Source organism: Lactuca sativa, chromosome 9 (assembly GCF_002870075.4).
Source record: "Lactuca sativa cultivar Salinas chromosome 9, Lsat_Salinas_v11, whole genome shotgun sequence".
Taxonomy (NCBI): Eukaryota; Viridiplantae; Streptophyta; class Magnoliopsida; order Asterales; family Asteraceae; genus Lactuca; species Lactuca sativa.
Window position 1 is genome coordinate 155,286,519 of NC_056631.2, and position 65,655 is coordinate 155,352,173.

Below are 65,655 nucleotides of genomic sequence, written 5' to 3' on the forward strand. Positions count from 1 at the left end.
TTCTGTTGATTGATTATCAAGAGCATTGTTTTCCGCATCAATTGCCCTGTCAGGAATTCCAAAATTAAGTCATAATCAAAATCATTTATTTCAGAATTATCAATTTGTGTATCTGAATCAACAAGAATTGATTTATTCTCAAATTTACTATCTGTTTGTTTAAGATAGTAATCATCAAAAGTTAAATTGAAAGTTTCTTCAACTTTTCTTGTTCGCTTGTTTAGCACCCTGTACGCTACTGAATTTTGCGAATATCCTAAGAATATGCCTTCGTCAGCTTTAGCTTGGAACTTTGTCAAATTATCTTTTAGATTCATTATGAAACACCTACAACCAAAAACATGGAAAATTTTGACACTAGGTTTTCGATTGTTGATGATTTCATATGGAGTGATATTGAATCTGCGATGAATAAATGATCTATTCTAGTAAAGCATGCAGTTGAAACTGCTTCAGCCCAAAGATATTGAGGTAGATTCGCATATGTTAACATTGTTCTGGCTGCTTCGCATAGAGATCGATTTCTTCTTTCAACAACACCGTTTTGTTGAGGAGCATATGGTGATGATAAATTATACGAAATGCCTTTGCTTGTGAGAAAAGAATCAAGAGTTTGATTTTTAAACTCAGAACCATTATCACTTTTAACTTTGCGAACACTCTTTTTTAGACTAAGCTCAATCTTTTTGATAAATTCAATCATTGTCTGAGCAACTTCAGATTTTAACCTGAGAAAAAATACCCATGTGAATCGAGAAAAATCATCAACAATAACTAAAATGTACCACTTTTTATTGATTGTAGCAACAGTCGACGGTCCACATAAGTCAATGTGAAGAAGTTCCAATGGTTCCATGATTTTTGAATCTATCACAATCGGATGACCTTTTCTATGTTGTTTTCCTTGTACGCAAGCTGCACACAGAGAATCATTGTCAAATTTTAGTACAGGTAAACCTCTAACTAAATCTTTAGTGACAAGTTTGTTAATATTGTGAAAGTTCAAGTGTGACAACCTTCTATGCCAAAGCTAGCTGACATCATTAGATGCCTTTGATAGTAAACACACAGCAGGTTTTCCCACGATTGGTTTGATGTCCAGTGTAAACATATCACCATATCTTTTGGATTTGAGAAGTACTTCATTTGTCTTCGCATTTGAAATGATATTTCCTTCTTCATTAAATACAACCTGGTTTCCAGTACCCACAACAAGTTGTGACACACTAATCAAGTTATGTTGAAGTCCTTCAACATAAGCAACCCTGTTAACAGTGAATTGTCCATTTGTGACTTTCCCATAGCCTTTCACTTGACACTTGTGATTATTCCCAAATTTGACTACTCCTGCATTTTCCAAGCTTCTATAATCTCGCAAGTTTTCCTTTCTTCCAGTCATATGACGAGAACAACCACTATCAATATACCATTTCGCATCATATTGCTCGTCACACATCACCTGCATTTATTGAAAAAATTTAGGAACCCAAGAGTTGTTGGGTCCATCATTAGTAGACTGAAACAAATTCTTTGAATTTAAAAACCATGTTTTCACTTTGTTTGTGACAGAATCCATTATATCAACATCATCAGATCTAGATATTGAAATATAGTCGTTCAATAGTTTTGGATTTCCATTGATTATAATCTCATCCTTCACAACATTCGAAGCTTTGATAACTGGTTTCCATTATTGAACTGGAACTTGCGAATTATGGGATGATGAACTAGCAATGGAAGAGTTATTTGCGAAATTGTCAAATGCATTCTTTATTTGTTGCTCTAAAAACTTCCCACTTTGATATTCTCTTCCTTTCCCTTCAAGCCAACGATTGATCGTACTTACATCAGATTTTCCTTTTGTATACGAAACTTTGGTCGCTTTTGAGACTGAAGGATTTGGAAAATTTGGTTGTTTTGGTGAAAATTTCACTTTTGCTTGAGTTGAATTTTTCAAAGTTGATGAAGTATTCGTGAATTTGCCAACATTTTGAAACTTTTGATTATTTACAAATTTTTGCGAAGTCTCAAATTTTCGATTGTTGTCATATTTGCAAACACATGGAATTTTGTCAACAGAATTTATTGGTTTGTGAAAACTTGTATCTGTTTGTTTATTTTTGCTTTAAAATTTTGATGATGTTGTTTTTGAAATTTGTTCTTTTTCAACTTTTGGTTTATCATTAGACACAACTTGCCAAAAGATTGCTTTTCTTTTTGAAACATTATTTTCTGTTGAATAATTTCCAACCATCAATTTGAATTCATGAGAATTTAATTTCACTTCAGCCTTTGGTTTTTCAACTTTTTCAAAAACTTTGTTTGCTTTTTCACCTTTAACCACCCATTTTTGTGATGATTTTTGTTTTTGAAACACATAAGGATTTTGAGTTAAATTATTTTCTTCTGTGTTTTGATTTGCGAAAAAACCTTCAGTAGTTGACCTTTGATTATCTTTTTCAATCATTTTGTTGAATTCAGGATGAATTTTCTCAGCATTCCCAGTAGTGACAAAAACTTGATTTGGAAAAATGGGTTTATCAGTGCATACAAAATTTGGATATACCACAGTGTTGGTTTCCAAATAATGTGTGCCTTTGTCTTTTAAAATTTTGTCAAATATTTTTGTATTTTCAAACACTTGATCAACCACAACTCGTGGAGGTATTTCATGTGAATCTTTCAAATCTTCTTTGTTTTCATCAGTGTCATCAGATTTCCAGCTTTCGACTCCCACATTATCAAAATTACAATGTTGCAAAGTAGAGGGTTTATCAGTTTCATCATCTACTATTGAATCAACTATAATTTCTTTACCTTTGATCTTAGATTTGATATTAATGATTGACAATTTAGAACAATCAACCTCTTCTTCCTCTTCTATCTCACTGATTTCACTCACATTATCTAAATTGTCATCAATATCAGCATAATAGAATTGAGAATCAAGAGTTGAAGTTTCGGTTTTCTTTAATATTTTCACTTGTTCACTCTTTGTCAAACTTTCATTGACAATGTTAACCAACTCATCAGCATTCAGGAATTCATCAATTTTGACAATACCATATGCATATCTATCATCAAGTATTTTGTCAAATTGAGCAATTGCACTTTCGCAATCATAAGAAACAACATCAACTTTTTCACGTTCATATTCAAGAAAAGGTAAGAGTTTCCTATGTTGTTCTTTACTAATTTCAGAAGAATGATGTAAAGAAGTTAATTTTGCATACAATCGTTTGGCAGAATTACAGTATATGTTCCTTTGTGCTAGCAACAACCTAACATCATTTGTAAGATTATTCCTATCACAATCTACATTTTTGATCTGCATTTCAAGTTTTTCTACTCTGTTCCTTTTTATTTCTAATTCTCTTCGTGTCTCACCTAGTTGCATATTTAAATTTTGAGCTTCAGTACTAGCAGACACAATAATAGAATCAAAATAAGCCACAGTATCATCAAATGAAGTGATTTCTGCATCATAAGCAGATAAAGGAATATTAAAAGATTCAAGTATAGCACGTACCTTGGTGGTCATGGGTGATTTGTCCGTGGATTTGGATACGAAGCACCTCCCTAAAATATCCTCTTCGCAATCTTCAAAACTTGCGAACATAGCTCCATGTGTAGGATGCCTCATTTCTTCGTCATCAGATCCTGAAGACCAGATCTGATACGTTCCACTCTCTTCATCATCAGATTCACCCTTGGCAACTAAAGACACTCCTTTTGTCTTAGCGCGCAACTCTTCAATCTTTTCCAAGTAATATGCTTCGTCTTTAACTTTTTCTTTCTTCTCTTCATTCTTTCGCAACATGCAATCGGCTGCGAAGTGATTCGCACCATTGCAGTAGTGACAGTAAATTCCTGAGTCACCTTTCAGCTTCTTCAATTCTTTCACATCTTTTTGTTTCTCATCAACTTTCTCCATTTTCTTCCTCTCCTCTCCTCTAGTTTTTGTGACTCCACTCTTCGCATCACTAGCCGTTCGTTTTGGATTAAAAGGCTTTTTGAAAAACTTCTTAGCTCTGTTGTTTGAGTAGAATGCCACAGCTTCATCATCTGAGTTCATTAAGAAGCCTTCATTGTCTGAACCATCTGCTTCATTAACATCAACTTTTGATACCTTTGAAACAAGAGCCAAAGGACCTCCAATACTCTGTTTTGATTCTTCATACATTTCTGAAACTAAACTTCACTTTCATGTGTTTTCAGCTGATTGTAGAGATCATTCAAGTGAGTTGTATCAAAACCCTGTTGATTCTTAATCATCATACTTACGTTTCGCCATTCCTTGCGAAGGCCCATGATGAAAGTTAAATTGAACTCCATGAGAGACCTAGTGATTCCATACCTATTGCAGCGAAACACCAGTTCATTCAGACGATCATAGTAACTTTCAAGAGTTTCAGCATCCTTTTGTCTGAATTCCTTCAGTTCAACTAGACATTGCTTCACAGAGTTGATCTTCGTCTTTTCGCTACCTTGATACTTCTCTTTTAGAGTGTTCCAGATCTCCTTGGCTGTTTTACAACTACGGATGTAATTGTACACCACAGGAGGTAGAGCACCTCTTAGTTCCCTCATGCACCTCTTTTCATTATTCTTCAAACGTTTTTGTTGTTCAGCAACTTCAGCAGATGTAGTAGATGGTCCAATTGGTTGAACATTAGCAGGAGCTTGCACTGTTCCATCGATACAATTCCAAAGTTCTTCATCAATTCCATTTAAGTAATCCTCCATTCTATCAGCCCACTGATCATAGTATTCAGGAATTAACATCGGAATTTTGGTTGAGGAACCAAGCAAGTGAGAGAAGGAAGTCATTGTATTCATGTTGAAGTTCGCCATTGATGAACACAAAAATTTTCAGAAAGCTTGAAAAACTTGATGAATTTGAGAATTTATCAACTAAATTGATCACAAATCGCTAATCAATTACTCGACTAAACAATTTAAAGACAGAATCAATTCAAATCTGAAGATCAAATTTGATTTTCAAAACCAAAATGCGCGGAAAATTTTGAGTAAAGTTGCTACTCAAAAAGCAAATGATTCTAACACGAAAATCAGATCGATGCAGTTTGAATCCTGCTCTGATACCAATTGAAGAGAATTGTTTATCGAGATTACGAAAGCAATAATGATTTGAGTGATTGAAAAGTAAGAACACGAAGAGTAAATATTAATCAGATCTTATATTGATAAAGTCTGATTACAAGAATAAGCAGAAAGGATATTTGAGTTCCAAAAGTTATCCTCTACTTCTATCCTCAGTCCCTATTTATAGGGAACCTGAGTGTACAAAAAATATACTAAGTCTAAACAATACGCTTCGCATAAAACTGGCTTAGTAAAATAACTAAAAATGCGAAACTAAACAAACACACAATTCGACTTTTACAATTTAACCTCTACACGAAGGCCACATCAAGGCGAGTACAAGTCATAGCATACATGATCGAGCCAACAACGGAAGCATACGATAATTGACTCATCTCAGCTATCTCAGCCTCTGTACTCGGACTCTGAGTCTTACTCAGCTTGGCATTGCTTTGGATTGGTAAATCTCCTTTCTTGGAATTTTGGATGTTGAATCTTTTCAACACCTTATCCAACTAGATACTCTGACTAAGTCCAATTAGTATTTTACTCCTTTCTCTTAATATCCTTATCCCTAGGATATAGGTAGCTTCCCTTAGGTCCTTCATAGCAAAGCACTTCCCAAGCCAGGACTTAACCTCCTGCAAGGTTGGGATGTCATTTCCTATAAGTAGTATGTCATCCACATACAGTACCAAGAAGCTAACTATACTCCCACTAGCTCTGACATACACGCAAGACTCATCTTCACTTCTCAAGAAACCAAACTCTTTGACCTTTTCATCGAAGCAAAGATTCCAGCTACGAGATGCTTGTTTCAATCCATAAATGGATTTCTCAAGCTTGCACACTATATTAGGATATTCTGCACTGACAAAACCCTCTGGCTGATTCATGTACACATCCTCAGCCAACTTTCCATTAAGAAAAGTGGTTTTGACATCCATTTGCCATATTTCATAGTCATGAAATGCAGCAATGGCTAGCATAACCCTGATAGACTTAATCTTAGCTACCGGTGAGAAGGTTTCATCATAATCAATACCCTGAGTCTGAGTAAAACCCTTTGCAACCAGTCGAGCTTTATAAGTGTGCACTTTACCTTCCATGTTGGTCTTCTTCTTGAAGATCCATTTGCACCCGACTGTCTTACGGCCTGGCACATTGTCAACCAAGTTCCACACTTGATTGTCATACATGGACTATATCTCACTGTCCATAGCCTCCTTCCATTTGGCAGACTATGGGCTTGCCATGGCTTCCTTAACACTGCTAGGTTCATCCAAATTTACCAGTGTACTATCACTGATAAACGTATCACCTTCCGTAATAATATGAAAACCATAATAAAACTCAGGTGTGTTCCTAACCCGTGTGGAACGCCTCGGAGGTACAGGCGTGTCAGCCAACTCAACAGGAGTTTCCTCCTCAGGTTGATTGCTAGTGTTTGAGGTTCCGTCACCAATTAATTCTTGAATTTCTTCAAGGTCAATTTGCCTCCCACTGTCTCCTTGACTTACAAATTCTCTCTCACGAAAGATCGCTCTTCTAGCAACAAAGACCACATTCTCACTGGGTCTGTAGAAGAGGTAACCAAAGGATTTATGTGGGTAGCCGACGAAAATACACCTTTCACTTTGGGGTTCGAGCTTATCGTGAGTCTCGCGCCTCACAAAAGCCTCGCAACCCCAAATCTTGATGTGGTCTAGCTTGGGAGCCTTCCCAGTCCACATCTCATGAGGTGTTTTGGTAACCTTCTTTGTAGGGACTAGATTAAGGATATGGGCGGCAGTCTCTAAGGCATACCCCCAAAAAGAGATTGGTAGCAAAGCTCGACTCATCATAGAGCGAACCATGTCCAACAAGGTTCGATTATGCCTCTCAGCTACACCATTCAACTGTGGTGTCCTGGGAGGTATCAATTGTGAGACAATCCCACACTCCTTAAGATAGTCAAGGAAATCGGTACTAAGATACTCACCACCTCGATCGGATCGAAGTATCTTAATGTTCCTGCCCAATTGATTTTCTACTTCCTGCTTAAATTCTTTAAACCTTTCAAAGGTTTCTGACTTATGTTTGATTAAGTAGACGTAACCATATCTACTAAAATCATCAATAAAAGTCATATAATACCGATTAGCATCCCTTGTGGCGGTTTTGAATGGCCCACATACATTGGTATGTATTAGGTCCAACAAACCCTCTCCCCGTTCACAAGTACCAGTGAAGGGTGATTTTTTCATCTTTCCAAGTAGACAAGATTCACAACTATCATCCGATTTAAGGTCGAATGATTCCAAGACTCCATCCTTTTGGAGTTGGCCTATGCGTTTCTTGTTTATATGTCCAAGACGACAATGCCACAATGATGCTTTATCTAGGCTAGTAGAAGAATCAATATACAACACATTATTTCCTAGGTTATCTACAACCGACACAGTTTCATACACACCATCACAAGGTAATGCTTTAAAATAAAACACATTATTAAAGAAAGCATCAATACCACCACATTCATTATCAAATGAAAAGGTAAAAACTTGTTTATACAATGCATGAAAGGAAATAACATTTCTTGCCTTTTCTGGCGAATAATAACACTTATTCAAATCTAATGTAAACCCACTATTTAGCACTAAAGAATAAACTCCTATCTTGGTGATAGGTGAAGCTTTCCTGTTTCCCATGATCAAGTTTATCTTTCCTTGCTCCACATTCTCACTTCTTTTTAGTCCCTACAAATCACAACATATGTGAATACCACAACCTGTGTCAAGGACTCAAGACTTAGAATGAGGTGATTTATTAGACAATATAGTGTACATACCTGCACGGTTGGGTTTTACTTTCCCATCCTTCAGATCTTGCTAGTACTTTGGGCAGTTTCGCTTCCAGTGCCCCTTGTCCTGGCAATAGTAGCAATTAACATCCTTGGGAATGGCAGAAGGAGTGACAAAACCGCTCTTGGTCCTTGATGAGGAGCCTTTAAGAGACTTTCCATTGGTACCCTTCGAAGGGGACTTCCTCTTTTTCCCTTTGCCTTGCCTGATAGCCAAAACATGGGTAGATGTTGGAGTAGGAGTAGTAGAGGTAACAACCGACTTGCCCTTAAGACCACTTTCGGCGGTCTTCAAGAGTTCTTGAAGTTTGCTCAGAGTGACTTCCTTCTTGTTCATATGATATGTCATATGAAAATGGTCATAACAAGAAGGTAAGGAGTGCAAAATGATGTCAATTGCCAACTCCTCAGGAAAGTTCACATTCAACATGAGCAAACGGTCCACATACCTTTGCATCTTTTGCATGTGGCCCGTGACAGATTCACTGTCCTTCATTCGGGTTGTTATCATGGAGGAGATTATTTCATACCGCTCCTGACGAGCACTCTGATGGTACCTTTCCATCAGGTCTTGGTGCATCTCAAAAGGGTAGAAGTCCTCATAGGACTTTTGGAGCTCGACTATCATCGTGGCCATCATGATGCATGCTACCTTAGTAGCATCCGTCTCATGCGTCCTGAATTCAGCGATCTCCTCAGGAGTAGCAGTGGACTCATCTAGCTCCTTTAACTCTTTATCGAGGACGTATTCCTTGTCCTCATAACGAGTAACCATCCTGATGTTCCTAATCCAGTCCATGAAGTTGGAACCATCAAAGATGACTCTCCCACAAAGATTCATGAGAGAGAAAGAGCCAGTTGGGTTAGAGCCGGAAGCATTGTTGTTGGAAGACATCTGAAAAAGAAGAAAGCAAGTTTATATTAGATATATAGAGTCCTTAATAAACACCCAAATGTAATATTAAGGCTAGGACCCAATCACAATATATTATACTTAGAAGAGGTATGTTGTAATCTAAGTAATAACATATTTGAAAGGTAGATGAATGACGATTCACCAATTTCCACCACAAAAAACGAAATGAAATATTAGGTTTTAATTGGATTTGAAATTCCTAGATTCTTTTGAGATTCATTGAACTTTTCAATGGCATGTTTCGATCTCAATTGTACCCTTCATGTTTTCTGATTGGGATGCCAAGGATCACAAAACAAGGTGTGAATAACCATACCAATTCACACGGTACCCTTAATATTATCACTTAATCAATGTGGCGGTAAACCACACGCGCTCCACCGATCTATAATAAACATTAAGTCACCCTTCGTGATCCTTACTAGTCCAAGTTAGTGTGCCGGTAAACCACACGCGCTCCACCAACGACTTGGTAAGGTACAAAGTGTGAATTCCATGGGCTAGCACCAATTTCACATTTTTCCTAAAGTAACTAAGATTGGGAATTAAAAGGATTTAGTTACTTTATAATAATCATTATACTTTTAATGAGAATTTAAAGTCGTTGTCCTACCCATTCGGCTAACGACCCTCCACCGATCAAGGAAGCGGTGGGTGAGAGTGTACACCCATTAAGTCGCCATTTTATAGGCAACAACCTTATACCCCCCTTATAGACCAGTTTCGTGAATGAGGCCTACTAACGGTAAAACGACTTATTCTTATACATATATATAATAATTAACCATTAATGTTATAAATAGTATAAGTGTTGAATTTTAACTATTAAAATCCTAGGGGTAGGAATTAAAGTTTATTAAAGTGTGTGAAACTTTTCCAAATTCCAAAACTTGAGGGCAAGTTTTTGAAACTCTTCAAAACTTTTCATTTCATAACTTATGAATTAAAGGTTCATAAAAATGAAGACTCTTCATTTTTATGTAACTTATGTGTTTTTAATGTGTGTTTAAAAGAAGTGACCTTTGGATTTCCATAACTTGAGGACAAATTATGGATTCCATGAAAACACTTAAATGATCAAGAATTAATCCTAAACAATTCAGCAAATAATTCCTATCATCTTCTAAATTCATAAGAACATGAACATGATCATCAAAGTTTCAAGAAATATATGAACACATATAAAGCATGAAATTTTGATATAAGCCATTGTAAATGGATTAGAACTACCATTACACCAACTAAAATAAGTTTTAAAACATCAAAACAGTTTAGGGTAATGTTTCTAGTCCATTTCCAGCAGCAAAAGTCGAAAATCTGCATTCTGAACCTTCTACTCGCCGAGTGCACGAACCTACTCGGCAAGTAGGATGAATTTACTCATGAACTCGGCGAGTCCATCATGCAGACAGCAAAAATTTCGACTTTCTTCACTATTTTGCATCAAGTATCAAACAAACAAGCCTAGGATCTGATACCACTGTTGGGTTTTGAGCATTCTAACACTTCCTAAGTGTACATGCAACCCTAATAAACCTTGGATCTATGTTTGTCTAATACATGCAAAATTTTATTTTCCAAGGTTTATAACCTATCTAGCATGGCATGGGGAACTTTTAAACATAAAAGAACTAGATGAAATTACATACCTTTTGATGAGTGTTGATTCCTTGGAGTTTGAGAGCCAAGCACCAATAATGTGAATGCCTCAAATGGAAATCACAAATCACCAAAAACTTGGAAAATATATGAGAGAGTTTACACACTCCAAAAATCGGCCACACACATGCACACACACTCTAGTGGCTATTTCATGCAACATAAGCATGCTTATATATTGTACATGATTAGGGTAAACCCTAATAACCCATGTTTTTTCCTCTTCCAAGGATCCATGGGTTAAAAGGTTTATGGATCATCCATGGACTTTCATATAAGCTTAGCCCATTAACAAATGAGTGTTAGCCCACACTATATAAATAGAATAGCCCATGATTTAATTAATCGTCCTTTTAATCTCTAAATTAATTCATAATTAATTTAAGACTAAAACTAATTAAATAACGTGACTTCATATTAATATATTATAACTTATAATATACTAATAAACATATGTGTACAACTCTCATAAAATTATCCATAAACAATTCGGGTGAAGTGCAACCCAAATGGACCATGTCGGGTCGGGTCAAGTATATACCAAATAAGTTATGGACTTAGACACCTTATCCAATACTTTAGAGAACTAGAAACCAAGCTTAGAATATGGAATTAACAGAAGAACTGGAAGGTATTCATAACAACTTTCATGTGTGTTATTTGAGAAAGTTCACAGGAGAAGTTCCCGATGTGATTCCACTTTCAAAGATGATGATTCATGAGAACAAGAGGTTTATTGAAGAGACCAAAGTGATTATTGACTGAAAGACAAAGAAGTTACGACATAAGATGGTTGAATTAATGCACGTGCAATGGAAACATATATCTGGGTTGAACCTCACATAAGAGATAGAGGATGACATGAGGAGTCGCTATCCACATCCGTTTGCTAATGCATGATTCTGAGGACGGAATCATCCTAATGGGGAGAGAGTTGTAACGCCCGTGTTTCTTTCTAAGCATTAATAAGATGATGTAATTGTGATGTCCAACAATTGTAACCTTTATATGAGATAAATAAGACAATTATTAAGTAATTTGTGTTCTATGTGTATTAATATGTAGCATACATGCTTAAACCGATATAACGAATGCTCAAATCGGACATAGAACAAAGAAGTTACGATTTGTTGAAGTTTCGCGTTCGACTAGATACGACATCGAGTGTCGTAAATAGTGAATCGGAGATAGATAGGTTATTAGCCTAAGTGATCTAAACGAAAGTCGTAGTAATCGTAAAACCAAGAGCGTGCATATAGAGAACGTCTAAATCTAACTTCATGAGAGGAAATTATGGTTTTTTCTAATATTTCAGCATAACTATGTTAGCAGAGAAATCAAATTTTAGATTAGTTGCTTTTTAACCGAAACAATCTAAATGAGAATCAAAGATATCGTTAATAGCAGTCCATCGATATAAAGACAGTCAAGAACGGACGTCGAACGAGAGAGTTATGAAATTTTAACGGACTTTAACAGTCTAAGCCTATTCAAAATATAACTTTAAAAATAAATTCAAAATTAGCTGACGGAGTCTAAATGAAAGTTATAGGTCTCGTCGATAGCTACATGTGGATATAAAACGCGTCGAAAACATAGCTCATATGAAGAAAATATGAGTTTTCTAAGATTTTATAAAAATTCGTATGCAACCATGCGAACATACAAGATATGCAGCGTACATCTGACATCCACCTAAATCTCAAGAAGTGGCACCACGTAGAGAACGACACGTTAGCACCCTGACCATTTGCACGGCGCGCCTTGGCAGAGTGTGCGGCGCATATCTTTTTTCGACTATAATACCCACCTCCGTATATGCTTATCATATTTCACCCCTACAACTCAATTCCTCTAGTTCTCTCTACATTAGATCCAAATTTCCTTAGTTTATAGTATATCGGAGAAGCCTTACGACCCTTGAGTGCCTGACAAGTAGTAGTCTTTGAGTAGAAGCGCTGTCAGTGCAATTTTCAAATTTTTGTCTTGGGAATCTCTGTAAGCTAATATACACTCTATATTATTTTAGTGCAATTTATATTTAAATTCATAGTCATTGTTATGAATTTATAAATAAGATTTTTCAGTTAATCCAACGTCATATTACTAATTGATCTACTTACGGAGATGATGTCTAGGCTGGACTTAGTGAGGTGTTTAAAGTGGTATTTCCAAACAGTATACTCTGTATACCAAATAAACCCTACCTCCAATATGATCCTACCTGTCTGCCCCTTATCAGCTATAGACCTGAAGACATGAGACATTAGGATTATTGAGGAATCTACATTATCATTGGTCATAAGGAATATTAGACTAAGACTTAGTGATAATTATACTAGGTTACATCAAAAGAAAGGATAAGTGATGAAATGAAGCGCCTTCCAACTTTCCAGTCATCCACTTTATCAAGTGAGTACATACCTACCTTCAGCTTACATATAGATATAAAGTATCTAGATGATTAAATGTTATGTATGCCTATTATCTGAATTACTTGATATATGTGTTAGATATATTATATGATTTTTCTTAATTTAATCATATATGTATTTTATTATATATTTATATAAAATATATTGGGTAGTCATGGGTGATGAAAATGATGAGATGATGAGAGGACCTGAATATTGATGAACTAGCCGTCTAGAAAAGTATAGATGATGACCACAAATTATCCTAGATAGTCCAGTGGAACGTCGGCAGGCTTGCAACCTATAGGTGTTAATGAAATATTTGTTTATTTTATTTACTCTATCCCCTTATGGTTTCCTTATTGACACATATTGCTATAGGAGTCCCCAAAGCAGTATTGTCTACCCGCTGATGTTGATGATCCTTAAGATAGGCCCTTGAGATCAGTATTTTAGGATTAGTATATGTGAATAATGGGAATGGGTAATTGAGTAAAATATTTTATGTGAAATATATATTTAAAGAACTTAATTATTGTAGGTTGAAAACCTTATGTGCTCACCAGACCCCCAAGCTTGACCCACTCAGTTTCTTTGTATAACAGGAAGCGGTACGAAGGCACTTGGATGATGAGTGATTTGAGGAGTTTGTTGGCCGTTAGTATAATAAGAAGTTGTAAGGCCTATAAAGACTTTTTATGCTTATGTCTCTATATCGACGATGACATCCCATGGTTTTAAATATAAATGATATATATTTTATCAGAATTTCTTTGATAATAATATTATCATATTTGGGAACAAATTATGCATTAAGTTTTATACTCTGAAATAAATAAATCATAAATAAAAAGTTTTAAATTGGATGTAAAAAATAGGGATGTCACGCATGTGAAAGAGGTGAAATATTGTTAGACCTCGTCCATACTGATGCATGTAGTCCTTTCAGATCCACTATAAGGGATACTAATTGCTAGTACGTGATGTTTACCGATGATAATAGTAGAGTTTATGTGAAAAAAAAATCTGTTGTACAAATATTAATCTTGGAACCTAAAAAACCCATCACTTATTTCCTTTAGGCTTACATTTTTGGTAGAAGCAGTGGCTAGCCATTGGGATTAGGGATCATGACCACCTAGTTCCTAGATCGATGATGGGAGACCCATTTAAGTAGACGTTAAAAAGGATATACCCCTCTTCCTAGTGATATAAATGTGGTTGACCCACCTTTTCTAACAACTTGAGAGGAGACCTCTCAAGTGTCCATGTAACATCCCAAAATTTAAGACCAAAAATTTCATTTATAATTAAGTTATTATAAAACCAACTGTATAAAAACATACATAATAACATCTCATGTCAAAACCAAAGTGTCAATAACCAAAACATGTTATCATAAAACAATATTGGAGTGTAATCCTAAAGATCCCATGTACGGAAAAACATAGTGTGATGCGCTGCGATCATGCCGACTCCTTTCCTGTTGCAAAAGAAGTACCTGAAACCAAAACTGAAAACCGTAAGCACGAAGCTTAGTGAGTTCCCCCATCATACCACAAACCATAGATAATACATACTGTCTAACATATTTAGGTACTAGCTATCCCTTTGGTCTCTTTCAACCGGTAACTTGCCTAGCATATGAGGTTGCTGGCCTACCCCTTCGACCCTGTCGACCGGTAACTTTTCTAGCATATCAGGGTGTTGGCCTACCCATTCGGTCTTGTCGACCGGTACCTCGCCTAGCATATCAGGGTGTTGGCCTACCCCTTCAGGTCTTTCGACCGGTATCGGGGACTATTTCACCCCTACTCCTACCACATACCATCCTAGTACATATTTGACACCCAAAGATCTAGTATGTCTTGAACCTTAAAGAATTATATTTTTGCATAAATGATCCCTTAAGTACGTTGGGCGTACTTAAGTGTACACTTAGCGCACTACGCTTTGTTGGTCGCGGAGAAATTGAGGTACGTTGGGTGTACCTAGACTTACGCGGGGCGTACGCGCCAGGGGTTCAAAACCCTAATTCCCAGACTTGAGGCCTATTTAAATGACTTTAAGTCCCTTGGACTTAACCCTAGAGAGCCTTCACAGCCTTAGAACATCCTTGCACTCCATAGAACCTTGTGAGATCATTTTTGAGATTTAAAAAGTGCATTTGTGGCCTTTTAGTGCTCATTACAAGAGCAGGAGGTGGTCAAGCAAGCTTCGATCAAGTGGGTGCTTCAAGATCCTGCATCATATTCATCTTGCAAAGCTTCTGGAGGTAAAAAGCTTGCACCTTTCCATTTTAATCTTTAGATCTAGCTAGGGTTTTGGTAGTTTGTCCCTTTGATGAACTTTGAACCTCTTTTTTGAGCTAAGCACCCCATATGATAAAAAAGGCAGATCTAAGGTCCCTTATTCATTTAGAAACATAAAAATGGGATCTTGATGTAAGTATTGGTCTTGTGCATGGGTTAAAGATTTTGGAAAGGTCTTAATGATGGTTTTGGGGTGTGAGGGACATGCAAAGACATAAAGTTAGAAACTTTATGCCTTAGGACGTATTAAACAACTCAGATCTAGCTTTCGGACATGAAAGTTGTGGATATTAAGCACTTAATGGAGAAAGTGCTAAACCTGGACGTACGCTGGGCGTACTCAGTGTACGTTGTGCGTAGTCCTTGAGCCCCCAGTACGCCGCGCGTACCAGAATGGTACGCTGAGCGTACGCATTGCAGACTAGGACATTTCTGTTTTGGGCTGGCGAACTCTTGGACCCCACTTTGATTATCGGACTGACTGCATTCTGTGAATTATGGGCTATCTCATCAAATTTGGGCCATGGACTTTTGGTTGGGCCTTAATGGGCCAAGAGGCCCATTAGTATTTTTGGACTTGGATTTTTGGCCCATTAGTAAGGATGGAATAATTGGGCCTCATAGATAGGGTTGGGGTTTGAGTTTTCCCTTTGATTAATCTAAGTTCCTAACGTTAATTGATATTATCATTCAGCCTGGGAGATTTCGGACGGTTAAGAGATCAGCCTTGGCATTCGGCAGACGGAGGTGAGTCTCCTCACCATACCAATGGGTCTAAGGCACCAAGGCCGGCCCATTATGTGTTTACGATATATATGTTAGCCTTTTCTATGAATTTATATGTTTTGTAATTGTGCTTGCATGAAAGACCTCGGGGGGTTCCCGAGGCACTTAGGTGTAAGACCTTGGAGGGTTTTCTTGGCATTCTAGTTCAAAGACCTTGGGGGTTCTCGAGGCACTTACGTGTTAGACCTTGGAGGGTTTCCTTGGCATCCTATGTCAAAGACCTCGGGGGTTCCCAAGGCATTGGGCTAAGACCATGTGGGGGTCCCCATGGCACCCAGAGTAAGACCCTGGAGGGTTTACAAGGCTTCCTTATGTGACTGGCATGCATGGTTTATATGTTTTGTATAGTTGATTAGCTAGTATGATATGTTATATGTGTTTGTGTGTGGGTGTGCTCTGGGGAACTCACTAAGCTTCCAAGCTTACCGTTTGTGGATTTTTTTTCAGGTACATTCGAGCCCAAGGGCAAGGGAAAGGCGTGATGGCATGGCATGTACTCTATCTCTCTTTTATTACTAGGTTTTGGGATGCTCTGATAATTTAAACATGTTATAATAAATACGAATTTGAAAACAATTATGATGGAATTTCATGGTTTACGTAAGTTTGTTTATTAATTAAAAATGAAAAATTTTCTTTGTAAAATTCGGTCGTTACAACATAAACATATAAGTCATATAGTGCCTAGCTTATCTGGGTGCTGGCATACCCCTTCGGCCCTATGGACCGGTACTGGGGTGTATCCTACCCCTCCTACCACTATCACATAACATCATAGCATACTAGCATATAAGCATATAAGCATAACAGATAGTGAAATACCAGATAATTATCACAAAGACAATCATCTCTACTATAGCTCTTACTAGTGGGCTGGCATTGGTGCCTTTGACCCACTTCTACTAGAAAGTAACTCACCTCATACTGCTGAAGTCCACTGTAAGAGGTCCTTGGCTGCTGTCCTTGCAACTCCTCGAGCTATCATTATCTAAAACATCACCCAATTAGCAATTGGGTCTCCAACCACGATCCATAACCCATACTTGGGGTAAAATGACCATTTTACCCCTGGCCCAACAAGATGCATAACTAAGGCCTAAGTCCAAAACTCCAAAATCCATAAGAGCCCACTAATGGCCCAATTTTCGAAACTGGGCCCCAACCCTTACATGGTACCACCCTCTAGCATCCATTCCGTACTTCATAACCCTCTAAAGGTCAACCTTGGTCAAAGACAACATCAAAGTCAACATCTTCGTTGACTCAACTCGCCGAGTTAGTCCATCAACTCGTCGAGTTCTTGATCCATGAAACTCTAGAAATCTCGATCCTACTAGTCGAGTTCTTTCATGAACTCGTTGAGTTCCCCTTCACACAGAGTCGAGACATTTCACTCACAACTCGTTGAGTCCCTCATTGAACTCGTCGAGTTCCTCAATCTTCATAGCTCAAAACCATGGCCAACTTGCTGAGTCATCTCCTAGACTCAACGTGTAACAACCCAAAATACGACCCAAAAGTTTTTGTTTTAATTTTAATAAAAATCACAACATCAAACGTCATATATAATAAAACTGTAGAACGAGTAATTCAAAAGTCATAGTAACAGTATCCAAAACAAAGACTGTATCAATCATGTCAAAATATCAGAGTAAATTCCCAGGCTAAACTGAAATTGTGGTGTGTGCCATGCCATCATCCCGAGCTCTTCCCCTTACTAGCAGAAGTACCTGAAACCAAAACTGAAACTGTAAGCACAAAGCTTAGTGAGTTCCCCCAAACTACCACATACCATACAATAACATATAAAGCACATATTGGGCCTTGCCCACTGCATCGGATCGAAATCCGGAAAATGCATTGGACCGAAGTCCGGAAACTCACCAGGGCCTTCCCCTCTGCATCGGACCGAATTCCGGAAACTGCATCGGACCGAAGTCCGAAACTGACTAGGACCCCGTCCCCTGCATCGGACCAAAGTTCGGAACTAACTGCATCGGACCGAAGTCCGGAACTAACTGGGACCTTGTCCCCTGCATCGGACCGAAGTCCGAAAACTGGCTGAACATAGCATAGCATAAACATAACAACTAGCATGAACACATATACTGCATACTGCATCGAACCGAAGCCCGGAACACATAACACAAAAACATGCTTGAATCACAAAGACATCAAGCACACTGAACTACTGCATCGGACCGAAGTCCGAAACTACTACTAACTAAACGGGTCGGCATTGTGGCCGTAGACCCATTCCTACTAGAAGGAAACTCACCTCATAACGTTGGCTGCTGAGATGCTAACTCTAATACTGGCTGACTGCTGCTCCGGAACTGACTGGCTACAATTCCAAAAACACTGGGATCAGTTACTTGTAAATTCCCTCAAGGTAAAATGACTATTTTACCCCTGATTAAGGTCAACTCCCTGGTCAAAGTCAACTTCCAGTTGACCGGACTCGCCGAGTCAGGGCGCAGACTCGCCGAGTCAGGGCGCAGACTCGCCGAGTCCCTCCCTTACTAGTTCTAACTTTAACTCACTGAGTCCCTTTCCCACTCACTGATTCACCCTAAACTCACAACTCGAAGAAAAACGGGGACTCGCGGAGTCCGAAGAATGACTCGTCGAGTCCTATCGTGCAGATTCCATAAAATCAAACTCTAATCCATTCCAGAGCATCTAACTCATAGATCTGAGTCCTTGGGACCATCTGAACACGTAAAGTTGCTAACTTTATGGATAACTAAAAAGGAATGAAGCTATTTCACTCAAACACTACTTTTCTCGGGAAAACTCATCTGACTCGCCGAGTTGTAGAACAACTCGTTGAGTCTAAGGCAATCTTCATCAGACTCGCCGAGTTGCTCATCCAACTCGTCGAGTCCACGGATTTCTTCATATGACTCGCCGAGTCAACATTGCCACTCGTCGAGTCCATTCAGTCCTTTTTCCATACAGACCTTATTTGAGCCATGCAGCGGCTACAAATCACAGATCCAAGCTTCTAGGGAATGCTTATCATGTAAAGTTGCAAACTTTACGTGCATGCATGGCTTTAAAGGCTTCAAATGCCAAACCTAAGTTCTCAATGGGGTTCCAAGCTCAATAAGGACATCAATCACGATCATAACTGAAACTTTACACTTCTGGAATGCAATGAGGGTCCAGATCTGAAGTATGACCCGATCATAAGACTTTATCACAAAGGATTTGGGGTTTTTGGGCTTAAAAGCAACAATTTGGGGATAAACAAGATCTACTAGATCAATAAACAAGATGGAGGCTTTATTACCAGAAAAGATGACCATAACTGAGTGTGTTCTAGATCTATTTCCTCTTCCTTGAACTCTTCAACCTTCTCCTTCTTCTACTTGCTCCAAAAGTTCCTTCACAAAGCAACAATCACTCACACACTCAATAAGGGGGCTAGGGTTCGGTAAGAGATGCTCTGAGAGTGATGGAGGCGAGGTTGGGGTGTATAAGTGTGCTTAAATAGGGTTCAAACCCTTAAAATTAGGGCTTCATCCAGATAGGCGGACTCCCCGAGTCCAGCGTATGGACTCGCCGAGTCGCCAGCTTAGCTTGCGTGATCATCCCGTCTCTACTCGACGAGTCGGGCTACAGACTCGTCGAGTACCCCTCAAGAAATGAAAAACTGTAATTAAATCACATACCAGAAATGGGGCGTTACAACTCTCCCCCACTTATCTTAGACATCGTCCTCGAAGTCTGCTGCTGCGGCTGCTGAATCTAAAAATAACTTTGGATAATGCTCCCTCATCTCCCCCTCGGACTCCCATGTCCACTCTGAACCCCTTCAGTGCTGCCACTGTACCTTCACCAACTGAACCACCTTGTTCCTCAAGGTCTTTGTCTTCCAATCTAAGATCGCAACTGGTCTCTCGATATAATTCAGACAGCTATCAACCTGAATGTCCTCCAAAGGTACAACTGCTGCCTTGTCCACCAAACACTTTCTCAATTGAGAAACATGGAAAGTGTTGTGGATCTCGCTAAGCTCTGCCGGAAGATCCAACCGATAATCCACCCAACCCACCCGGGCCAAAACCCTAAAAGGACCAATGAACCTGGGGCCCAGCTTGCCCTTCTTCTGAAACCTGATAACACCCTTCCAGTGTGATACCTTCAGGAGGATCATATCGCCCACCTGAAACTCTAGGTCCGAACGCCTCCTATCGGCGTAACTCTTCTGCCTACTCTGTGCAGTCTGCAGTCTGCTACGAACCTGTTGAATCAACTCTGTGGTCTTGAGCACCACCTTGGTGCTCCCGATGACTCTCTGACCGACCTCGCCCCAACAAATCGGGGTCCTGCACTTCCTTACGTATAGCATCTCGAAAGGAGGACGGTGAATGCTAGAGTGGTAACTGTTGTTATACGAAAATTCTGCTAGTGGAACATACGTATCTAGAACACATGCCCGAACCATGTCCTTGAGAGTCTGAATCGTCCTCTTGCTCTGCCCGTCCGTCTGATGGTGGAAGGCGGTGCCAAAATGAAGACGATTCCCCATCTCGTCATGAAACCGCTTCCAAAATCTGGAAGTAAAACGGACGTCTCGGTCTAACACTACCGAAACAGGCACTCTGTGCTGTGCCACTACCTCGCGCACATAGATGTCGGCTAGCATCTCAGCCGATATGCTCTCCTGGATCGGTATAAAGTGTGCGCTCTTGGTCAGTCGATCCACTATGACCCAAATCGAATCCACTCCACGCAAGGTCCTAGGAAGCTTAGTGATAAAATCCATGGAAATGTCCTCCCATTTCCATACGGAAATGTCTAACGGCTGCATCTTGTCATGGGGTCTCTGGTGCTCTGCCTTGACCTTCCTGCAGGTCAGGCAACTCTCCACATACCAGGTGACATCCCGCCTCATGCAGGGCCACCAATAGTCGGGTCGAAGATCTCTGTACATTTCCGTCACCTCTGGGTGGATGGAAAATCGAGACTTATGGGCCTCGTCCATCAACACCTGCCATACTCCTCCCCAGTACAGTACCCAAACTCTACCATGAAGGGTCAACAGTCCATGACAGTCATAATCGAAAGAAGCTACTCGGCCCACGATCCGCTCACACTTCTGCCTCTCTTCCTTGAGGCCCTCGACATGTGCCTCCCTAATTTGCTCCAACAATGGATTAATCATTGTCATCCTCAAGCATATACCCCTGATCGGGGTCACTGCCGTCTTGCGGCTCAGGGCGTCGGCCACTACGTTGGCCTTTCCCGGGTGATAAAGGATCTCACAATCGTAATCCTTCACCACATCTAACCATTGACGCTGCCTAATGTTAAGATTCGGCTGGTCCATGAGGTACCTCAGACTCTTGTGATCCGTGTAAATGGTACAACGGACCCCATAGAGGTAGTGTCTCCAAATCTTGAGGGCGAACACCACTGTCCCCAACTCTAAATCGTGCGTCGAATAGTTAGCCTCGTGAGGCTTCAACTGTCTAGAGACGTAAGCTATCACATGCCCCCGCTGCATCAGCACTGCTCCCATGTCTGTGATCGAGGCATCACAGTAGGCCACAAAATCACCCACTCCCTATGGAAGGGTAAGAATCGGTGCCTCGCACAATCGTTGTCTGAGGGTCTCAAATGCCGCCTGCTGCTCAGGCCCCCAACGAAACACCACCGACTTCTTGGTCAGTCGGGTGAGTGGTACTGTTATCTTGGAGAAATTCTGAATGAATCTCTTGTAGTACCCTGCCAAACCTAGGAAGCTCCAAATCTCTAATGGAGACCTCATGACCTCCCACTTCATCACGGCCTCGATCTTGACCAAATCTTCTAGAATACCCTTCTGGTTGACAAGGTGACCAAGGAACTGCACCTCGCGCAACCAGAACTCTCACTTGGAGAACTTCGCAAAAATTCTCTCCCTTCTCAGCGTCTCCAACACTTCTCTCAAGTGCTCCTCGTGTTGCTCCTGTGTCTTGGAGTAAACCACGATGTCATCAATGAATACTATCACAGACCGATCCAGCATCGGCCGGCATACGCGGTTCATGAGGTCTATGAACGCGGCTGAGGCATTGGTGAGCCTAAATGGCATCACCACAAACTCATAATGACCATAGCGGGTCATGAAAGTTGTCTTCTGCACATCCTCATCCCTAACCCGCATCTGGTGATACCCAGAGCGCAAATCAATCTTGGAAAACCAAGATGCTCCCTGAAGCTGATCGAACAAGTCATCTATCCTCGGGAGTGGGTAACGGTTCTTCACTGTTACCTTGTTCAACTCCCGGTAATCTATGCACATATAGTGCGACCCATCCTTCTTCTTCACAAACAGGATCGGGGCTCCCCATGGTGAACTACTCGGTCTGATGAAACCCTTGTCTAACAGCTCCTGTAGCTGTGTAGACAACTCCTGCATCTCTGGAGGAGCCAACCGATACGATGCCTTGGCTAAAGGAGCCGCACCAGGAACTAGGTCAATCCTGAACTCAACCTGTCTCTCCGGAGGTATCCCAGGCAGATCCTCTGGGAATACATCCGGGTAGTCTTACACCACCGGTACATCGTCGACTGTCGCCTTACCCTTCTTCCGAGCATCCAAGACGTAGGCGACGAACCCTACGCAACCCTGCTAGAAGTAGCGTCTTGCTCTCGCTGCTGAACAAAGAATCGGTCCGCGTTGTGGCCTCTCGCCCTGAATCACTCACTCTCCCCCGCTGGGAGTGCGAACCTTCACTAGCTACAACTCGCAATCAATCACCGCCCCATTGGGGCTCAGCAAATCCATGCCTACTATGACCTTGTTCCCTCTCAAAGGAATAGGGACCAGGTCTACTAAAAACTGCTCATCGAATAACTGCAGCGAGCATGCCTTATGCACTCTCGCAACCCTGACGGTCCTATCATCGGCTATCTCCACCTCGAGTGGACAATCCAGCTCCCCTGGAGCTCTGCCAAACTTCTTGCTAAGCTCAAGAGAGACAAACGATCGAGTAGCCCCCGAATCAAATAACACTGTAGCTGAAATGCCGTTCACTAATAACGACCCTATATGCAAACATATACCATTAGAAAGAATCAATAATAAATGCATAGATAAAAGGAAAAATACATACCCGTCACCACATATGGAGTCGCTCGCGCTTCCTCTGCTGTCATCTGAAAAGCTCTACTCTTCGCCACTGGCGCCTCGACCCGGCACTGACGACCGTCCGTAATCCTCAATGTAGCAGGGGCAAGTGCAGACACCTTCCCAGCTGAAGCTAAGCTCGGGCACAAGGACTTTTTATGTCCCCTATGATTGCAATGGAAGCAAATTAGATCTGATGTTGTGGTGGCGGTGGTAGAAGTTGTACAATCTCTGCTCATATGCCCAGTACAACCGCGCTTGTAGCAGCCGAAACACCCTACCTTGCACGCCCCATCGTGCAATCTCCTACATTTGCCACACCGACTGTGGCTCTGCTGACCTCTAGACCTATGATCTGAAACCTTGGGCTTCTTGCCCGAACTCCCTATACCCGAAGCCGCCTCCGGCTTCCTCTTCTTCTCCATCTCAAGATAAATCTATCTCTCTCTCGAGCCCTCGCAATCATATCATCCAGCGTCTTGCAGCTGGATCGACTCACAAACTGGTGGATATCACTCTGCAACATCTCATGATAATGGGCCTTCTTCATTTCCTCATCAGTTGCGTACTGAGGAACAAGAAGGGCCCTTTCCCTGAACTTGGCGGTAATCTCCGCCACTATCTCTGTGGTTTGCGTAAGATCCTGGAACTCTCTGGCTAACTGTTGCACCTCAATAACCAGTGCAAACTCGGCTCTGAACTTAGTAGTAAAATCAGCCCAAGTCATGGCATCAAGTGATGCGTCATCCCCGATGACATGCCCAACTTCTTCCTACCAATCACATGCCCTGTCCTTCAGAAGGCAGGATGCTAATTTGACTCTGTCCCCCTCGGGACATCTGCTCGTGCCAACCACCTGGTACTCGCTATGGGGTCCCGCGCCCCATGATAGTCTAGAGCTCCACAAGCCCGGAACTCTCTGAAGGTGAGCGTGCGCAACCCCATCATGGCCGCCATCTCAGCACGGAACGTGCTCAACTTCTCATCCATCAACTCCAAGATACCCTCATTGATCGAACCAAAGATCACCGAAGTCTGCTCAAGTATGATGCGGGTAACCTCTGAAGTGAAAAACTCCCTAGTCTGCTCATCTAACTGCTCGGCCCCCGAGCCTGATCCTGATCCCTCCCCGGCACTTGAACTGCCACCTGCTGGTCTAGGGCGTAAAACCACCATTCTGAAAACACATTACGATAACGTCAGAAACACTGATATATCTTGAGGGATCACTACTACTACATGTTTCCAGTCTCATATCAACTTTCCATGATTCAATTACAGATCCTCTGCTTCCAGTAGTATACCTTCCACATCTATCCGTACCTTCCTCAAGAATTGCCTCGACTCCACCAAGTCACTACTACTACTGATCTCTACTACTCTCATCCTAGGCTTTCCCTAGTGAAATCTCCGACTCAACCAAAACCAGTCCTCAGCCGTTGAAGGCCTCCTTGTAATGCCAATTAGTCATCACCTGAATACCATCACATGTGACGAGGCTCGGATAATCCTTCAAGTAAAAGACTCGTCCCTATGACGGTTAGACTCAAACAAGAGCTGCGCAGTAGGGACAAATCCAGCACTCTAAGATTATTCAACCCTGATCACATGTGATGTGATGTATTCACCTAATGGCTAACTCCCATTACTCGGAATCCCACAAAGCACAAAGCAAGCAGCATTTGGACACAGGAAACTACTCAAGAAATTCTATTCTCATAACGAGGAACTGTACTAGCATACAATGCTAAGCTCATAGTATCGGGCATAACCTAAACAGACTATCCTACTGTTGTCTACTCAATAATAACATGCAATTCTCATAAAGCTGAAGCACATATAGCAGGCACATAAGGCATCTTCCTAGATCCTTAGTCCTATTCTAGCATGTTTTTCTACTAAAACTGAAACAAATAATCATAATATAAACTTGTATGGGTAATTTGGGAGTACTTACTTGAGATCGGCTGATCGCATGCACGACACCCTTTTTACGTTTTCAAAACTCTTTTCTTTTTAAGTTTCTTTCTCAAAAATTCTTTTGAAAACTCTCTTTCGAAAATCTTTTAATATTTCCTTAGTTTGAGTTCAGTCACACCCGTAAGTGTGCCTGAATCCCTCAAACCAAGGCTCTGATACCAACTTGTAACAACCCAAAATACGACCCAAAAGTTTTTGTTTCAATTTTAATAAAAATCACAACATCAAACGTCATATATAATAAAACTGTAGAACGAGTAATTCAAAAGTCATAGTAACAGTATCCAAAACAAAGACTGTATTAATCATGTCAAAATATCAGAGTAAATTCCCAAGCTAAACTGAAATTATGGTGTGTGCCATGCCATCATCCCAAGCTCTTCCCCTTACTAGCAGAAGTACCTAAAACCAAAACTGAAACTGTAAGCACAAAGCTTAGTGAGCTCCCCCAAACTACCACATACCATATAATAACATATAAAGCACATATTGGGCCTTGCCCACTGCATCGGATCGAAATCCGGAAAATGCATCGGACCGAAGTCCGGAAACTCACAAGGGCCTTGCCCTCTGCATCGGAGCGAATTCCGGAAACTGCATCGGACCGAAGTCCGAAACTGACTGGGACCCCGTCCCCTGCATCGAACCGAAGTCCGGAACTAACTGCATCGGACCGAAGTCCGGAACTAACTGGGACCTTGTCCCCTGCATCGGACCGAAGTCCGGAAACTGGCTGAACATAGCATAGCATAAACATAACAACTAGCATGAACACATATATTGCATACTGCATCGAACCGAAGCCCGGAACACATAACACAAAAACATGCTTGAATCACAAAGACATCAAGCACACTGAACTACTGCATCGGACCGAAGTCCGAAACTACTACTAACTAAACGGGTCAGCATTGTGGCCGTAGACCCATTCCTACTGGAAGGAAACTCACCTCATAACGTTGGCTGCTGAGGTGCTAACTCTAATACTGGCTGACTGCTGCTCTGGAACTGACTGGCTACAATTCCAAAAACACTGGGATCAGTTACTTGTAAATTCCATCAAGGTAAAATGACTACTTTACCCCTTATTAAGGTCAACTCCCTGGTCAAAGTCAACTTCCAGTTGACCGGACTCGATGAGTCAGGGCGCAGACTCGCCGAGTCCCTCCTTTACTAGTTCTGACTTTAACTCACCAAGTCCCTTTCCCACTCACTGATTCACCCTAAACTCACAACTCGAAGAAAAATGGGGACTCGCGACTTGACTCGCCAAGTCCTATCGTGCAGATTCCATACAATCAAAATCTAATACATTCCAGAGCATCTAACTCGTAGATTTGAGTCCTTGGGATCATCTGAACACGTAAAGTTGCTAACTTTACGGATTACTAAGAAGGAATGAAGCTATTTCACTCAAACACAACTTTTCTCGGGAAAATACATCCGACTCGCCGAGTTGTAGAACAACTCGTCGAGTCTAAGGCAATCTTCATCGGACTCGCCGAGTTGCTCATCCAACTCGTCGAGTCCACGAATTTCTTCATTTGACTCGCTGAGTCAACCTTGCAACTCGCCGAGTCCATTTAGTCCTTTTTCCATACATACCTGATTTAAGCCACGCAGCGGCTCCAAATCACAGATCCAAGCTTCTAGGGCATGCTTATCACGTAAAGTTGCAAACTTTACGTGCATGCATGGCTTTAAAGGCTTCAAATGCCAAACCTAATTTCTCAATGGGGTTCCAAGCTCAAGAGGGACATCAATCACGACCATAACTGAAACTTTACACTTCTGGAATGCAATGAGGGTCCAGATCTGAAGTATGACCCGATCATAAGACTTTATCATAAAGGATTTGGGGTTTTTGGGCTTAAAAGCAACAATTTGGGGACAAACAAGATCTACTAGATCAATAAAGAAGATGGATGTTTTATTACCAGAAACGATGACCACAACTAAGTGTGTTCTGGATCTACTTCCTCTTCCTTGAAATCTTCAACCTTCTCCTTCTTCTACTTGCAAAAAAAGTTCCTTCACAAAGCAACAATCACTCACACACTCAATAAGGGGGCTAGGGTTTGGTAAGAGATGCTCTGAGAGTGATGGAGGCGAGGTTGGGGCGTATAAGTGTGTTTAAATAGGGTGCAAACCCTTAAAATTAGGGCTTCATCCAGATAGGCGGACTCATCGAGTCCAACGTATGGACTCGCCGAGTCGCCAGCTTAACTTGCGTGATCATCCCGTCTCTACTCGACGAGTCGGGCTACAGACTCATCGAGTACCCCTCAAGAAATGAAAAACTTGAATTAAATCACATACCAGAAATGGGGCGTTACACAACGAGTTTACTCAGTAACAGAAAAGGTTGGGGGACTACGACCCAACTCGCCGAGTTGTATCAACAACTCGTCGTGTCCCCCATAGTCTAAATCCATTAAGTCACTTTATGTTGGGTTGAGTGCATCCAATCCATAGATCAGGTCCTCTAGAGTCGATATATCATGAAAAGTTACTAACTTTACGTCCTTTCATGAGTTATTTAGCTCAAAAGGCCCAAAAAGGTGGTTCACAAGTTTCATGGGACTCCCATGGCCATAAAGTTGGCACCTTTATGCCATGGAGTCCCTCAAAGGCTCTGGATTTGAAGTCAAAAGCTCATAATATACTTGAATCTCGGAAACGACTTCAATATGGTCCAAAAGTAACAAAATATAACCCTAAGCGAAGATCTAAGCAATGGAAAGCCAAGGTATCAACTCTTTACCTTAATTGAGTCAGAAATGTAGCTCAACTCCCGGATCTACTGACTTCTCAATCTTCCCCTTCCTTCTCAAGCTTCAAAATCACCAAGAACCCACAACAATGGATCAAAACACTCCAAGGTAGATTAGGGTTTCGTGGCTTGGGTGTGGAGTGATGGAGGTTGCAAATGGGGATAACCTTTGTAGATTAAGGTGTTTAAATAGGGTGCAAACCTTGAAAATTAGGGTTTCACTCTGGCATCCCTACTCTTCGAGTTGGGGCTCCCCAACTCGTCGAGTCGGTTTCTTAACCCACGTCCAAATTCCCCTTTCTCCTCAACAAGTTTGGGGCCTCCAACTCGCCGAGTCCCTTTGCAAAAATGAGAATTCTTGTTTAAAATACCTTCTAGGAACCGGACGTTACATTCCATTGCTATTTTGTAAGATTAGACTTATTAAGATTGACATTGGTTTGAGATAGTAGCATGCATTGTATTTTATATATGATTTTGATTTCCAGATGTACCTATTTTTGGAAAAGTATAAACTTATTGTGTATTGATTTGAAACTCAACTATTTATCGTATTTTAAAAATAATTTTTGGAGGTTTAATTCAAGTAAGTAGATTGCTATCTCTTAATCTAAATGTAACAGCCAAAAATTTCACACCAAAAATTTTATTTTTAACAATCATAAAACACGTGTCTCATTAACAAAATCCAAATATCCATCAACAAAGTTTTCAAAACAACAAGTCAAATCTAGGATCCACAAACATAGCTCCATATCAAGAGTGTGTGTACAATCACGTCGGTGTCTTCCCGCGATCCTCTGGGGGTACCTGAAACACATAACACGGTATGCACGAGTGCTTAGTGAGTTCCTCAAAATACCACATACAACAAGTCGCCACTTGAGGCTATACTCTGTACGACCCTCCGGTCAATGTATCTCATCGAGACCCTCCAGCCCCATAGATTGTTGGACCCACTGGTCCGGTCTAGCTCGTTGGACCCTCTGGTCCGGTCTGGTTGAGCACCCTCTGGCCTCATAAATCGTTGGACCCTCCGGTCCGGTCAGAATAGCACATAGCAAACATAAATCACAATACACATAATCTCAAGCAAACACGTATGACCTTTCGGTCCACACATAGATACCACCCTAGGTAATTTATAGTGAGAAGACTCACCTCGGGTAAACTTGAATGATCTTATACTCGAAACAATGATCTAGCCTCCGCCTAATCACATAAAGAAATTACCTCTAATTAATAATGGCTCTCAAAGGCTAGACTATTCCCTTCCTATGCCTTCTCTCAGAAGGGTAAAAGACCATTCTACCCTTCCTGACCTCTTACATTCATCTTGACCAAACCCTAAGGTCAAAAAAAGTCAACTCCGGTCAACAGTCCAACTTTTGACCAAACTCGTCGAGTGCACTCGGGCAACTCGTCGAGTCCAGTCGATTCATGGCAACCCCAGCAAGCTCCAACTCGAGGAGCTAACCCCTAACTCGTCGGTTCACCACCTGACTCAGTTCATCGGGATAAAACCCTTGGCTACTCGTCGGGTCAGCGGCTCGACTCGGCGAGTCTATTCATACTCTTTTGCATTCAGACAATTTAGTGCAAGATACTTTCCCAAACTTCAGATCTATGCACTCAAGGCTCATTAATCATTTAAAGGTTCGACCTTTATGTCCATGCATCACTCGTCTAGCTCTAATTGACAAGATAACCCTCAAAATGGTGTGCTTTGGTTCAATATTCTTATGTGACTGCGAAAAGTTGGGTGCTTGGGACTCTCTGGACCTCTCAAGGTCCAGATCTAATGTCTAAGCCACAAAGGGACTTCACATGCTTCATATCTCAACTTAAAACAGGGTAAAGAAGCCCTAAATTCATGAGATCAACTAATCATATGAAAACAGGTATGGATTCATACCTCCAACAATAGTCTTGAACGAAATAGTAGAAGATCTGAGCCCCTCTAGTCAGTTAAGCTTGAACCCTCTCCTTCTTCCTTGCAAGAATGCACCAAAATGAAGAAGTTAGCTCCCTCTTTCTCTCTAAGCTCTCTGGATCGATTAGGGTCTCTCAAAGGAAAGTGTGGTCGCAAATGAAGGCCATACGAGCCTTTAAATAGGTCACAAACCCAGGCAAGTAGGTTTTTCCTCAGCAGCACTAACTCGGCCAGTCAGATACCCGACTCGTCAAGTCCATTCATTAAACACGTCACCAAGTCGTGATCCTACTCGACGAGTTGAGGCACCAACTCGTTGAGGCCCTCCAAAATCTTTAAACTAAATATTAAGAATAATATACCTGGAAAACCGGATGTTACAATTCTCCCCCACTAGAATCAGACTTCGCCCTCGAAGTCCTGCTCCACAAATAGCTCGGGGTACTGCTTTCGCATCTCTGACTCCGGCTCCCAAGTCAAATCAAAACCCTTCTGATGTTGCCACTGGACCTGAACCAGGGGCACTTCCTTGTTCCTCAAAACCTTCACCTTTAGATCTATGATCATGATCGACCTCTCGATGTAATTCAGACTCGCATCCACCCGAATGTCCTCTAGTGGTACTATTGTCGTCTCATCAGCCACACACTTCCGCAACCGGGACACGTGGAAGGTGCTATGGATCTGGCTCAACTCCTTAGGTATCTCCAGCTGATATGCTACCTTGCTTACCCTAGAGATCACCCTGAAATGTCCAATATATCGAGGCCCCAACTTGCTGCGCTTCCTAAACCGGATTACTCCTTTTCATGGGGAAACATTCAGAAGCACAAAATCTCCGACCTGGAACTCAAGCTCGAATCGTTGTCTATCAGCGTAACTCTTCTGATGACTCTAAGCCATTTGCAACCTCTGTCTGACCTGTTGAATCTGCTCGGTCGTCTTCAGCACTATCTTAATGCCGCCCATAACTCTCTACCCCACCTCTCCCCAACAGATGGGAGTAGGACACCTTCTCTTATAAAGGAGCTCAAAGAGATGCATACCGATGCTCGAGTGATGGTTGTTGTTATAAGAAAACTCAGCCAAGGGTAGGTATGTGTCCCAACTCCCATTGAAATCCATAATGAATGCTCGAAGCATGTCCTCGAGCGTCTGAATCGTCCGCTCACTCTGTCCGTCCGTCTACGGATGGTACGCGGTGCTGAAATACAATCGCATGCCCAATTCCTCATGAAATTTCTTCCAAAACTAGGAAGTAAAACGCACGTCTCGATCTGACACAATTAAGTCCGACACTCCATGCCGAGATACCACCACTCTCACATAAATCTCGGCCAGCTTCTCTACAGAAGAGCTCTCACTAATAGCAAGGAAGTGAGCACTCTTCGTCAACCGATCCACAATCACCCAAATCGCATCAACTCCACATGCCATTCTTGGTAATTTGGTGGTAAAGTCCATTGAGATATACTCCCACTTCCACTGGGGAATCTCCAAAGGCTGTAGTGGACCATGTGGACGCTGGTGATCTGCCTTGACCCAGCGGCAGTTCAAGCACCTCTCTACTACCCATGCGACATCCCTCTTCATATAGGGCCACCAATAGTCTCTTGTCAGTTCCAAAGACGTCTTAGTAGCCCCGGGATGGATCGAAAATTTTGACCTATGCGCCTCCTCCATCAGAGTGCTACGAGCTCCGCCCATATAAGGCACCCAAATCCGACCTCGAAAGGTCATAAGTCTCCGGTTGTCCGTCACAAACTCGGATACCTGGCCAATCACCCGCTCCTTCTTGCGGTTCTCCGGTCTCACGGCCTCCGCCTGGGCCTCTCGAATGGTATCCAATACCGGAGTCATCACTGTCATCCTCATGCATATATCCCAAATCAGGGCACTCTCCGCCTTGCGGCTCAGGGCATCGGCTACCACGTTAGCCTTGCCCGGGTGATACAGAATCTCACAGTTGTAATCTTTTACCACGTCCAACCACCTTCTCTGGCGCATATTTAGGTTGGGCTGATCCATCGAATACTTCAAGCTCTTGTGGTCTGTGTATATGGTATACAGAACCCCGTACAATTAATGGCGCCAGATCTTTAGGGCGAACACCACTGCCCCTAACTCTAAATTATGGGTGGGATACCTCGTCACATGAGGCTTCAGCTGCCTCGATGCATATGCTATCACGTGCCCTCTCTGCATAAGCACTGCACCTAACCCCGATATAGATGCATCGCAGTAAACCACAAAGTCCTTCATCCCCTTAGGCAGAGCTAACATTGGAGCTTCGCACAATCTCTGGCGAAGAGTCTTAAACGAGGTCTACTGCTCGGGATCCCAAACAAAAGCAACGCCCTTCCGAGTCAACTTGGTGAGAGGAACAAAAATCATGGAGAAATCTCTGATAAACCTCCGGTAGTAGCAGGCCAACCCCAGAAAACTCCTGATCTCGGTGGGGGATCTCGGCACCTCCCAACTCATAACTGCCTCAATCTTGGTCGGGTCGACTAAAATTTCATTTTGATTAACGAGGTGTCCTAAGAACTGGACCTCTCGTAACGAGAAATCACACTTGTAGAATTTGGCATAAAGCCTCTCCGATCTCAATACCCCAAGTACCTCTCTCAAATGCACCTCATGCTGATCTCTAGACCTCGAATACACCAAAATATCGTCGATGAACACGATCGCCAAACGATCCAACATAGGCCTGCATACCCGGTTCATGAGATCCATGAACACTGCTAGTGCATTAGTGAGCCTGAAAGGCATCACCACGAACTCGTAATGCCCATAACGAGTTCTAAATGTTGTCTTCTGGATATCCTCCTCTCGAACCCTCATCTGATGATAACCAGACCTTAAATCGATCTTGGAAAACCAAGATGCACCATGCAATTGATCGAATAGATCGTCGATCCTCGGGAGTGGATAACAGTTCTTGTCCGTCAGCTTGTTTAACTCCCGGTAATCAATGCACATCCGGTGTGAGCTATCCTTTTTCTTGAAAAAAAGGATCAGTGCTCCCCACGGAAAGCTACTCGGCCGGATAAATCCCTTTCCTAACAGCTCTTGAAGCTGCGAGAATAACTCCTGCATCTCTAGCGGCGCAAGGATATATGGTGCCTTGGCGATAAGTGCCGCCCCCGGAAGCAAATCAATACGAAACTCCACCTGCCTCTCCGGAGGCACACCTGGTAACTCCTCGGGGAAAACGTCCGGAAACTCACTCACTACCGGAAGCTCAGCGACAGAACTCGGTCTTTCCATAACATCCCGCATATCCGCCACATACGCCAGAAAACCTATGTAACCCTGCTGCAAGCTCTACCTCGCTTGAGCAGCCGAACAAAATGCTGACGCAGATCGGGTACCCTTGTCGTATACAGTAAGTACTCCCCTACTAGTGTTTCGGATGGTCACCAGCTGACCCTCACAGTCGATCATAGCTCCGAATCGACTCAACCAGTCCATGCCCACGATGACGCATACATCACCCATCGCGATAGGTACACAAATCTATCGAAAACTTGACTCCAAAAATCTTAAGCACACATCCCCGGATCACATCAGTCGCAAAAACAGCATGCTCATTAACTATGGAGACTCTCAAAGGTCGACTCAATGCCTCTCGTCGGATACTAATGTGATGACTAAATGCTAGCGATACGAAGGATCGACTCGCACCCGAGTCAAACAACACCAAAGTAGGTACAGCACTTACAAGAAAAGTACCAATACACATCACAAATAAGCACCATATATAAACAAAAGAATAAGCAAAAGATCACATACCATCCACAACGTCGGGTGCTGTGTGGACCTCCTCCGCTGTCAACTGGAAGGCTTTACAGCGAGCCTTCGGTGCCTCGGCCTTCACTGGGCGACTCGCTGTAGCTCGAGTAGCAAGAGGCCCAGATCCCTGCGCTGATCCCTGAAGCAACTGCGGGCACTTGATCTTCCTATGGACATTCTGGTTGCAATGGAAGCAAACCGAAAATCCCTTGGGGAAATCCCTCGCGGTATGCCCCTCCTTCCCGCACTTGTAACACACCTACTCTGCACACCCCATCATGGCTCTTGCCGCACTTCCCACAAGTGCGACCCTTCTAACCTCCTGATCTCGAATCAGCAAGCTTTGCCCGCTTGGCCGTCGGTTGAGACTGTGTCGGCCGCCTATCTCTCCTCTAAGACTCCGCCTCCTCCCTGACCCGAGTCTCTAGCTCAATCTCCCTCTTCAGAGCATTTTCCTGAAGCTCAGAAAATGTTTGGTATGTTGAGTTTGCCACAAACTCATGAATGTCTCTCCTTAGTATGCTCATATATCAGCTCATACATGCCTGCTCAGTAGACACGTGCTCAGGGAAAAACAACGCCCTCTCATGAAACATCCGGGTGATCACAGTCACAGACTCAGTCCCCTGCTTGAGGGATAAGAACTCCTGGGCCAATCGTTCCCTCTCCACTGAGGGAACATACACGTCTCGGAACATAGCGGTGAACCTCTCCCAAGTCACCGTGGTAAGCTCTGCAGTAGTAAAGTCAACTATCACAAACTTCCACCAGTCCTTCGCTCCTAAGTGAAGCTGGTTCAGCATGAACCGTACTCTCAAATGTTCTGGGCAGCAACAAGTGTAGAAACACCCCTCAATATCATATATCCATCTCATAGCATCAATCGGGTCCTGCGTCCCATCAAACTCTGGTGGCTTCGTGTTGCTGAACTCTCGGTACAGCAACGAGTCACCCTCCTGTGGCCTAGCAGCAGTGACGGTTGTAGTGGCTGTAGCAACAGCAACCTCAGTAAGAGCAGCATATCGCTCGCCAAGTGTCTCAATCAGTGTGGTCTTGATAGACCCAAACATCTTTGGTATCTCAGCTCGAATGGCTATGGCCACCTCCTCGTGAATCATCCTACGAATCTCCTCATCATTTGTACCACTGGTACCACTACCTCCATCGTTGTGGCCCGTAACCACCATGATGTCTCTAAAACACACGATAATATAATTAGAGACTCGATTGAGATCACTCTCACTCGATCACCCACACCTACTTGTTTCTTGGTACCCTAAGGACTCTTACTTGGACTAGTTACTGATCTAGTGTCTCCAGTAGTATGGGCCCTATACTACCTTCCACACCACATCAGTTTTCACCCCAAGTCCCCCTCCTAGGATCCCAGTTCCCAAGCACTCTATGTCTCACTAAATATAGGCTACACCCTAGTAGACCTCTCATAAACTCCTCTCTGCTACCTACTCACACTCGAAGTAATTCACAGTAGCAGTAACTCCTAGGCTAAGTCATCACAAATCAGACCACTCTAGTCCTAGATTATGAAGTACCTAGCTTACTCACTAGCATGCATATCATATCTCATATTATCTCATAACACATAAAGTAAGGGTATTTTGGGAAATCACCGTGCGGGAGCTGGCTGATTGTACACACAACTCTTTTCCGCTCTTTTTGGAATCTTTTACTCTTTTTAGAAAAAAAAATTCTTTTTGAAAAATTTTCTCAAATCCTCAGTTTAGTCTGGATGTGCCTGAAGGTGTATCCGAATCCCTCAAACTAAGGCTCTGATACCAACTTGTAACAGCCAAAAATTTCACAACAAAAATTTTATTTTTAACAATCATAAAACACGTGTCTCATTAACAAAATCCAAATATCCATCAACAAAGTTTTCAAAACAACAAGTCAAATCCAGGATCCACAAACATAGCTCCATATCAAGAGTGTGTGTACAATCATGTCGGTGCCTTCCCGCGATCCTCTGGGGTACCTGAAACACATAACACATAACACGGTAAGCACGAATGCTTAGTGAGTTTCCCAAAATACCACATACAACAATTTGCCACTCGAGGCTATACTTTGTACGACCCTCTGGTCAATGTGTCTCAGCATGACCCTCCAGTCCCGTAGCTCGTTGGACCCTCTGGTCCGGTCTAGCTCGTTGGACCCTCCGGTCTGGTCTGGTTGAGGACCCTCTGGGCTCGTAAATCATTGGACCCTCCAGTCCGGTCAGAATAGCACATAGCATACATAAATCACAATACACATAATCTCAAGCAAGCACATATGACCTTCCGGTCCACACATAGATACCACCCTTGGTAATGTATAGTGAGAAGACTTACCTCGGGTAAACTCGGATGATCTCGTACTCAAGACACTGATCTGAGCCCCTCTAGTCAGTTAAGCTTGAACCCTCTCCTTCTTCCATGCAAGAATGCACCAAAATGAAGAAATTAGCTCCCTCTTTCTCTCTAAGCTCTCTGGATCAATTAGGGTCTCTCAAAGAAAATTGTGGCCGCAAATAAAGGCCATAAGAGCCTTTAAATAGGTCACAAACCCAGGCAATTAGGGTTTTCCTCAGCAGCGCTGACTCGACGAGTCAAATACCCGACTCGTCGAGTCCATTCATTAAACACGTCACCAAGTCGCGATCCTACTCGACAAGTTGAGGCACCAATTTGTCGAGTCCCTCCAAAATCTTTAAATTAAATATTAAGAATAATATACCTGGAAAACCGGATGTTACACTAAATGAATCAACCTCAAGTAGCTCACTAGACAATTCTATTGTCTAACTTATTTTGATGTGCATTCAGATTGCAGAACCTAGTTTGGGTTAAGGATTAGCCTGGACTTTTAGAAGGCCACAAATTGTGTGGTAAACTTGAATCTTGTTTTGATATGTACATTGTTAACAACATCGATAGTTTTCAACTTTAACTAAGTTTACTATTTTGGGACCAATGTAATTTTCCACAAACCTAATTTTTGAATATTTTTGGAAAGCCTTAACAAAAGAATTTCATAAGTATGATTTCAAATAGGCACTAACGTGGGTATTACAATATACACATGTCTTACCCCAAAGCCAAGAATCTTGAGGCGTAATGCAATCTCTTGAAATATAACTTTGTCAAAGCTTATATGCAACGTGCTTACAAGGTAATATTTAGTACTTGGATATTTAAATACATTATTTTCTTATATTATAATTTTTATTAGTTTCTTATAATATATAATTACAAGAAAAAGGGCCTTAGGCGAACATAGCTATTTGTATGCAAAATCTTCTATAGAGAGGTTCCGACCTTTCTGACTTTTATGAGATCAAAGTTGGTAATGGGAAAGTACTAGATTGTGGTTTGATATTTGAGTGAGAATACTCATCCATGTCAACACTTTCCTAGAGGTTTTACGTTGTGATCATTACTATATTTTTGGGTAGTTTGTAAGTTTCACAATTATCTTGTGTTTGGAACGGTTAAATATGGATGCTCGACTAATTTTTATGACATAGTTTCTTGGTCTTTTTTATGAACTTTTAATATGAGTAAAAATTGTAAGTTGAACTAGGTTGGTTGGTTGCACATCATGACCTGAGCTACTATGTCTTTGTAATTTTTATTTTGACGCTAGTTCATTGCTAATCGCTTAAAATATTCTCGTTGTTTCAAAAAAAACCAAACATATTTTCAAGATATGAAAAATATGGTATTTTATAAAAAATACACATAATTTTAGAACTTAGACAAATGTCGAAGAAAAAATACATGATATATCTTCTCTTAAAATAAATTCACTTTAAATTAACAACCTTGAATGTGACTTAAAAATATACAATATTTTATAAAAGGTTTTTGGTTGGTTAAATAGATTTTCACCAAACAAATTGTAATAGTTTATTGATATCCCTGTAGAAACAACTACATACCACATTTGCATATTTCCAACCATGTCCATGACTTATATCTAAAATTCAAGTTTATTGATTTTTTTCCTACTTAAGCCTTTTTATTCACATATCGTTCACACCAACAAGTGTAAGTAAGCCTTTTTATTCACATATTGTTCACACAAATAAGTGCAAGTAAGCATTGTTCAAAGTTTATATTCTATCATTACAATCTCTAACCTTAATTCCGGTAAAAAGTTTCACCCTAACCTTAATTCCCATAAAAAGTTTTAGGCACAACAATTTTGTAAAATTTTTGGACAAATAATTTATGGCATTGACTTTTTCAATATCAATATTGCAATTCGTTAATTATCTTATAGCAAGATATGTCTAAATATATGAGTGCAAACAATGACGAAATCAGAAACTTTCAACAGCAGTGACACAAAAAAAATTTCAATATTTATTTATGTTGGACCTAATAGTAGTTGCATAATAGTTTTTGTAGTTGCACAATAGTACAAAAAAAAAATTACTTTTCAAAGACGAATTTGAGTAGTGGCCTGAGACCCTGAGACACATACCTTCTGCCACTTAGTGCAAATGATATTAAAATTATAACAAAACATTAATCTTTCTAGAGTACTTCAAATTGGTTAAATTTTGTTTAAAACATTGTTGATAACCCAAATAGACATGCACATTTAGACTGATAGTCCTAACAGTCTAAACCGCCAGATATAAGAGAGTATCGTGACATGAAAGCTTAGAATTACCTTCACTCATAAACAAAAAACCACAATTTTTATGTTTTTTGCAACCTAAAACTCATTTCAACCAACTCAGAAGTCTGTTAAATTATCGATCCATTGATGGGAGTTTGCTAAACACATATAGTCATACACCATTGGAACCATTATTTTGAATTAAACTCTTTTCTTTTGAGTGTGATAACACTATCTCAACCATCATCTTTTTATAATATTTTCACAAGGATAAAATGGTCCAAATGCTCACACTCCTATTTGGCCATTTATGAAATCCCCAAACTCCAACCTAACTCGACATTTATGAAATCAACCAGCTCCTATTTACAATCTATCTAAACAACTCTTTATGAATCTGAACTAAAAAGTTGACCCAAAATCAAAACTGAAAAAACCGAAAATTGAAGTGAAAAAGCAAACAAAAAGATTACAAGACTGAATTGGTCTAAATCAAGATCTTAAAAAAAATCTTTTCCCAAAAAAAAAATCCAATGAATTGTTCATGTCAACCACATAATCTAAATAATATTGGGTTGGGCTTGACCAAACTGTTTTGGGATATTTCACATTGGGCTACAAACCAAAGCCCATCAATCAAATGAACAACACCTCTGGTCTGGCGGGTGGCCCCTGCCCCCTGCTGGCCTGCTATACAACTTTCAGGCTCGGGGGTTTAAGCTTCTTCACCATCATCGCCGATGGAGGTTTAACCTTTCATTTCCGACGAATGAAATGGGTTTATCTCACCTCATCTATTTCCGACGCCTCTTTCCTCGAAACCCTTGTCTCCACAAAACCATTTTCATCAGTCAACTGATTTTGAAGCCCTTCTCCTCCAGCACACCCACTCCAGACCAAACAAATCCAAAACCAACTTCCCTCTCTGCGCGCATGAGCTTTGTATTCGATCAAATAGATGCCATTGAGAAAGAACGTTCCGAAAAAGACGAAACCCTACAACGAATCCGATCTTGGCGTGAATCCAAGAAAGAAAAGCAACCCATTATCGAACATGAAGAGACTGCGAAACACGCCGACGATGTTACCGTTTCTGGGGTTAAGGAGAAAGGGTTAATGACCAGAGGAGTGGAATTGGTCCATCCATGGCCGGAGTGGATTGAATTGATGGAGAGGTTAGTTCAGCAGAACTATTTTGATTGTCGAAGAAAAGACGAAGATAAAATGATTTCGGATTCAGGGTTTGGTGATGCTGATGCTGATGGTGGCTTTATGGCGGAGGTAATGGAGGAAGGTTTTGATTTCACTAGAGATTGGAAGACTGTTCAGACTGCTGGTCTTAATTTTGGCAAAGATAGGTTTGATATCTTGAGGTCAGTTAGGGTTCTATGCCATTTCTGTATACGAAACTTGTTTTCATTTTTTCCATTTACATTTGAGATTTTAAGGTGGAAATTTATTTCAGATCATTACCAAGACAAGATATACAACTTTTAGTTGGGTATGGATGCCCTAGTGCAGACAAGAAGGTCGTCTTCTCTGCAAAGTTGTTGAGGAAACATGTTCATCTTGATGAAGGAGATGTAAGTTATATACAATACAACATACTTTTTTTTTTTTTTACCTATAATAGCAATGTGATTATTTGTATTTCAGGTTTGTAGTTCATGTAGCTTAAGGAGTTCTTGTGAACGTGCATATTTGCTAACAAATAAAGAAGATGAGGCAAGAACCATTGACATTATGCGTGTTTTGATGACATATGGATTTGATCCTGTAAATGGATCAGTTGTGAATGACTCACTTTTAAAGAAGAAAAAAGTGAAGATGGCTATTAGAAAACTGCTTCATGAAGTGGTGAAATTGAGTGGAATCCCAATAGATCCAAATCTTCCACCACCTATCATCAAAAGGCCTCCTCCTAAGGTGAAGCAAACACCTCCTCCTCCTAGAAAACGAGTGGGGCGTGATGATGTTGAGATGAAAAAAGGCGATTGGCTTTGTCCAAAGTAAGTGCATTTTATATCATTGTACTTTCAGTCTTTTTTGTTATTATGATATTGTATTTTGAAAAATGTACATTTCAGGTGTGACTTCATGAATTTTGCAAAGAACACTGTGTGTTTACAGTGTGATGCAAAGCGTCCAAAGAGACAACTGCTTCCAGGCGAATGGGAATGTCCTGAGTATGTTGCATTCTTCCCCTGTTTTCAAATTATGCTTTTTTATGGACATTGAAAATAGGATTATATGTGTATTTATGTAAACAATGTTTCACCTTTTTCTCAGTTTATGCAACAGTTTTAAGCTATACACTGATATAATCAATTCACTTTTTTTCACGATTTGTTCTATTTTCCAGGTGTCAGTTCTTGAACTACAGGAGGAATATGGCGTGTTTCCACTGTGAATGCAAGCGGCCAAAAGATGAATTTACAGAAAATCAAATGCAAGAAAGGGAACGTGGGCCCGGGCCAAGGGCAAAAATGGACAACAACACTCCTTCACGAAAAGAAGTCTCGGATGCATGGAACTTTGATTTTGATGAAAATGAATCAGATGGAGCTGAAGTTTCTGCTTTTGAATATGCAGATTCCCGAAAACTAGATGAAGAATATATGACACGGTCGCGTGACACTTCATTCCAGAACAGGCGGCCTTTAAGGCCTCCGGAATCGGAATACGCGGATTCCAGTCCCAAGAGGCCGGGAGTCGGATTTGATGATTTCGATGACGAGGAAGACGATGATGTCAATAATTACGAGTTGGATACTAACCGGTTACCCAACGGTCCTTTGGTTAACTTTTCCGACCTTGACGTTGATTCCGATTCCGATCCCGAAGATAGCGACGGCAACCGGAATCATAATCGGAATCGGAATCGGAAACATGATGGGGTGGATTTCAATTCCGATGAAGATCTTCCGGTTCATCGAAACTGGAAATCTAGTCATGTTGCTAATTCTGGACGCGGAAGTAGACGTAAAGATTCCGATCTTAGTTCCGGTGATGAAGACTTGAGTGATGATGATTTCCCACCTAAACGCAATAAGGGAGGGAGAAATACAAGGTCAAATGATTATCGAAAAGGGAAAGATGAGTTTTTGAATGAGAGAGATGATAGATCAAGAGGAAGAAAAGCAATTCCTGATAGAAGAAGACAAAGTCCTTTTTCCAAAATTGCGGGATCAAGGCGAGATGGGCATGGAAATGAGGGTGGTGGGTCACGGGATTTTAAGAGCCGAAGAACAGAAAACTTTGGTGGTGATAAACAGAAGAATCGGAGGGATTCTGGGGACAGTTATATGGATCATGAAAGATTTAGTAGGCCGAGGGTGAATGTTAGGTGAGTGATGTTTTTATGTATCACAAATCCCATGTGGTTTGGTTTCTCCATTTATAGGTCTAAGAAATGAGAGGTTATAGATAGGTGGAGAAAAGGAGAACGAGTTTCGGGGTTAAAAGACCAAAATCAGAGGTTGATTTTTTGATTTCTTACTATGTGAGATTTTTTGTTTGGGGTAAAAAGTTGAGTTTTGATGAAAAGTGACAACTTGTAAGATTGGTGAGTTTTTTCGTTTGTATTATTATGAAACGTGAAATAAATATATAGGTATTTGAAGGAAATAATGTTACTGATATGTGGAGGTTTTAGGTTCTTATTGTAACAGAATAATTGCAAGGGTGGATTTTAAATATGTTAAAGTGGGGAGCAAAGTTATCAAAATCTAGATGTCATCTAAGAACGTTTTATATTTTGTGAGATTGTGATTGTAAGGTTGAATTTTTTAAACATGAATCATACTTTTAGTTGTCAGGAAACCTCACAAATTTGAAAGAAAACATCCTAAGCAAAATATGAAACAACATCAATGTATTTATGTACAACTAAAGAAATGACATCATAGAGGAAATAACAATGTTTGGCCTAATTCAAATAAACAGATTAAATTATGATGTGCTAAGAGACTTCTTGCGACCTTCTCGATTTTAAGTTGATGATGATTTTTGAGTATCGTCTATATTAAAGACTAAAAAGGTGGCATCGGATTGTATTAAGATCTTAAGGATCTTAGTCAGATCCCAATATGGATTTTACTTCAGATAATCAAGATTGTTTTTTTGCTTGTAAGATCTTAATATCACGATCGGGATCTTGGTGGGGAAGTTTGTTTTTGAAAACTTAATGATTTATTTTATGGTTGTCAAAATCGTGATCCTGATTGTAGGATCGTACGATCCTACCTATAAAAAAACAATTCGGATCGTAAAAGGATCGTATTTAAAGTAGGATTGCAAGTAGGATCGTAAGATCGAGATCCGATCCAATCCCATATTCCCTTGATTATTTATTTATTTATTTATTTTTTGCAAATGATTTTTTTTTTTTACCATTTTATGTTTTTTATCATTTACCAATCTACCATTTATCATTTTTTATTGTGACTTATGACTAATATTTTGGAGTTTTTTTTAACTTTTGAATCAAAAATTAAATGTTTGTAATATTTTTCATGATTAAATATTATAAATTAAAATTATATTTTATTTTGTGGGATCTTAGGATCTGGATCCCGATCTTGCGAACCCAAAAACGATTCTAGGTAGGATCCCGATCTTGACAACCTTGGTTTATTTAGCGTCGCACCACATACCCAAAAACGATTCTAGGTATGATCTCGATCTTGACAACCTTGGTTTATTTAGCGTCGTGCCACATAGGCATTGGGGGTCTGGCGAAGCGCCACTTAGGCGTTGATGTGGCTGCTTTCTTAGGATTCGAACATAAGACCTATTAGCATAAATTACAAGCCCGTTGTACAATGGACTTTTAGCGGATCTGCAGTCAAAGATTATCTGCGGGTTTCAGCTGTCTAAGGTGAGTCTCATCATTGTACTATGGGTCAAAGGCACCAATGCTAACCCATTAGCTTATGTTATTGGAAGACCAGGGGTAGCCTTTGGCATTTGTATGAAAGACCCGGAGATGGCTCCTGGCAAATCCAAATGCAAGACCAGGGTTGGACCCTGGCAGTTAAATAGATAGTTAGTTGTAGATTATATGCTAGTTGTCTTCATGATTCTTGCATGAAAGACCAGGAGGTGGCTCCTGGCACTTGTCTGTGAGACACAGGGTGTTTGGCCCCCGACCTGACAAGGAAAGACCATGATACGACTCGTGGCATAATGGCAAGACTATGGTTGGCACATAGCACTTTCTATTGCATGTATGAGTTGTTTGATATGTATGTTATGTATGGTATGTGGTATTTTGGGGAACTCACTAACCTTTGTGCTGACAATTGTTATTTATGGTTTCAGGTACTTTCAGTTCAAAAAGGGAAGGGCCCGACTTAATCGCGTCGCATACAACCATGTTTTTCCACAACTTAGTGATTTTGAGATTATACTCTGATAAATATTCTATTATGATATACTTTTAAATGTTTGCGTAAAAGATAATTGGTATTTTGATTATATTAAAAATGAAAGTTTTACCCTATGATTTTCGGGATGTTACAAGTATCTAACGGATTCAAACATAGAAGAAAACTAACTACATGTTGGACTTTTCTTGAATCTAAATTCAAACGTAATACACACTGATCTCCACTTTTCTTATCACAACATTGATTGCAACCTCATCTTGTCCGAAGTAAGAACCCTAATTTCAGACCATTACACCTTGAAGTTTGTGACAACCATCAATCTCCGGTCAAGTTAAAGTCAACAAGTCAAACTGATTAACTCAACTAGTGCTTGTATGTTAAAAATTACTCTATGTTTACTAATGTACTACTCTCTATCTTAATACAAAGTATCACTCGGAAGTGTTGAATGATCAGAAAAATCTAAACCCTAATCAGGGTGAGTGATGTAACGACTCGATAAAACACGATTACATACCCTTAGGGGGTGAATAACACTCATAACAATGCATAATGGGGTTAACAAACCTTGCATTATGGGGCCAAACACTAACAAATGTCACAAACAAAGTCTCTTTCAATCTCTCCCACTTTATCTCTCTCTCTCCTAAATCTTTCCCAAATATCTCTTTGTCTCCCAAATCTCTCTCAAATTTTTATAAACATTTGTATCATCCCAACCCCTTCCTCTGTTCAAAACAACTCAAAACCAAAGGAGAAAAACCAAAAGGACCCTCTTGGTCCGGAACACTCCTGACTCCGGACAGACGCTCCTGACCCCATACACTCCTCACCCTCTTGATTCCAGACAGACGCTCCTAACTCTGGACACTCTTGACGCTCCTGACTCCTAACACTCCTGACTCCGGACACTCTTGACGCTCCTAAACTCCGGACACTCTAGACACTCCTGACTCCGGACGGACGCTCCTAAACTCCGGACGCTCCTGACTCCGAACGGACGCTCCTGAACTCCGGACACTCCTTACTCCGGACGGACGCTCCTGACCCCGAACACTCCTGACCCTCCTGATTCCGGACGGACGCTCCTGACTCCGGACACTCCTGACCCTCCTGACTCCGGACGGACGCTCCTAACCTCGGGCACTCCTGACCCTCCTGATTCCAGACGGACGCTCCTGACTCCGGACACTCCTGACGCTCCTGATTCCAGACGGACGCTCCTGACTCCGGACACTCCTGACGCTCCTGACTCTGGACGGACGCTCCTGACTCCGGACACTCCTGACGCTCCTGACTCTGGACGAACGCTCCTGACTCTGGACACTCCCGACGCTCCTGACTTTGGACAAACGCTCCTGACATCCGGACCCCATTCCGGATTTTTGACCATTTCGGACCTTTTAGCAATTTTAGGAGTATTTGACGTTAGGAATACCCTCAAACTCGTATTTCTCATGACTAGAACCCTCTAAACTCCTATTTTATTCCAACCTTGAAGAGTTAGAACACATTTTTATGAATAATGTCTAAGACTTATTATTTTATTCATAAAGTAATCACCCACTTTATGTCACTATTCACACCTTACCTAGTCAAATCGTTGTCCTTTTTCAACTCATCCCAACACTCCATCAGAATTTCCTTAACCAAATCCACCCAAGAGATCTTATTCCTAACCTTCAAATTCTCATTTGCCTTCACCAAAAACACACTTTTCTCTCTCCCTCTTTCTCAGTCACGATCTTCTTGACAAAAGTATTCAAGAGATTTCCTCCATTCTAGGTAAGTTCCTTCATTCAACTCCTAAATACTCTACATTTCTTCACACGGATCATGAATCATTCATACAAATATTCACGTATCTGTTCTTAGGATCTTCAAATCTTCAAGCATCCTTCAAGTGTTCTTGACTTGAAAATCCCTCTTCTTCAACCTTCCACCTCAGGGAATCACTCAATGTGAGTTCATACCCCTATATTTTCATGTTTTCTTCAAGTATTAAGGGGGGAGAATACAAGTTACAACACTAAAATACATTATAACTTAACCAACAGCCTTCAATAGAAAAGTTAGGTGCTATTCACGAACTGTTTGACCATCTTAAACTTAATATTTTTCAAAACTGTTTAATATGCATATAGTTTAGCTTTATACCTTTCTAATGACTACTTGCACACATTCATACGATTTTTCTACAATTTATGGCGATTTTTACAAAACTGTCTATCATTTTAGAAACGAATTTGGACCAGTCTGTGAATATGGACATTTTCGCACTAGTTAGAGACCACTAAAAATAATAATAATAATTATGAACAAACTAGACACATTTCCTAAACTCTCAAAGTTTACGGATTCAGTTATCAACTTACAGTGATATTTCTGTAATATTTGTAAAACAGTTACAGGAAAGTTAAAACTAGTAAAAACAGCTTACAAGTTTATTAACACTTTGTAACATATTAGGCAAAGTGTATAGCAATAAATTACTATGTGTTTGAATGTATTTATTGTGAGTTTAATTTCATGAAACAGAAATAGTTATTCTTCATAAGGATTTTCATTCACTACAAACATTTATGATAAACTATAATAGGTATAGTTTATAATCTATTACATTGCAATCTCACTATGAGGGGTTCCATTTACTCTACAAAAAGGGTTTTCATTCACTACAAACATGTATGATAAACTATAATAGGTATAGTTTACGGGACATTAATATTACGAACATACTAAGGAATGTTCCAATTACACCACAAAAATGGTTTTCATTAACACTACACGTAAACTCGTTGAATCAAATTTGTGAGACATTACTTCATTGTATTCTTTAGACTACTGATTAAAGTCCTGTATTATAACCATAATCTCCTGTAGGGGAGCATGATACTTGTATATAAATCTATATTGGGACTGACAATCCCGCACCTTAGCTGCTTGCAACAGCTAGACCAGAAGTCTGGGGTGACAAATGTCAAAACATTCTGACGCCCGAAGTACGTCGTAACATGCTTACTATGTCAATTGTACGATTATAATAACTCACATAGAGAAACAACGACACATATAATTTACAGGGATTCATACGTTCAAAAGGGTTTTATTTATTTAAAATTGCATATACTATCATAAGTATGGTAAATACTTGTATATTTCGGCCTTTGAGTCTTAAGACTACAACTCATTTTATAAGGAAAATATTGGATTTTTCTTGAACATTCACTACATTTACAAAAAAATGTTTTCAACTCTATATACAAAAGCTTGTGCATTCATCAACTTAATTGTTGACACTCTTTCAAAATTACTTGTATTCTTAGGTAATCAATAAAAACATGTAACTACTAGCTTTTGAGGATGGAACGCTACGACGTCAGACAAACTCTTTTATCATTATATTGTAATCGATTTTGAAACATGTAACTCATGTAACCATGCAACTTTCTCGGTTATATTTATGATGGTTGTATTTACTTTGATCACTATTATACTCGTTATGATACTATACATGAAGTCCTCCACCCCCGAACGTTCCTGTCATCCTTGGTTTGGGGGTGTGACAAAGTTATTGCGATTCACCTTCACCCTTTATTTCAAACATAACAAATGGTTCTACTTTTTGACTTGCTCCTATGGAACCAAGATTAAAAAGATTGAGAAAAAAACAGTCATTCCCGTTTCTATGCTAGTATTTGTTTATAATCACGAACATGGTCATGGACATGGATGCACTCAAGGTTACCCTGTATCTATGCTAGTATTTGTTTCCATTTGTATAAGGGTCTCCCATATAATTAGCACTTTCCTAGTTTAGCACCTAGTTTAGCACCTAGTTTTGTCTATATGTAATATTTAGGTCTTTTCTAATATACATCACGATTCCATACCACTACTCACGATCCCTAGAGTGAGATCCTATTTCGTTATATAGTTTACCAAAGCCAACAAATATATTTAAAGTCACAATCTTTCTCTCTACGTGGGGATTAAACAATATTCATGAAAGCAAGCATGGTAGTTAGAAATATGAGATAGTTTACTATAAGAGACAAATATAGATGGATACATAATTTTAACATAGCATCAAGTTGTTGTGTTTGTTGTTTGTAATGAGCCTCACCTCACCTCACCTCACCTCAGATGTCTATGAATCATTCCTAGGGTCTACATTGGTGACATTGTTTTCCACAATGATTTCTCAGCATCCTGTCTTGCTAATGTCAGGTCTGCTCCTTTTTGGCAGATTTGTGTCTTGTGATGTAGCCGACTTCTCAACGCCCTATTAAGTCCAGATCTTGCAACTAATGCAGAAAGTTGTCACTAGTTAGTTGCAGAAGATTTATGTACCTTGGTCAAAGAATGGTTGCAGAAGATTCTTGCAACTAGTGTCATCCCATTCTAACTGATCCCACCAATTTATGTTTCCCTTAATGTTCTTAAGAGATGATGGCAAGTAGCTAATAGAGAATGGAAGAGCCCTCAAAACCTCACAATCCCAAATCTCAACTGTTTCAAGAGAATCACAAATCAAAACCCTTCTTGTGATGTATTTCAATTCTGGTAACATGGACAAGGACAATCGGCGAAGCTTTGGAAGTAAAACTGTTGAAAAGCTACTGATATTCCCTCCACTTTGTTCTTCTTCCACCATTTCTTCAATCAATCTTGAGTTCCACACCTCAATCTCTTCAAGGTTCTGGAAGTCTTGTAGCATATGAGATGAAAACAAAGACTTCATTCTATTGCAGCTGTGGATCTGTAGGCTCTTCACCTTTGTGAAAATCTGACTCGATGTAATACCATTACATATTGCTTTCAACTTTGGCAGCTTTCGTAGGACAAGTAGTTCAAGATTTGGAAAAAAGTTATCTGCTTTTGTGATGAACTCCATGCCATTACAGTTTGAGATGTAACATTGTCTCAGATTTTCCAAGTTGGTTGTGTCGGAAAGCTCTGATAAAATAGTAATATCATGACAACTGTGGAGTGCCAATTGTTGGATATTGTTTGGAAGCTCAATCATTTTGTCTTGATGACAAAGGTTACAATCTTGAATTTCAATGCTACGCATTCCTTCAACAGTGGGTAGCAAAATGTTTAACTGACCTATTCCAAGATGATAACTTTCAAGAACCAACCATTGTTTGGATTTCACATAGCCAATGAAGCTGGTTTTGTCCTCAAAGGAAAGTCCAAGACTGGTCAACCGTGACAATCTTGAAATTTCATCAAATGATTCAAATCCATCTCTATTTGCTGACCACCTCCAGTTGCTTTTGAACATGGAAAAGTTTTCTAGACAAGAAAGCTTTTGGATAGCACCAGATGGGAATGTTTGTAGTTTTTCAGTGTAAGACAAATCTAAACGCCTCAAATTGTTTAAATTTTCTATATCATGTGGTAGCTTTCTCAAACGGCTATGTGATAAGTCCAACACCCTTAACTCCTTCAACATGGTTAATGAAGGAAGCTCCTTGATCTTACTGAAGCTTAAAAAAAGTGCACGGAGATTACATAAACTTGAAACAGACTCTGGTAGTGATTTTATTCCAGTTCCAGAGAGATCAAGTGCTTTAAGACACTGCATCTTCATAAAGAACGAATCTTGAATCTTTTCAGGAAGAGGGTTTCTTTGAAGAAGCAAAGTAGATAGTTTTTGGCAGTTGGGATTATCAGGAAAAATGGTAATATTGTTGTCCATTAAAGACACCCACTCAACGTTTTCAATCCATTCTCTTTTCATTCGGTTTAATTTCATTTGAGCTTTAGTAATCAACCTTGGACTTTCTCTAGCAATTCTGATAGCCATGTCTCTTACTAAATCATGCATCTTGACATGATCGGATCCTATGTCTTCCAACAAGCAAGCATCTTTGAGCTTTTTTAGCACTGTGTAACCCTTGTTGATTTCCTTTTCTCGATCACCTACTTCAGTAATCAACTCTTCTGCCATCCAGTACTCTATAAGTTCAGAAGCTTTGATCTTATGATCTTCAGGGTACAATGCACAATACAGAAAACAAGCTTGGATGTGGTCATCTTTTAAGTGAAGATAACTAAACTTGAGTCTAGCAAACACATCTTCTTCCATACCTGAAATTTCTGCTCTTGAGGACTCTAATTCTTCAAGTGCATTCTTCCAAAGTCTTTTATCTTCAATTTTCCTCATGGCACGTCCCACTGTGATGATTGCAAGTGGCAATCTCCCACAATTTTCACACACTGATTTTGCAATAGATTCTATTTCTTCACAAATTGGACCTGATTTGGTTGTGAATAGATCCCATGCTTCGTTTTTGGACAAGAGTTCAACCTTGATTTCCCTTTGAGTTTCCATTCCACGACAAACTTCCATAAGGCGAGTTATAATTACAAATTTGCAACCATTGTCAGTGGTTGGATGTGGGATGCCTACCTCTTCTAAGGAGAAATGGTGCCACATGTCATCTAAGATGAGAACAAACTTTTTCCCTTGTAGATGTTCAAGCAATCTTGTTGATCTCCATATCACATTTTCTTCTTCTGAGAGTTCCAAATTGATAGCATTTGCAATATCAAGTTGCAATTTCTCCACATTAAGGGTTTTTGAAACATTAACCCAAATCACCTTATCAAAAACCTTACAATCGATTAGCTGGTTATAAATATGCATCATAACAGATGTCTTGCCAACACCCCCCATTCCATGAACACCAAGCTTACTAGTATTTACATCACCTAATACTTCCCAAATCACCTTTGAAACACTTTGAAATGTTTTATCACCCACTAAACCACTTGTTGGTAGGATTCTCCCAGGATTTGGAAAAGAATCAACAAATAGCCCGTTTGAGAATACTCCTTTAGCATGAAGCTCACGCATATCATTGATTCTTTTCATCATCTTTTTGCTTAGTCTGTATCTTGAACGATAATTAGGGAAACATTCTTTTATACATCTCTTGTTTTGGATGATTTCAGTTTCTATGTTCTTAACCTCAGCTATGAGGTTCTCAACATTTTTAAGCCACAATTGTGTCTCGCTTCTGAGCTTCTTTCTTTGGTTCACTAAAGCAATACTTATTTCTGCTTTTAAATCGTTTTCTTTACTAATTAGCTCTTCCATTTCACAAAGCAGTGTCCTTTCTCGTTCTTTGAAATTTCTTGAATAGAAGAGAAGCTTCTCAAGAGGTGACAATAACAAGGAAACAGCCGTTAAGCTACTTGAAACAATGTCCATGCTCCCTGAAAATGAAAGAAAATGCACAATAAGATACTATAGCGATCTGGTTTTATGGTACACTGACTCCATAACCCTGATTTTCAAATTACAAATTCTTATACATAGCAAACAAAAGGATAATCACAATTCATATCACCTAAGGTGGAAAATAATTTTCAAAATATGTGTTTGCTACTCTTGTGCAGCTCATCTAGAGCCATTAAAAAGTTATTCTACTTCCTTTTACAAAAGAAGCAGATGATAAGACAAACCCTTCAACTTTTTCATTAAGAATGAAGATCTTAAAAAGAAAGGAGAAATTTCAGACAAGGAAAGGAGATTCCCGTTTCTTAATCCCGAATACAATGAAGGAAAGGAGATTCCACCCCTTTCTCAATGTGCTCAGAGAATCACATAGCGGAAGCGTGTAAGTCAATACACAACTCACAACAAATTTGTAGGCAAGGAGACAAGGAAATAAAGAAGTGAAAAAAAAGTGCAGGTTCACTTTTTGAGGTCAAAGGACTTACGTTTCAACTCTGTATGAATCTGAAAATTTTATAGGTAAATTCTTCGACCGATAGCACGATAGTTCAAATAAGTTTGTTGTTCAATCCGCAGCAAAATTACTTTTGATTATCGAAAGTATCTGACGCAGAAATGTACGATTGTTTTAGTGGATAAGATCAAAGGCATAATCCTTGGAATGAATTCAAGGAGTAAAATTCAAAATTAACAGTCAACTGTACAAGTGACGATGAATACTCAAAGGTAGAATCAAAAATTGGAAAACCAAAGGCTTCGTTTGAACAGAATTTAAGTTAAAATCCATGGTATGATAATTGTTTGTTACCTTGAAGTTGAACAATCGCCAAAAGTTTAATTCATGATCAAATTCGGAGTCAACTTGCCGAAGGCCAAAGTAAACCATTAATAATGATCGTAAGGTCCGTGCAAAACACGTGATGAATCGCTATTTAGGCGGCTCCGCTGCGAGGGGTAGGGGTGTACAAACCGGTTCGGATTTAAAACTGGTTCGGATCGAATCAAGGAAGTCAAAATCGGTTTGTTCTGTTCGGTTGTAAACTGGTTCAAACCGCAAAAAACCACACCTGTAGAAACTAGATTGTAACCGGTTTGGTAGAAACCAGTTTACGAATTTGATTTTTTTTTTTTTTTTTTTTTTTTTTTTTTGCAATTGGTTTTGGTTTGTTTGCTTTTGTAGGCATGTAAATCCATTTGCATTTTTTTTTAGTGTAAAAGCCAAGAAGTACAAAAAATCTTAGCAATATGGTTTCGTTTAAGTCATGAACCGTTTTTGTCTTGTTTTTCGTATGTTTTTGGTTTTTTATAATGGAAATACATAAACATTAAAATCATGAATCTTCAAAAATAAAAACATAAAACATAATCTTCATCCTAGTTGTCTTTTTATTTTTCTCATTTCGCAGCTCTTTTCTGAGTTCAACTGTTGTATGGAAAGACCTCTTATTCGAAAAATTATTTGGTCTTAGTAATATGTAATAGTATTCACGGGCTAGTTAGGAAAGGGTAGCAGAGACTACTTATGCAGCTGATGGCGGAGAGTGGATCGGAGTCGGTCTTAGTAATAGTGTCATAAAATTTTGGAAACATGTCATAAAATTTACTAAGACCAAAAATGTTAAACCTAAAATGTTACTGGTATAATTATCGCGAATTGTATAATTGTAAACCGATCTAATTGTTTATGGAGTAAATTACACGAATGGTCCCTATGGTTTGGGGTAATTTGCGTGTTTGATCCCTAACTTATTTTTTTAACTCGGGAGGTCCCTATTGTTTGTTTTTGTTACACACTTGGTCCCTACTGTTTGTTTTTGTTATGCATTTGATCCCTGTTTTACCTAAAAATAATATTATTTAAATAGAGAAAAATGTTGAGGTAGGTAAGATAAGATGAGAGAGGTGGAGTTTGGGGTGTGTTTATTTAAATAAATAAATAAATCAAGGGAAAAATAGTCATTTTAGGTAAGACAGAGACCAAGCGTGTAACAAAAACAAACAGTAGGTACCTTCCGAGTTAAAAAAATAAGTTATGGACCAAACGCGCAAATTACCCCAAACCATAGGGACCATTCGTGTAATTTACTCTTGTTTATGTTAACCTACTTATAATACTAATGACCAATTTCTTTTCATGAGGTGCAATATAAAGTATTTATTTTATATAAATACACAAATCGTTCGACATCCTACAAGCAGAACTTTATACTAAATACAACATTGCTGAAGTTTGTATTAGTATTTATGTATCCGGGATTTTGTGGAGTAAATAACCGAGTTATGACTTGTCCACGCCTTTGTGAAGCACAATAAATAGGGTGGTTCTTCGTGTCCTAACGAAACTTCACCAACGTCGTGATAAAATAATACGATAAAAACAAGAAGTTATCGTCCAGTTTTTCTCGTCACAAGAAGGTTGTAGCTACCAACCACACGGACAGGGTGTCAACCCATTTAGATCTATACACAACATTCTTCGCTCACAAATGATTAACGGAAATTACAGAGGACTATACTAAGTTGGTGTTCTTATGTCACACCCCCGAACCAGACGGCGGAAACGTTCGGGAGCTGTCGTGACTCAATTGAATACCATAACATTGAATATATATGAAACGTAACAACATTCGTCACCATGCATTAATATAGTACAACCAATAAAGTTTACATGAAGTACATTGTTTAAACATTACATTCCCAAAAATAAATTGTTCGAGTCGTTAATAAGTAAACTGCAAGCCATCACTGAGTACGATTTCCTTTGATTCACTGGTTCCCTGAGAATACAAGTATTTTGAAAAACGTCAACATGTGAAATGTTGGTGAGTTCATAAGCGGTATTTGAAAAACAATGTTTTGTATCGTTTTGAAAACCACCAGAAAATCCGATATTTTCCGAAAAGAAAAGCTCTTGAAAACGTTTGTGAAGATCCATAGGTATGCTTGTTTGTTTCTATACTTGTAAAAATTGTTCATTAAGGTTGTATGCATTTCGAATCCGTATGTATTGAAAAAACCTAGGAAAACCCGATGTTTTCCTAATTCTTTGAATTCCATGAATTTACATTGAAACCATTGCAACGCGTGTAGTTGTCAATCCCAGGCGACGTTGGATTATTTTTGAGCATTATTAATTGCTACAAACACGCGTTACACAAACGACTAGTTTATAGCTATACTAACGATCTCGTAGGCGTCGTCCGTACTAATCACGTTATCCAACCGCCCTGACTACGTGTAGTCCCACATCCGAAGAGAAAGAGGACACGAAGACCTCGATGACTCCATTAACCGGTTGGGGATAAAAAAAAAGTACGAGGGGTCCCAGACCCGCCTCGCATGAAATGCCGACTTTACTAGCAATACCAAAGGACCCTTGGGGACCAATAGTATACAAGCCATTGAAAGTCCTTTTACGTTGTGTTAGATCGGTAAAACCCAACACTTCGTAAGGTAGAGGTCTTCGGGCCTTAAGATCAGGTTATTGGGCTAGCTAGGCCCAACAAACAAGATTTTACACTTTTGGGGCCCAAAGATGGTGCGTAGACGTCTGTGCACACTCGCATGTATATTGAATTCCCAAACGTTACTTGTATGAATCGTAGTATCGTCGTGTTAGTAGTTTCGGATTTTTATTGGTTCGAGACCGAACCAATTCGTTTAACAACGACTTTTGGTATTGTTGTGTATTGTATTTCGTCGATAGTCGCGGTGCCATTATTTGATCAAATTGCGTGTATTGAATTAGCCTTGGAAGTTTTCTGTTTTCAGCCCCTCATTGTTTGTAAAATTTACTTTTTCAACCCTTTAATTAAATAACTTTCCGGTTTGGTCCTTAAATCATTTTTCTTGACATTTTAACACCAAAAATTATTGAAATTGATATTTTTCAGCATATTTTTCATTGAAAACAGTTTAAGCCCCTGAAAATGCAGTTTTCTCGGTTATAACCCCTCTTTTTCGCAATTTTGACAATTTTGGCCCAAATTGTAAATTTTTTGCAACTTTGGTCCTTTTTAAATTTAAAAAGCATATTAAACCTTTGAAAAGTACTTGGAACACTAATAGTCCACTGTTTTACAGAAAAACACAGTTTTGGCCCTCCAAATCAGAAAATTTCGCATAATGGGCCTTATTGGGCCGAAAATGTCATTTGTAGCCCATTAAGCTTGAAATTTATGTTTTTAATCCTCCAACAAGCATATTTTTAGAAAATACATTATGGAAACTGTTTTCTCCAAAACGCGGAAACTGTTTTGACTCATCAGATTTCGAAATATTTCAATTTGGGCCCTTTAACTTTATATTTTTAGCATTTTATGTACAAAAATTGAGTTTTTAGCCCAAAGAAAATATTACTAAGCCATTTAGCTATTTTTCTTGGAACACTTTGTATGTAGAAATATACTTGATGCTAATATCATTTAACACAAGGTATATCTCGGTTTTGAGGGGTTTTATGGCTAGATCCAACATTATGACACACAAAAACACACATATAAGCATGGAAATCATACAAGGCATACAAAACACATATAGATCTACACTTTCACTTGTATTCCCCCCCAAAAAACTCATAAAAATAGAAAATAGGGGGTATGAAGCTCAACTTAGTGTGTGATTTCGGTTTTTGAAGAAACGATGGAAGAAAACTTGGTGATTTTTGGCCCTAGCTCCCCTTGATGAAGATCTCGAGTTTATGGAGTTTTCTAGGAGTATGATCACCAAAGAAACTTGTTTAGAATAAGTGATCTTATATGAGAGGGGAGTTTTGTAACTTAGACATGGAAAACTTACCAAAGGATGATGATTATCTTGTGAAATCTTCTTGAAACACAAGCAAATTTCGAGATCCTTGGGTGAGGAAGAAGAGAGAAGTCTTGAGTGATTTAGAGAGATTTTTGTGAGGTGTGTGTGTGTGTGTGTTACCCACGGCCGAAACAAGAAGAGAGAGGGAAAGAGAGAGTTGCAAGGAGAAATGAGATTAGCATTGATATTTGAGGAGTATTAGCTTGGATAACCACCATGTAATAATGAGGTGGCATGCATTAAGTCAACTTCTCCTCTTTTCTTCTTGGATTTGGGCCTTGGGCCGAGAATGTGAAAGGAAAAAGGGTTTTTGGGCTTTATTGCCCTCAAACCCACATAGAAGTTAAGTTGGATGAGTCTTGACCTAAAAGAAATATAATATGATTTTCACACTTTGTTGGGCTAGTTTAGGTTATTCATGAATCAAAGCTTTTAATTCATTTCATTCTAGGCCCAATATGGCCCAAAATGTTGAAATAAATTAATGTGGGTCCAATTAGAGCCCAATTAAGGGTTCTAAGCCCATGATAGTCAAATTGGAAGCTTATTGGTCCATTGAGTCCAATAAGGAAGTCCTAGTCCAAAATGGACTTAAACAAGAACTTCTAGGGTTTCCAATTACTTGTTGACTATTTGCAGTATTTGTATGATGTATTTGATTGAAGTTTTTGATGTCATAATCATAGGTGTCACACATGTTCTTAAGTTTTTGATTTACATTAACTTGAGTGTATAGATTACATGACACAAAATTTCCAGTTGTGACATCTTAGTTTTGATGAATGAGAAAAAAAACTCACATAACAATCCCAATTTTAATTACCATCCTATTATTGTCAATTTTGGAAACATCGTGTTATAAAACTTACTAACTTTAAATGTAAGTTAAAATAGTTTTTCCCAGGACAATATAATAACTTGATTAAAGGGTTAATATACATCTACCTCTTTAATAAAAGAAACCATTTTTGCCACGTGGCGTCTTATTCACCCAAAAAATTTCAAAGTGAACTTCCGAATTTGCCCTCTCCTTATCTCTACATTCCGTTTTCCTGCTTCTTGGCATTCAGGAATCAAGAACGATAAATCAGGGTGCTCCTCACCGAAAATCTCGAATAAATTAACATTATTAAGGTAATCCATTCCAAATTTATCGAAAATCAAATCACCCAAACTCTATTATTTACACTCAGTTTTTTCCGTTCATAGAAACCTAATCCCAATCTATCTTTTTCATTTTTCTAAACCATGATCACACATAATCAGGGAAAGAAATGAAAGAAATCACACACATATCTTCTTCCTCTTTCTCTCTTGATCCCTCGAACACCTGGATAGGAAGTTCTTCATCTTCGTCTTACTCGGAGCTTTTTATTCAAACTCTAATTAACCGAGGCTGGTGCTTACGAGACATCGATCACCTTCAATTCAATCGAGGTCTGATTCTCATTTGATTTCTCCCAGCTTTCATCGATCATAAACTACTAGAAAATAGTGTATTTTTATGTCCATGGTGTTTAATTCGTTACAAGGCACTCAGTTCAATTGGGATTGTTTCTTCCAAGAAGAGAAAAGTAAAATTTCTTCAGTCCATTATTGGCATTGTCAAACCATCAATGTATTAATCTTTCTTCTGTTATGATTTTGATTCTTCATTTTGGCTTTTCGTCATGTTCATGATCTTAAAGCATGTCGTTTCTTTGGTTTTATTCATTTTTTTTCGAAAAACTTCAACTCAAACCACTTGATTTTTGTAGAGTTTTCCGTTTTGTTGTTGCAATTTTAAGGAATTTTGATCAGGTTCGTAGCATATTATTTTTAGTGAAAGTAGTTTCTGACTCGGTCCTGTTTTTTTTTTTTTTTTTACCTTTTAGGTCATGACATAGATCACGGTCTTTAGTCTTTTGTTAATGGAGTTGTTTGTTTGATGATGTCTGACAGGTGTCTAATGAACATTCCAAGAGGATCATGATGGTATGGAAAAAGGGTTAAAGCATAAACTTACATCCTTCTGGTCTTATTTTTGGTTTGGGTTTTTGGAGATTATGTTTTGGGATTTCTTATAATTGAGGATCAATGTTTGGGTTTCATGTCTCAGTATGAGATAATGTCAAACCCATCATCATCGTTTGGTATAAATTTCCTTTATAATGTCATATAAAAGAGTTCTATTGAGTTTATGTTCGATCAAATGTAGCAAGTTTTACATGTAGGTCATCATTGCAGATGGAATGGCAGGGTATGGTATGTATCACTCGGACAAGTCAAAATTGCTATAGGTATGGATGTTTTTTTTCAAGATTTGATCACACAACTTGGTTTATTTGCAAATCAACTCCCATATAATCACGTTGTCTCATGATTATCTTGAAAATATGAAGTAGGTGGGAGGGAAGACCCACTATCTAGCTTCCCATTCAAAACTGGTTTATGTTAAATCTTTGTATTTAGAAGGAATCATCTAAGTGGGTGAGTGTGGGTGTGATTGGAATGAAACTTTTTTTCTTTCTATTTTTTCGCATTACAATATCATACTTTACAAGTGTTTTTGCCAAAGTAAGTGCTACTGAGGTGTTACACTGTTGTTGATAATCATATGCAAGAATATCATAACATCACAGAAAGAATATCATAACATCACAGAAAGAAGAAAAAGGGTTAGAAAGTTCCATCCTTATAAAATTTCATAATGAGATGGTGATCATATCTTATTTTCTCATTGATGTGACTTTTCTTGAAATAATATTTAGCCTGATTACTTAACAGGTTTTCCGGTGCATGTAGGATGCTTATACACCAAAACTAAGTTATCAAGTATGAACTTGCTTTTCATTCTATAATTTATGTGTTGTTTTTTGTTTTGGAAACAAACATAAACTAAGGCAAGCTCAAAGTGTGATAATATAAAGTATATATACAACATTAGAACATCTCAAAATTCAAGCCTAGAGCAAATACACAAATGATTATTTGAAGTTAGTAAACATGTAATTTTAATATTGAACTTTGTGTTTGTGGTGAATGAAATGTAAGGTGCTTATGTAGGTGACAAGAAAATTGCTATTTGTGTGTATTCAAGTAATGTTGAATATTATCTAATTAAAAAAAGGTGCAAATTGTATCTTGTCTAAATAAAACTTATACTTTATTCGTTTAATAAAATTTTATAAATATTTTATCCGTGATTTTCACGGGTTGTAACCTAGTATTATTGTTAACAAATAATACTCCCCTTTATCATTCATTATCGTATATAAATAATGGTAGTAAATTTCTAGTTATTTATATCATAACCGTGTAAGTATAACTTTATAAATTATTTCATATAGATTTTTGACATGGAATTGATTTATAACATAGTCGTAATGTTTTTTTCTAGAATATAACTTTGAGTGTATATTGTTGATATAAGATGAAACATTGATTCGAAATAACATATATATATATATATATATATATATATATATATATATATATATATATATAATTTCTCCTCCCCCCTGGAAATGGTTTAAAAGATTTAAATGTTGATGTAGATACTCACTTTTTTCGCGTGACGGTATTCGGTTCGAGAAAGTCGGGATGTTTCCGGTTCCACCGAGGCTTGAGATCTAAATTCTTTTTGGGAGGTCTTAAAACATAAGGCGTAAATTAACAATAATTTAGGCATTCATTAAGTTTTTATTTTAGTTATTACAAGTAAGTTTTATGATAAAGAAAATAGTAAAATCAAGAAATTACCTAGCTTTTACTTGGATTTAAAGTATGTTGCCAAAAGGAGGTTGGAACTCAAGCTTTTTGAAAAGTAACTTTCTTTAGGGTTTAAAGTACTTGAAAACAACAACTTAGGGGTTGTTGTGATTCTCGAAAATGGGCAGAAAAATGAAGGTGTTTGTGGGCTGTTTTGATACTCAAAAATCTACACTGTTTTGGGGAATATATGGTTTGAAAATCACAGCAATAACACAAGAAAAATAGTAGTTTAACTACTGTTTTGAATACTTATTTTAGTGCAGCAAAATAACTAACTTTTAGAGGTATTTTAGGGTGAAAATATCAAGCAAAAAGAATGTGCTAAAGGGTTGGAATAGTGCCTGAAAATCAAGGGGCAGCACCCTCTTTTTGGCTTCGGTTTTGTCGGTTCACAAGGCGAGGAAGAGTGGAGAATTTTGGTTGAGTTTTAATGGGTGTTTGAGTGAAATATAGAGAGCATTTAGCTGCACTTGTAAGGGAGAAATGAGGGGGAAAGGTCGACATGTATAGGGGAAAGAGGGAGGGTGAGAAGATTACTAAATTTCGACTACATTGGATAGGATTAAATTTTGATACGATTTTTACCTTGCAACTTGCAAGTTCCACCATCCCACTTGCTAGTTCTAGTTGGCTTTCAAGTGATTTAGTTAGGGTAATAAAAATAAAAAATAAAATGATTGGGAGGGGGAGGGTAAGGAATGGAAAGGGGAAGAGAAAAGGATTTAAATATGGGTAAATGTCACTGTAGTCCAACCAACTTATGTGTTTTGGTTTAAAAGGTCCTTCATGTTTTTTTCTAGTGGTCTAGGTATCTAAACTTTCATTTTACCTGTTTAAAAAGGGAACCACCATATTTGTTTCCGGTTTACCGGTTTCAATTGGTATATTTGGCTTTTCTATATATTTTTTTAAAGTTCAAAATTTAAAACAAATTCATGTGGCTTTTTTCTTAATTTTTGGGGTATGTCGGTACAAAGAAACGAAGGGGAACATGACCCTCCTCTTCAAAGAACAGATTGCCAGACATCCTTCAACCTATGATATTCCGATTGAATTTGTGATATGAAAAAAAAAGAAGGAAACGTTCTCATCTTCTTCGTCTATAACCGAAACATCATTTCCTTTTGTGGTCACTACCAAATTGGGTGGTGGCGTAGAGAAATAGATCTCAGATTTATCTCCATGAGTTCATCGGACCCGCCGATCTTTCTATGATATCTTCGTCTGCATATATACCAAGTTCATTTAATGAGTATTATACTCTTAAAATCCATGAACAAGGTGAACAAAAATAGATCTCAGATTCAAACTTGGTGGTGGGTTATGATTCTCTCAGATTGATTAGATTTCTTGGCTGTATCTTCATGCCAGTAGGCCCTTCCACCAATCCCAAAGGGATGACACACTTGTTGACTTCGACTTTTGTGTGTGGTCATACGAGCATCATCGATTCCTTCAGGATCGGTGTTCGTCATCTCTATCGACATTTTGGGTCGTAAAAATGGAAGCTTTGTGTGTGTCTCTATGTGTTTCTGTAGTTATCGGAATCGATAGGTCTATATGGATTTGGGCGAAATCTAAACGGGGTTAATTAGGTCTTGGAATCAGAATCACAGAAGTATGTGTGTGATGTACGTATGCTTTTGAGTTGCATGTATTACAGAGAAAGAATATGTGTTGATTGAAGATGATGGATAAAGAAGGAGGAGGATGAGGAGAGAGAGAGAGAGGAGAGAGAGATTAACTGATGACGAGATAGTTACTAGCATAATTAACCTACTGATTAGGAAGGGGTTCATCGGGTGACCCCTTCATTTTTCTCAAAGGGACCTTTTGAACCCTAAAAACATGTATCCATACCCTTATAGCACAAAAAAAATAACAAAATGGACCTTTTAAATCAAAACACGTAAGTTGTTTGGGCTTCAGTGACATTTACCCTTTAAATATTGCATCAGGTGGTTTCTTTCTTCTAGCTTATAGCCATCCTTCCCTACTTTGAATTTTCTATTTTCTTATCTTTTTAGATGTACACGAATCATACTCCTATAATTTATTCATGTTTGTTATCTTTATTTACTCTTTTTTTATGTATGGGAGCTTGTATAAATAACAATTGTGATTAAATGGAACCATTCTAAGTAAGTTTACAAGATCAAAAATTTTCCGTTATCTGGAGCCATGTAAATGTAATAATTTGAACAAACGGTTTTTATTCAATTGTTTTCACGGAATCGGTTCTAGTTCAAGATAATTTATTATAAAAATATATTTTGTTATTACACGAAATCTTAGATCTATTGTTTTTCTTTTTTGTTATGATCTAAATTGTTGCAAAATTCTTTAGAATTTTTAGATAACACAACATGTGTTATTAATTATTAATATAGTATATAGATTATCTTTCAAAAGCCTATATTTTGTCAATTGTTACATTCTTCCCCCGTTAATAGAATTTTGTCCCGAAATTCAACTTGTAGACAGGATGTTGTTAACAATTGGGGGTATTTTTGCCTCATTTGGTCTTCGTATTCCTAGGTGAATTATGGTCCTCTTTGAGAGTTCCAGCGCACCTTCACGATAAGGATACGACTTTGTTTTAAACGCTTGACTTCTCGATCCATAATTTCCACGGGTTCTTCGACGAAGTGGAGTTTTATGTTTAGTTGAATCTGATCGAAAGGTATTACATTGGTATCATCTGATAAACACTTCATCAGGTTTGATACATGAAATACGTCATGCATTTTGTCTAGTTTCTGTGGCAGCTTTAGTCGGTAAGTAACAGGACCAATTCTGTCGAGAATTTCAAAAGGTCCAATGTATCTTGGGTTTAACTTGCCACTCTTGCCAAATCGAATCATACCTTTCCAGGGTGAGACTTTTAACATCACTCGGTCCCCAACCTAGAATTCTAGAGGTTTACGTCTCACATCAGCATAACTTTTCTAACGATCACGTGCGGCCTTAAGTCGATCTTTAATATGAACTATCTTTTCGGTCGTTTTAAGAATTATCTCTAGTCCAGTACGCAAAGTGTCACATGTGTGTTCTCGACCAATTGCGTATCTCCGACCTCTGCCCAATATACATGCGATTAGCACTTGTATCAGTACAAAGCTTCAAACAATGTAGCTTTGATGTTGGTGTGATACCTATTATTATAGGAAAATGCAATCAATGGTATATGAGTATCCCAAGAGTTTCCAAAGTCTATCACATAAGACCGGAGCATATCTTCCAGTTGACCATCAGTTTGGGGATAGTAAGTTGTGCTCATGTTTTATCGGGTTCCCAGGGATTTTTGCAGTGATTTTCAGAATCTAGAAGTGAACCTACTATCTCTATCAGAGATAATAGAAAATTGGCACTCCGTGAAGTTTCATAATTTCCCAGAGATACATTCTCATCAACTCTTCTATTTTATCAGTTTCTTTGATTGGTATGAAATGGGAAAACTTAGTCATTCTATCTATCACTACCTAAATGGTATCGTAACCACTAGTGGTCTTGGGTAGTTTTGTGATAAACTTCATTGTAATTTGTTCCCATTTCTACTCAGGAATCTCAGGTTGTTGTTGTAGTCCTGAGGGCTTTTGATGCTCTAGCTTGACTTTGTAACAAGTCATACATTTTCCCACATAAGTGGCAATCTCAGCTTCCATATTAGGCCACCAATACAGTTTCTTCATATCCAAATACATCTTGTCGGAGCCAGGATGTACTAAATCTCGTGATATGTGGGCTTCGTCCAAGACTAAGTTTATGATGTCGCCAAATTTGGGTGTCCAGGTCATGTTCATGAAATAACGATTTCCATCAGTCTTAAGCTCAAAAAATTTATCCATTCCTCGTAAAGCTTCTTCCCCAACATTTTCTTCTTTCAGTGCTTCCAGTTGAGCTTCAAGAATTTTCGCATTGAGGTTGGAACGGATGGTCATAGTCAGTGCTTTTGCTCGTCGGGGTTTCACACGTTCCTTATGACTTAGAGCATTTGCTACAACATTTGCTTTTCCTGGATGATATCGGATCTCACATTTGTAATTGTTCATTAACTCGATCCATCTCCTTTGCCTCATATTTAGCTCTTTTTGATTGAATATGTGTTAGAGACTTTTATGATCAGTGTAAATAATACACTTGGTTCCGTAAAGGTAGTGCCTCCAAATCTTCAAGGTAAATACTACTGCTCCTAATTCAAGGTCACTGGTTGTGTAATTTTTTCCATGGACTTTGAGTTGGCGAGAGTCATATGCAATGACCTTGTTATCTGCATTAATACGCACCCCAAACCTAAATTGATGCATCGCAATATACTACGAAATCTTCAGTTCCTTCATGTAAGGATAGGATTGGTGCACTACACAACATCTGTTTTAACTTCTGGAATGCATCTTCATGCTTGTCTCCCCAGTCAAATTTAGCTTCTTTATGTGTTAATGTAGTGAGAGGCTTTGCTATCTTGGAGAAGTTTTCAATGAATCTCCGGTAGTAGCCTGCAAGGCCTAAGAGCGTACTTCAGTTGGGGTCTTTGGCGCATCCTAGTTCTTAATTGCTTCAACTTGTGTAAGATCCATGTTTATTCCTTTGTTACTCACCACATGCCCCACGAAGTGTACTTCTCTAATCCAAAACTCGCATTTGGGGAATTTAGCGCACAAATTTTCTTTTCTCAGTAGTTCCAAGATCTATTTTAGGTGTTGGTCGTGTTCTTCTTTGGTGCGAGAGTAAATTAGAATGTCATCGATGAACACTATCACGAACTTATCTAAGTATTGTTTGCACACATGGTTCATGAGGTCCATGAATACTGCTAGAGCATTGGTTAATCCGAAAGGCAAAACTAGGAACTTGTAATGACCGTGTCGAGTCCTAAATGCAGTCTTCGGAACATCCTCCTCTACCACCTTCAGTTGGTGATATCCATATCTAAGATCTATCTTTGAATAGTAACATCATCCCTGAAGTTGATCAAATAGGTTGTCTATTTTGGAGAGTGGATAACGGTTCTTGATTGTAAATGTTGGATTAGGTGTCTAAGCCCATTACTATAATTGGTATGTACTTGACCCGAGAGTAGCACGGTCCATTTCGGGTTGCATTCACCAAAACAATTTGATAGGATGGATATTTGAGAGAGAGGTTATTTGTTTAAAGAAAAACTCTAAATTGAAACCAAAAAAAAAAAAACTAAAACTGAACAAAAAAAAACCCTAAAAAAGACATAACTATAGTCCTCGAGACTAAACTAAGAAGATCGAGATCGGTCCCAAAAAGAATGGACCGAAAATGACCGGTCTGAAAAAAGATCTGCCCTAAACCGTCTGGGACGGGTCCGAAAAAAGACTAAAAAGATTGGACTGTTTCGAGACCGACTCGAGACCGGTCTGTGGCCGCCATGTGCATATCTACCTTACTTCAACGAAGATGGCTATATCATAGCTACAAACTAATTTATGCTTATGAATTACACCATAGAACGGAAGGGGGTCGAAGAGAAAAAAAATAGGGCGATAATGTAGCTGACAACATCGATGGAGGCAGATAATACCAAATGTGGGATGAATAATGAAGGGGTGATACTTAATAGGGTTAGGGATTATATTTATTTATTTTTAATTTACATCTTTGGTCCCTAGAGTTTATTAATTCATAAAAACAAAAAAGGGTATTTTGGTCTTTTTATTTAGACTTAACATCTAATTTCTAACGGAGTTAGACAATGTAATGCCTATTTTCCGAGTATGTTGTAGATCGCCAAGTTATTTTGAAAATAAGAAAGATGGTTTTGGAAGGGAATTGACTTCGCGACGGAGTTAGACAATGTAATGCATATTTTCCGAGTAAGTTATAGATCGCTAAATTATTTTGAAAATAAGAAAGATGGTTTTGGAAGGTAATCGACTCCGCGATGTGTCCAGGTGTTGTCGCGACATGTGCCATTGTAGTGTTATCTTGATGATGAAGAAAGTGTTTTGATGCACAGGAAGCTATATCTAGAGAATATAAGTCTTCTTGTCATCTCATATTGTTTATAAGTAGTAAAGTTTGCATCTTTATGGTTTTTGGCTTCTAGATCTAGTGTTTTAAGCATGTTTGGTTCATTTTGCTTAGATATTTAATGGAGTTTGGGAAACTCTGGTTTGTAAGTTGATTTGAGGACTTCTTCTAGACTTG

The 65,655-nt window shown here is 39.2% G+C and overlaps 2 protein-coding genes across 3 annotated transcripts; one reads left to right on the forward strand and one right to left on the reverse strand.

Annotated features, from left to right (window-relative positions):
• The first annotated feature begins 38,970 nt into the window (after positions 1-38,970).
• Positions 38,971-42,001, forward strand: LOC111884526 (zinc finger protein VAR3, chloroplastic). Its single transcript, XM_023880839.3, has 5 exons — positions 38,971-39,647; positions 39,740-39,857; positions 39,931-40,283; positions 40,362-40,460; positions 40,637-42,001. Exons 1-5 carry the CDS (start codon positions 39,049-39,051, stop codon positions 41,622-41,624), a joined length of 2,157 nt encoding a protein of 718 aa, XP_023736607.1. The 5' UTR covers positions 38,971-39,048; the 3' UTR covers positions 41,625-42,001.
• A 5,669-nt stretch (positions 42,002-47,670) lies between these two features.
• Positions 47,671-51,849, reverse strand: LOC111884527 (disease resistance protein At4g27190). Of its 2 annotated transcripts, XM_023880841.3 has the most exons (3): positions 51,725-51,849; positions 51,402-51,520; positions 47,671-50,894 (listed from the first exon to the last, which is right to left on the reverse strand). In XM_023880841.3, the coding sequence occupies exon 3, from the start codon at positions 50,887-50,889 to the stop codon at positions 48,010-48,012; it is 2,880 nt and encodes a 959-aa protein (XP_023736609.1). In that variant the 5' UTR covers positions 50,890-50,894; positions 51,402-51,520; positions 51,725-51,849; the 3' UTR covers positions 47,671-48,009. The 2 variants fall into 2 exon arrangements, with proteins under 2 accessions (XP_023736609.1, XP_023736610.1); XM_023880842.3 differs by lacking the exon at positions 51,402-51,520 and having other exon boundaries at positions 51,725-51,825.
• Between the last annotated feature and the right edge of the window lie 13,806 nt (positions 51,850-65,655).

What these genes read in the sequence shown, in the direction of transcription:
- LOC111884527 (XM_023880841.3), bottom strand. Translation starts at nt 50,889, where the DNA reads ATGGACATTGTTTCAAGTAGCTTAACGGCTGTTTCCTTGTTATTGTCA.
- LOC111884526 (XM_023880839.3), top strand. Translation starts at nt 39,049, where the DNA reads ATGGGTTTATCTCACCTCATCTATTTCCGACGCCTCTTTCCTCGAAAC. An exon ending in TTCATCTTGATGAAGGAGAT is followed by an intron (nt 39,858 to 39,930) that starts GTAAGTTATATA and finishes TTTGTATTTCAG; the next exon opens with GTTTGTAGTTCATGTAGCTT. An exon ending in GGCGATTGGCTTTGTCCAAA is followed by an intron (nt 40,284 to 40,361) that starts GTAAGTGCATTT and finishes TGTACATTTCAG; the next exon opens with GTGTGACTTCATGAATTTTG.